At 33.1% G+C, this 71276-nt stretch overlaps 6 protein-coding genes across 9 annotated transcripts in view; 4 read left to right on the top strand and 2 right to left on the bottom strand.

The window, feature by feature from the left end:
* The window catches only part of LOC148203241 (disease resistance protein Roq1-like), a 4301-nt gene extending 2853 nt beyond the window's left edge, over positions 1–1448 (top strand). The window contains exon 4 of the mRNA XM_088107915.1: positions 1–1448. This exon is cut by the window's left edge and continues 54 nt beyond it. Within this exon, the coding sequence (XP_087964041.1) occupies positions 1–1209 (1209 nt within the window). The 3' untranslated portion in view covers positions 1210–1448.
* Positions 1449–4580: 3132 nt separating this feature from the next.
* On the top strand, positions 4581–12076 carry LOC124839817 (disease resistance protein Roq1-like). The gene is made up of 6 exons (XM_088105824.1): positions 4581–5044; positions 5326–6439; positions 6552–6860; positions 6969–6997; positions 10550–10568; positions 11220–12076. The coding sequence occupies exons 1-6, from the start codon at positions 4581–4583 to the stop codon at positions 11913–11915; spliced, it is 2631 nt and encodes an 876-aa protein (XP_087961950.1). The 3' UTR covers positions 11916–12076.
* Positions 12077–18752: 6676 nt separating this feature from the next.
* On the top strand, positions 18753–23676 carry LOC124839821 (uncharacterized). 2 transcript variants are annotated; one of them, XM_088105822.1, is made up of 5 exons: positions 18753–19086; positions 19676–20969; positions 21283–21494; positions 22299–22522; positions 22807–23676. In XM_088105822.1, the coding sequence occupies exons 2-5, from the start codon at positions 19781–19783 to the stop codon at positions 23516–23518; spliced, it is 2337 nt and encodes a 778-aa protein (XP_087961948.1). In that variant the 5' UTR covers positions 18753–19086; positions 19676–19780; the 3' UTR covers positions 23519–23676. The 2 variants fall into 2 exon arrangements, with proteins under 2 accessions (XP_087961948.1, XP_087961949.1); XM_088105823.1 differs by lacking the exon at positions 18753–19086 and adding an exon at positions 19112–19249.
* A 2998-nt stretch (positions 23677–26674) lies between these two features.
* LOC124839819 (mitochondrial outer membrane import complex protein METAXIN-like) lies at positions 26675–34164 on the bottom strand. The gene is made up of 6 exons (XM_047315748.2): positions 33931–34164; positions 33326–33657; positions 33058–33134; positions 32875–32935; positions 30778–30940; positions 26675–27234 (listed from the first exon to the last, which is right to left on the bottom strand). Exons 1-6 carry the CDS (start codon positions 34094–34096, stop codon positions 27050–27052), a joined length of 984 nt encoding a protein of 327 aa, XP_047171704.1. The 5' UTR covers positions 34097–34164; the 3' UTR covers positions 26675–27049.
* A 1562-nt stretch (positions 34165–35726) lies between these two features.
* Positions 35727–44404, top strand: LOC124839820 (pumilio homolog 6, chloroplastic-like). 2 transcript variants are annotated; one of them, XM_088105821.1, is made up of 10 exons: positions 35727–35920; positions 36568–37268; positions 37564–38909; positions 38999–39140; positions 39244–39351; positions 39668–39880; positions 39965–40075; positions 40862–41056; positions 41585–41753; positions 43401–43895. In XM_088105821.1, exons 2-10 carry the CDS (start codon positions 36630–36632, stop codon positions 43433–43435), a joined length of 2958 nt encoding a protein of 985 aa, XP_087961947.1. In that variant the 5' UTR covers positions 35727–35920; positions 36568–36629; the 3' UTR covers positions 43436–43895. The 2 variants fall into 2 exon arrangements, with proteins under 2 accessions (XP_087961947.1, XP_047171705.2); XM_047315749.2 differs by lacking the exon at positions 43401–43895 and adding an exon at positions 43925–44404 and having other exon boundaries at positions 35733–35920.
* A 1685-nt stretch (positions 44405–46089) lies between these two features.
* Positions 46090–70235, bottom strand: NOF1 (U3 small nucleolar RNA-associated protein). 2 transcript variants are annotated; one of them, XM_088105819.1, is made up of 25 exons: positions 70050–70235; positions 69809–69956; positions 69381–69464; positions 68326–68444; positions 66980–67154; positions 66414–66552; positions 66035–66158; positions 65774–65871; positions 65579–65695; positions 64714–64794; positions 63174–63358; positions 60504–60576; positions 58990–59049; positions 58828–58866; positions 58637–58725; positions 52874–52938; positions 52376–52422; positions 51398–51457; positions 50659–50730; positions 49165–49194; positions 48965–49059; positions 48733–48838; positions 47560–47622; positions 46813–46884; positions 46090–46520 (listed from the first exon to the last, which is right to left on the bottom strand). In XM_088105819.1, the coding sequence occupies exons 3-25, from the start codon at positions 69431–69433 to the stop codon at positions 46443–46445; spliced, it is 2040 nt and encodes a 679-aa protein (XP_087961945.1). In that variant the 5' UTR covers positions 69434–69464; positions 69809–69956; positions 70050–70235; the 3' UTR covers positions 46090–46442. The 2 variants fall into 2 exon arrangements, with proteins under 2 accessions (XP_087961945.1, XP_087961946.1); XM_088105820.1 differs by having other exon boundaries at positions 69381–69434; positions 69809–70235.
* Between the last annotated feature and the right edge of the window lie 1041 nt (positions 70236–71276).

Genomic DNA, 71276 nt, shown 5'->3' with positions numbered 1-71276 from the left:
CTGCCAGATTTATCACAGGCAACAAATCTTGAAGAACTGGTCCTCTTGGGTTGTTCTATGTTGACTAGTATGGATTCCTCTATTTTCTCTCTGCCCAAACTCGAAAGTATTGACCTTTCGGGCTGCAAATCTCTAACCCTACTCACAAGCAATTCCCAATTTTGCAACTTCAGTTATCTGAATCTTGATTTTTGCAAGAATCTAAGGGAGTTTTCACTGATATCACAGAATATGAAAGAACTGAGATTAGGATTTACAAAGGTCAAAGTACTTCCTTCATCATTTGAATGCCACAGCAAGCTTAAATCGCTGCATCTAACAAGAAGTGACATTGAGATGTTACCTTCTTCCTTCAACAATCTGACTCAACTGCAACATCTAGACATAAGCAATTGCAACAGGCTTCAAACAATACCAGAGCTTCCTCCGTCCCTTAAAACTCTAGAAGTCAGCAAATGCAAATCTCTTCAGAATCTGCGAAACCTTCCATCGTCTCTTAAAACTTTAAATGCCATTGAATGCAAATCATTGAAGACTGTATCGTTTCCTTCAACAGCTGATGAACAATTAACGGAAAACAAGAAACGGTTTTTGTTCTGGAATTGCAGGAACTTGGATGAAAGTTCTGCAGAGGCTATTGGGTTGAATGCACAGATGAATCTCAAGGAACTTGCAAACCAGCCTCTCCCTACACCAAGTCAAGAACATCAATTTTACAATGATTATGAGTATAATTATCATTCTTATCAAGGTATTTACGTGTACCCAGGAAGCAGTGTTCCAGCATGGTTCAAGCACACGGAAGCAAATGGTGATATAATAATCGATCTCTCTTCTGCTTCACCTTCCGAATTATTTGGATTCATTTTTTGCTTCGTCCTTAATAAGTTCCATGACACAGATATCATTGGCAGACTTGAATTTAACATCACTGTAAGCGATGTTGATGATGTTGGTGAAGGGAAAATGGGCAGTGTCAAAATCTACATAGATTGTTATTCAGATTGGTCAATTGCACCATATCACGTGTGTGTGATGTTCGACCAAAGATGTTCTTCCACCTTAAATAACATAGCCAGAAAACAAAAGAGATTTAAAATCAATGTTTCAGTAGGGGCACGAATCGAGTTTTATGATAATTATCATGAATTGCCACAGGAGGTATTGAAAGGATTTGGAGTCAGCCCAATAAGCATCTCAGCAAATTGAATTGTGAGAATCTGTCTCAATTTCATTAAACAAATGGAACTGGGTTCTGCTTCATATTTTTCCAGGTATTTAGAATGTTGATCACTTCGTGTTGTAAGAACATTAATGTTGTAAGATACGGAGGATTTTGGTGGTTTTGCAACTCAAAAGTCACAGAATGAGTATGATGAGACTATGATGATGATCAAATGGTCAAATTTATCTTACTCTTACATGGACATTTGAATTTCTCATTTGTATCAGCATGACATTCTAATGGAAAATTGGTCACTGATTTTAATAAAGTTAGTCACTCGTTTTGTTACTGAACCAGTTACTCGTTTTAGTTACTAAATTAGTTATTCACTCACTTCTATGATGAAATTGATCATTGATTTCTGATACAAATCAGCCACTATAAATCATTGAGATAGGATAGTGACAAACAGCTTACTTACTGGATAGATCAATATTTGATTATTTAGTCACCGAAATTTATTCTTATTTTATGATTTTTTTAGTGTAATGTATAAACATTACCTAGTTTGTTGTTCATAATTTTATCATTCATTACATGTGTTGAAAAGGTACACTATGTGGTTTCGTAAAGATTTGCAAAAACTTATTTGAGACATTAAAACTCATATATCAACGAGTGCAGATTTTTTTTATTGGTTTTTTTGTTATTCTTCTTTTATGACTTTAAAATATATTTAGTTTGATACATTAAAAAGTTATTAATTTATTTCAAAACATCAAAATCAAAGCATATTAATATATTCTAAAAGCAAAAAAAGAAATGGACGGTAACAAAAGTTTTGCAAGAATCCAAATTTTAAATCAAGTGCCGGATTTCTCTCTACACAGAGAAAATGTCCTTTTCAGGATGCGTAGATTGATGCACACAATGAGAAGGTTATGCAGCATTTCCTGGGTCCTTCCACAAGATCTTATATGTATGGTTTTATGCAAATATATAAAAACCTTATCAATTATAAAAATTATCTTATTAATAAATGAAAAAACAAAATTAGACCGGCCAATTTAAAAAGTCGTTTTCTCTGTATATTCTAGGCTAGTAGAGGTAGGTGAAAAGAAATAGTTATATTTACATACCAGCATAGCATGTAGTATTTACTTCATGTACGAAAGACTTATGTTTTTTCTGTAAACTCTTGGGTTTCTTTTATCTGTCTAGGCAAATTTGGTGCACTAATTACAGAAATAGATAATTTGAAAAAAAAAATATGAATATAGGTGAGTCGGACAGCCTCCACGTGACTTTAAATGAAGAAGTCATGTACTCCCAACACAATTTTTGTACGAATTTTGCTATCGCATTGAAAATGAAAGTAGTTAGCCTCCTAACAACTTCAATGTGATGCAATCGATTACAATGAATATGCGTTGATTGTTTGATAAATGTACCAAATCACACAAATAATATAAATGGTAAGTCCAAGTATCATTTTCTCATGATTTGTTTTAGTTTAGCTAATTATGATAATTTACTAATTTAGGCAATGAATATGAACATTGATTGATTTCCAACAAGTTAAAAACATATAAAGTTATAAAAATTTATCCGAGTAAAGACTCTCCAGGGTTGCATTTCATGAACAAAACTTTATGCAATTATCTACACAATATATTTTCAAAATAATCAAGCATTCACATCATAAACATACAAGTCACTAGCCCTTTAGATGACAAGTTCTAAATCATTATGTGAAAGTATTAATCATTTAGATATTCAAACACAAGATTTGCATTAAGAACAATGTTTAAAAAACTACACAGATAACATAGATTCCCATCATGCACGTGAATAATAAGAATAAAACATGATATTAATGAAGGACATTGTATTGCATAGAAAGAGTTACAAAAAGTTGATACATTACATCTAACCCCAATGATATAGGGTTTACCTACTCCTAGACATTTATTTTTGGTTTTCTCTCAACACTTTTATTGAGTCTTTAAAAAGTACATACTCGTTAGGCTAGCATCTTAAGGTGACAAAAAGTGTTGGCTCGTTGAGCGAGTTGCACCACTCACTGGACAAGTGGTCTTCTTTAGCTGACCGAGTGATTCTTTCTACCTTGGTGAGAGTCTTGTGGTTGGGTAGCAGCAACTTCTAATTCTTTTGCAATCTTTTATTTTGCTGCAAAATAAACACATATAGAAAATTATACTAATCTAAGAACAAATAAATACATATTTTACATCTTTCCCAAATTCAACACAAAATCACATTATAAAAAGGTTTTAATAAGTGTGAATAATAGGTAATTATGATAGTTATCAATATGTAATCAATCATTACATTAAAGTTTCAATCTCAATAGGAAAACATTTTGGGCAAGACAACTTCCAATTTTAACCCCATTGTTCAGTCTGGTCAGTTTGGCAACTCGACATCATTAAAAAAATTGAACTATCGTGTCGCAAAACTTCGTATTAACACAGCCCGAAAATCCAACCAAGGTCTGATACAGCTCGGCATAGACCTTTATAACCTGGCCCGGTCCGCTGTTGGATGGGTGGGCCGGCCTACCTATTTTCTTTTCTTTTTTGTCATCGAAAGTCTAATATCACATGTAAACAAGTTGAAAATTATATTTTTTTTACATGAAAACGGGTTAATGGTGGACTGTAGAGTTGATTCCGATCTGAAAAGGGTCAAAATCTTTCATATCTCAATTGAGATGTATCATACCTTAGTCGAGTTGTATCAATATAGGTGAGCTATATCAATATAGGTTGAGTGGTATTAGACCTTGGCTGACCTTGGCCAAACTGTGTTGAACCACGGGTTTGAATTTTTTTTTAATGAAGCCTAGCTACCAGGCTGGCTCGACTGACCTGTGGGATTGGCTTGTTGGTGATCGATCACAAGAACACAACAATCAATTAGCAACTGTATTTTCGAAATTGAAAGTCACAGTGCCTCAAAAACAACTTTTTATTGAAATTTTTTACATCAAAAGTCGAGCAAAAGTCATATGGGATGCACAATTTATTCATTTAAAGTCGTGGGACTACATAACTTGCCTATTAATGTTTTCAAATTTGCCTAATTTTGTAATTACTATACAAAATTTCCAAATTTTCCTAGATAGGTAAACAAACCTAAAATCTTAGAAAAAGAAGGATGTGAACTGATGATAGAAGCTATTAAACAATGCAACTTGATTTAAAATAATTCCATTTGCAAGCTCTATACGATGTTGCCGAGAAACCTCCAACTTGATAAGTCTATTTAAGCCACCTTAATCAAAACCATTCTCTTCAGTTATCTCTTTGTTCATTCTTTATTTCTCACCTGTGTTGTTTTTCTTTGTGTTCTGGTTATTATTTCAAAAACAGAAAGGTGAAGAGGAGCAACCATGTCAGCCAGCAATGTTCCTGAAATAAAGTACGATGTTTTTGTCAGCTTTAGAGGCAAGGAAATCCGTGACGGATTTCTTAGCCATCTGACTGAGGCATTTGACATGAAGAAAATAAATGGCTTTGTAGATGATAAACTTGAGAGGGGAGAAGAAATATGGCCATCACTTGTTGCAGCTATTGAAAGATCAGCCATTTCGTTGATCATCTTCTCACCAGACTATGCTTCTTCTCGTTGGTGTTTAGAAGAAGTTCTGAAAATAGTTGAATGTAAAGAGAAATATGAACGGATTGTAATTCCGGTTTTCTACAAAGTGGCACCAACAGCTGTAAGACATCAATCTGGAAGTTACGAAAATGCATTTGCTAACCATCGACTAAACTATACCAGACAGGTGCAAATGTGGAAAGATGCTTTGAAAAAATCTGCTGATTTATCTGGAATTGAATCGTCCAAATTTAGGTAAGCTCTTTTTTTCCATAGTTGTTCCCTGGTTGTTTTTGTAGCTATATGCATGTTGTTATAATAACATATTTCTTAAATTGCAAAATCCAGTGCTGCATGTTTGAACGAACATTATATATGGAAAATTCCCTTAATTCATTTGCGAACAACATATAGATAATAATTTCACAGCCAAACATGAAGCTTGTATATATGGGTCACACACTAGCTAGCTAGTAATTGAACCAATAAACGACATCGATTTTAACACACACTTCGTGTCTCTTTGTGTCGTATAGAAATGATGCTGAGGTGGTTAAAGAAATTGTCGATCTTGTGGTGAAGAGGTTGGATAAACCCCAAGTTAACCCAAAAGGACTTGTTGGAATCGATGAAAAAATTGCTACTTTGGAATCATGGATAAGTGATGAACCAAAAGCCACTCAACTCGTTGGAATTTGGGGTATGGGGGGTATTGGTAAGACAACCCTTGCAGAAGTGGTATTTCATAGACTACGATCTCAATATCAAGAATCTTACTTCTTAGCCAATGAAAGAGACCAATCAAAAAAACATGGATTAATTCATTTGAAGAAAATTATGTTTTCTAAGCTGTTAGGACATGAAGTGGATATTGACACTCCAAATTACTTGCCTGAAAACATTGTTAGGAGAATTGGTTGTATGAAGGTTCTTGTTGTTCTTGACGATGTGAATGATTCAGATCACATAGAAAAACTGGTGGGAACTCTTGAAAATTTTGGTAAGGGTAGTACAGTGATTGTGACAACTCGAGATGAGCAAGTGCTTAGGATTAACAGAGTCAGAAAGACATACAAGGTGAAAGAATTTAGTACTGATGAAGCACTTGAACTTTTCAAATTGAATGCCTTTAGTGGAAGTGGAAGTGATGAGGAAAAGGAGTACGATGAGATATCAAAATCAGTAGTTCATTATGCCAAAGGCAATCCATTAGTTGTTAAAGTTTTGGGTCATCTTCTTCATGGAAGAAATAAGGAAGAATGGGAAAGTCTGTTGGGCGATCTAAAAACAATGCCTCCAAGAGAAGTTTATGATGTAATGAAACTGAGTTATGATAGTCTAGATCGCAAAGGGCAACAAATTTTTCTAGATTTGGCATGTTTCTTTCTTAGAATGCTTGTGCCAGTGCAGGTTAGTGATCTGAAATGTTTATTGAAAGACAATGAAAGTGATAATTCAGTGGCTTTTGAGTTAAGAAGACTGGAAGACAAAGCTCTCATAACAATCTCTGAGGACAATACTGTATCCATGCATGATAGTTTACAAGAAATGGCTTGGGAGATTGTTCGTCAAGAGTCTGTTGAAGATCCTGGAAGTCGCAGTCGGTTGTGGGATCCCAATGACATCAATCAAGCTTTGGAAAATGAAAAGGTTGAAGACTGAATAAATACAATATCTTGCTCGTAATTAAGGTTTGATTTCTTTGTGTGAGAAATATGTGACCTTTTTGATGTTTGAAATTTTTCTTTCAAATTGATGGCAGGTTAGTGAGGCCATTAGAAGCATTTATTTGACATCTGATACTTCAATAACATCAACTAAGAAGCAAATGTTAAGTCCTCAAATATTTGCTATGAGAAAATTAAAATTTCTGGATATTTCTGGGGTAGATGAAAATGCTTACCACCAAGTTATTCTTGGTGAAGGAGCTAACTTTTTGGCCACTGAACTAAGATTTCTGAACTGGGAGAGATTCCCTATGAAGTCCTTGCCAGAGAGTTTTAATGCTGAAAAACTTGTTATATTGGATTTGATGATTGGAAGAATGACAAAGCTGTGGGATGGAGTGAAGGTAAATATATATGTGTCTCACTGTTTAGATTTGCTGGTAATTTAAGGAATGCAACATTAACTGATTCAGTTCGTATGACATGTTCATTTCTTTTTCATTTTATCACAGAATCTAGCGAATTTAAAAAGACTTATTCTGTTGATTAATGACTATTGGAAATTAAAAAAAATTAAAATTATATGTTATGCTATTTTTTAGGAAAATAAAAGTCATGTTGACTAGTAGAATTTATTTGCTATTTTCTAGGCACTAAGAGCACTAGTTTGTTAGTGGTTATAGAGGCCAACATTTTCGTACATTTACGTTCACTTATTTGCTTTATAAAAGCAATTGCACTCCAAAAATTAATATCAAGCAGTTTTATATTCCTCTGTTCCACTCTCTCATTTTTCTCTGTTCCACTCTCTCAACCTTTCCTTCAATAAAATACCCAACAAATTGGTATCTAGAGCTACGTCTTACGGGACCTATGGATGCTGAAACAAGTTTCTCTCAAGTTGCTCCTCCTATCTTTGATGGAGATAACTATGATCTCTGGGCCATAAAAATGCAGAACTTCCTAGAGGCTTTGGATCTTTGGGAAGCAGTGGAGGAGGATTACGAAATTGCTCCGCTGCCCGACAACCCCACTATAGCCCAGATGAAAACCTACAAGGAGAAAAAAACCAGAAAAGCAAAGGCAAAGGCATGTTTATTTTCTGGTGTTTCAAAAATAATTTTCACCAGGATCATGTCTCACAACACAGCAAAAGCAATTTGGGATTACTTGAAGGAAGAATATGCAGGAGATGAGAGGATTAGAAGCATGCAAGTATTGAATTTAATGAGAGAATTTGAGCTGCAGCGAATGAAAGAATCAGACACCATAAAAGAGTACTCAAATACGTTGCTTGGCATTGCCAACAAAGTACGATTGTTGGGCACCGCTTTTTCTGATTCAAGAATTGTTGAAAAAATTCTTGTATCAGTACCAGAGAGATATGAAGCTTCTATAGCTACCTTGGAGAACACAAAGGATCTATCTAAAATCACTTTGGCAGAGGTGATGCATGCCTTACAGGCCCAAGAGCAAAGAAGACTTATGAGGCAAGAAGGATCTGTGGAGGGTGCTTTTCAAGTCCAATTCCAGAGCAATGGCAATAAACAGAAAAAGAAGCAGAACAATTACACCAAACCTGGAAGATTAAACAAGATCAACAAGAGTAATGATAATCAGGTTTTTCCACCTTGTCCTCATTGTAAAAAAACCAATCATCCACAAAAAAGGTGTTGGTGGAGACCTGATGTAAAGTGTCATAAGTGTGGGCAGCTAGGGCACATGGAAAAGATTTGCAAATCTCATCAACAACAAGGAGAAGTTAAGGTTGCTGAGGATCAACCACAAGAGGAACAATTGTTTGCTGTTACATGCTTTGCTGCCAATAGCTCCACAGAAAGTTGGCTCATAGACAGTGGTTGCACAAATCATATGAGTTATGATCGAGAGCTCTTTAAAGAACTTGACAAAACTGCACTTTCTAAAGTCAGAGTAGGTAATGGAGCATATATTGCAGTAAAAGGCAAAGGAACAGTGGCAATTGAAGGTCAAACAGGTTTGAAACTAATTTCAGATGTTTTATATGTTCCAGAAATTAACCAAAACCTGTTGAGTGTTCCTCAATTGCTTGAAAAAGGTTATAAGGTGTTGTTTGAAGATAAAAACTGCATAATCAAAGATTCAGCAGGCAAGGAAGTATTTAAAGTTAGAATGAAAAGAAAAAGCTTTGCTTTGGACTTCATGAGTGAAGAACATGCTGCAGTGCACAAAGAGGTCAGCAATACAATACTTTGGCATAAAAGATTGGGCCATTTTCACCACAGTGCTCTAATATTCTTGAAGAAGAATAACATGGTCAGAGGCTTACCTGATATAGAAGAAGAATCTCCTACATGCATTGCTTGTCAGTATGGAAAGCAAACAAGACTCCCATTTCCACAAAACAAGACTTGGAGGGCTATACAAAATCTACAATTGATACATACAGATGTTGGAGGACCTATGAGCACACCATCATTGAATGGAAGTAGGTATTATATTATTTTCATTGATGACATGACAAGAATGTGTTGGATATATTTTATGAAGTTTAAATATGAAGTTGCTGACATTTTTTGGAAGTTTAAAACTTTGGTGGAAAATCAAAGCAAGTGCAAAATGCAGATGATCAGATCCGACAATGGAACTGAATATACTTCAAAAAAGTTTAACAAGTTTTGTGAAGATACAGGTATAGAACACCAGCTTACAGCCCCTTATTCACCTCAGCAAAATGGCACCGCAGAAAGGAAAAATCGGACAATTATGGAGATGGCTAGGTGCTTACTTCATGACAAAGATTTGCCTAAAAAATTCTGGGCAGAGGCTGTAAATACTGCAGTGTTTTTACTCAATAGATTGCCAACAAAAGCTTTACAACAGAGAACGCCTTTTGAAGCATGGTACGGTTACAAACCTGAGCTGTTTAATTTAAAGATATTTGGTTGCTTGTGTTTCTCTTATATTCCTCATATTAAGAGAGACAAATTGGACAAGAAAGCAGAACCTGGAATTTTTGTAGGCTATAGCTTGATTTCAAAGGCCTACAGGATCTATCTTCCACACAAAAACAAAGTCATTGTTAGTAGGGATGTGAAATTCTTGGAGTTTGACTGTTGGAGCTGGAAAGACAACAAATTCCTTGAACAATTTGATTGTTTGAACTGGAAAGGCAACAATGACCTTGCATTGCAGGAGGAGAATGAAGATGTGGATGATGAACCTGTCAGAGGAACAAGATTGCTTTCTGACATCTATCAAAGGTGTAATGTTGCTGTCATGGAACCTGGTGGATATGAAGAGGCTGCAACTGACAAAAAATGGATAAATGCTATGGAAGAGGAGCTCAAAATGATTGAAAAAAATCAGACGTGGGAGTTGGTGGATAGACCTAGTCATAAGAAGGCCATTGGAGTAAAGTGGGTTTATAGAACCAAGTTCAATCCCGATGGTTCTGTGAACAAGTACAAGGCAAGACTTGTTGTCAAGGGATATGCTCAGATGTTTGGGGTGGATTTCTCTGAAACATTTGCCCCAGTTGCCAGGTTAGACACAATAAGATTGCTGCTAGCACTAGTTGCACAAAAGGGCTGGCTTATACATCAATTGGATGTAAAATCAGCATTTTGAATGGATATTTGGAGGAAGAAATTTTTGTGGAACAGCCAGAAGGTTTTGCTCTTCAAGGACAAGAAGACAAGGTTTATCTACTGAAAAAGGCATTATATGGTTTGAAACAAGCACCAAGGTCTTGGTATAGCAGAATTGATGCACATTTAATGAGCTTAGGCTTTGTGAAAAGTCTGAGTGAGTACACCTTATATATTAAAAAGGTGAATGAAGATATACTTATGATATCTCTGTATGTTGATGACTTATTTGTTACAGGAAATTGTAAGGAGATGATTGACAAGTTTAAAGAAGAAATGGAAAATGTTTTTGAAATGACAGACCTTGGAAAGATGACATTTTTTCTTGGTATGCAAGTGCAACAAAAGAAGAATGAAATATTTGTGTGCCAAGAAAAGTATGCAAAGGAAGTGCTTATGAAGTTCAACATGGGAGAGTGTAAGTCAGCTGCAACTCCAATGAACCAAAAAGAAAAGTTCTGCAGAGAAGATGGTGCTGAAAAGGTTGATGAAAAGCTGTTTAGATCCTTAATTGGATGCTTAATGTATTTAACTGCCACCAGACCAGACATCATGCATTCAGTGAGTTTGTTATCAAGGTACATGCATTGTGCTAGTGAAATTCATTTTCAAGCAGCAAAAAGAATTCTTAGATATGTTAAAGGCACAATTGATTATGGTATACGGTTCAAGAAAGTTGAAAGCTTAAGTTTTCATGGTTATTCAGATAGTGATTGGGCAGGATGTGTTGATGATATGAGAAGCACTTCTGGTTATTGTTTCTCACTTGGTTCTGGAGTTTTTTCATGGTGTTCCAAAAAACAAGAAATTATAGCTCAATCAACAGCAGAAGCAGAGTATGTTGCTGCTGCAGCTGCTGTAAATCAAACTGTCTGGATAAGGAAGATCATGGCTGATTTACACATAGAACAAGAAGACAGCACAAAGATTTTTGTTGATAATCAAGCTGCAATTTCAATTGCCAATAATCCTGTTTTTCATGGCAAAACAAAGCATTTTAAGATAAAACTTTTCCTTTTAAGAGAAGTTCAAAGAGAAGGACAAGTGAAACTAGTCTACTGCAAATCAGAAGATCAAGTTGCTGATATCCTAACCAAGGCACTTCCAAAACATATTCTCTATTGCGCCATTAAGTTAAAGGAACTTCCAGATTTATCAGGAGCCATAAGACTTGAAGAAATGTACCTCAGTGGCTGTGATAGTTTGACAAGCCTGCATTCATCTATTTTCTCTCTGCCAAAACTTGAGATATTGGATCTTCATCACTGCATCTCCATTGCCATACTTCCAAGCAAGTCTGAGAAGAGGGTGTCTTCACTTTGGAGAAACAGTGAATTGAGGTGTCTAAACATGAGTAGTTGCGAGCAGCTTGAAGCAATAGCAGATCTTCCCCCTTTCCTTAAAACTTTAGATGTCTCCTTCTGCTTATCACTGAAAACTCTACCCAAGCTTCCTCTTTCCCTTCAAATTCTAAATGTTTCCTTTTGCGAGTCACTTGAGAGTCTACCAGAGCTTCCCCCATTACTTTCAACTTTAAATGTCACCTCGTGCTATTCACTTCAAATTCCAACCAACCTTCCTTTGTCTCTTCAAATTGTAAACCTTTGTGACTGCAGCTTATTTCAGACTCTAGTTGAGCGTATTCGATCCGTTAAAACTAAAGATACCAAAAATTCTAGATTAGTACATCAAACTCTATCAAAGCTTCCCCTACCCTCAGAGATTTCGTGTTCCTGCAATTCAATCAAGACTGGAGCAGTGTCACTCTCGTCTTTCACCTCTCTGATTGAAGATTGTCTATCTTCCCTGAAATTTAAGACAGAAGAATAACACGAAAAGACAAGAATGGTGAAAAGAAACAAAATAATTTTTATATGAGAAATGTCTGTTCATGAAAAATGTATATCTAGGTGCATGTTGGAGTTACTTACTGACTGTTATCTACTGAAACAGTAAAAGTGAAAATAGAACGATTGACTTCAGTATTTCAATTAAAGTGCTTCTTAAAATGCACATGCACATGGCCTGCACTATGTCACCCCAACACACTTTGCTATATACTATTTCAACGAAATTGCTTCTTAAACTGTTGGCTTGTGACGTGCTAAAACATGCATGAGCAATTTGTGTACAATGTTCGAGTCCAACCATTGCTTTTCTGTTATCACCATCAATTATTCTTTTGTGCCCTAATAAATGGAAGAAAACGAAGCAAACAAGAACGAGCATCAAATTGATCTTTTATTGTCTCAAATCATGTTTCCTTGAGTTCTTGCTTGTTTTCCTTCACTAAAATTGTTTCTTATTCATTTATTTCACACGTTCAAACAAAGAGATTAGAGGTAAAAACAAGCACTAACTAAAATACAAGAAAATATGAAAACACGCTAAACTTGGAGATAAAACAAGGTAAAAGTTATGAAGGAGTTGATTTATTCACCAAAATATATACACAAAAACATGTAAAATCAACTCTTATCAAGCACGTGAATAATGAAAGAAGAAAAAGTAGGAGTCACTTAATCAAGTATTCCAAATGTTGGAAGAGACTTAAAACACTCAATGTAGAGGACGACATCGAGAAAGTATAAGCGGACCTGATGGTAGAAGCTAAGGACAAGTAGAAGAGAAACAACATATTGGTCAACAAAATTCACACAGAAGAGGACCGGGTTCATGGAGAAGAGGTCTATCGAGCGACTCAAATGTTGAGTGCTTTAAGTGTTTATGCAAATGAGTGTTACTTGAAAAGGTGCTTTAATTGTGGTAAGGTCAAGCATTTTGCTAAAAATTATTAATATAAGGATAAGAAGGGAGAAACGAGGAACCTTCTCATAGAAGATGTTGAAGAGAAAGTAGTGTTATTGATTATTGCCCGTAGCTTGAGAGATGAGCACAAATAAGTGGAGAACTCTTCAAGAAGACCAAATAATATGGAGAATTCAACAAGAAGATTGAGCATAGTGGATAACTTGACAAGACAATTGAGTAGCGTTGGCAAGACATCCCAATAGATCAATGATCAATGATGTATTTAAATATCCCATAGAAGGGTCTCAAGAGGTGCTTGGAGAACTCATATAGCTCAATAAAACATGTGGAGTGCTCAATGAAGTGTTATCTCTTTGACAAGTATATCAAATCATACAAGTAGTAAAAATGGTAAATCCAAATATATTTTCTCAAAATATTGCGTTTGTTTAATTAATTATAATTACTTGCTAATTTAAGTCATGACATAAATTGATTCGAAATAACTTAAAGTATATAAAATTACTAAATATAAAAGTTATAAAATATCTAGATAAAGGCTAATTGAGATTGAATTTAATAACCCAAACTTTTTGTAATTATCTAACACTTTCCAACGCATCCTGTCTTACCGTGTGTCTTGATTGATCCGCTTTGAACGCTATTATTGCAAGAAGCTTCAAACAATAGTACAGCTTCCTCCTTTCCTTGAAAATTCTATTGAAAATAACGTATTTTAATACAACATTCTAGTCTTCTACGTGAGTTCTTACATTTTCAAGGTATCATATAAACATAAAGAGGTCTTAAATAGAAAATAATACTAAAATGATTATAATATATAATATATTTATGGTATGGGAAATAACTTAGTACATATACAATATTAATAAAATGTGAATTTAACTTAAATATAAATAATTAACATTACTTTTAATTTAAAATTTTTAAAAATAAATTTTTATTTTTAATTGATACGAGACTTAATTTAAAATGAATTTCTAACCTATATAATGTTATTTTGTATAAAAGAGTAAACCTCATTTCTAAATTATATGTGTTATGTCTATCGAGAAGACACAAACACCAATAACATTGGAGTTCAACTATATATAAGGGATTCACACCGCTTTCTATCCAAAACTAAGACAATAAATTAAAGAGTCTTTCATCTTTATATAGTATTTTAATTTTTCATTTCTATCCAGTGTGAGACTTAACTCACACTTAGATTTCCGAATCATATACTCTACTGTAAAGATGTTGCATGTTGCATGTTGCATGATACTTTATTGGGGTATTCAAACTCATCTATTCAACACTTAGCCACTTTTTCTTATATGGTTGAAATGTCAGTTTCAGGGTAATCAAGAAGGATGATTCGTACAATCTTTAATATTGCTCATAAAAGGGAAATTTCATATTTGTTCATCTTACGGTTTTGTTGATTGTAAGGTTTTCTGTTAAAGTACATCATGTGATGTGCTCCGCAATCAAGATTTGGCAAAAGCTCTTTTGTTTTGAGTCACTCAAATGTATCTATTAAAGCTCCATTTTTTTCATATACTGTAAAAATGTCATTTTCAGGGGCTTGATGCATGCAAGCTGTAATTACTATACATCAAGGGCTGCACCATCTCCAAGGTCCTTTCTAGGGATCAAACAAACTCACTAGTGAATTTTGGAATATCCAAGTCAAAAATTTTCACCTTCACATCTTTTGAAACTGTGTTGTGAGACTCGTGTATGTCTTTTATTGTCTCAGTCAGAACTATGGAATCCAGTCTCTTCTATGGTACGTGGAAACATTGTTGAAAGTGTATATAACTATATAAATGAATATATATATATATATATATATATATATATATATATATATATTGACAGAAACATTGATGTTATTTAGAGTTAAGTGAAAAAGTGACTTATGTATGACCTTTTTCTTGTCATATTTCAAGAGAAAATAACGATAAAGTGACACATTTTTATCTTCATTTTATATATAGTATAAAATTAAAATAATTAAAAAATAATAAATTTTAGTATTTAAAAAAAAATAAAAAAAAATTAAGAAAAAAGAATGCCAAATAAATATAAAAAATAAAAAATATATGTGTGTTAAAATATATTTTTAATAGAAATATAATATTAAATAATAAGAAATGCAATGCAATCAATGGATATGATTTAAGTGTAAATAAAAATTTAAAATTTAAAGGATAATGGCTTGCAACATACCTGTTGAAAATACTTACAACTGTTAGCTAGAAAAAATCAATCACATAAGTTTCACCTCAAATTGATCTTTTTATTAAGAAAAGAGTTAAATAAATTTTTTAAATTATATTTATTATTTTTAAAATTTAAGAATTAAAATCTATCTAATCATAAATTTTAATTTAAGGTTAAGTTTAAGTTTAAGAAGTAGGATTGAATTAAAAAAAAAAATAGAAAGTTAATTTATTGGAAGTGGTAGAGCAACCTAGGTGTTTGTTAAGATTTCAACATCAAATGTTTGGATAAGTAGTGGTTGAATAAAATATATGGCAATTTAAGTTTTAGAATGCAAAAGGGTTGAAATATGATGTAAGTGTGTATCTGTATGTAGGTACTAGTTAGGTAGTTTTTGGATGCTGAATCATTGAATATCTAAGATAATGACGTCTCAGATCAGCAGAGGATCAAACAAAATAACTATGTAAGAGATGAAAGACTAAATATAAAACTTTCAATGTTATTATTAATAAAATATAATTAATTCAAAAGACATCAGTGCTGAAACTATAATGGACCATGCCTGTAATACTTTGGTTAAATTTTGAATGATAAAATTCGAGAAAGGATTTTAACTTTGTTCAAATATTTAGTAAAATAAAAATGTAGAAATAGTGGAACTTTAGGACAAAATAGAGCGATTAAAAAAATTAAGGAAATAAAACTCATGTCATAAATAAAATTATATATGTATGAAACTGCAATTAATTTTAAATTATCAAATATCTAACATACAAAATTGAAATGTCAAAAGTATCCAAATAAAACAAACATAGAATATATTTTTTTTAGTAACAACTAAATCGTTATTTAAAACTTATCTTAAAAAAATTCAAATTTATAATTTCAAAAACAAAAATCTCATAAATTTTAATAACTCCTTTCTCTATGAGCTGTTATAAAAATTTAACATCTTAACTTATAAAAAAATTAATAATAAGTTGCCTTAAATTTCTCAGTTTAAACTCATGATCATTTAATTTAATTCATCATTGATTTATATGTATTATCATTTCAAATTTATCTTACATAAACTTTAACTTTAAAATTTATGTAATTTAATCTTTCATCAAGTTCATTATCTGTGAGAAACGCAATTGTTCTAAATATCTCTCACATGTGTTTTCAAGTCTAATTAGTTAAAATGTAATCTAAAATTTCTAAATAATGAATTTGTTTTTCTTTTAACCTCTAAATAAAATAATATTTTTTTCAATGGAGTGTAGATGAACTTCTCATTAAGGATGAAAAAAGAATCTGCTGGTATCTGCAAGTAAAATTCGCGACAGGTAATTAATATCTGCGGATATTTACTATCCGCAAATAACAAGTAGAAAAGATATTTTAATACTCGTTTCTAAACGGATCGGGTACTGGGAACGGGTATTGATAGTATATTATCCAATCTGCAGATACCCGTTACTCGAAAAAAAATTAATTTATATATATTTTTAATCAAATTTAATTAAAAATAAAATAAATTTATATTTTATTAGGTTAAATTTAATTAAAATTAAATTTTCATTTATATTTAATTTATATTATATTATATTATATATTTTTTGTAATTTTTTTTAAATTATTTTAAAAATGTATAAAATATTTTATTTTGCGTTATACGTGAGTATCTGCAGATTTTAAAATATCCGCGTGTATTTTCTAAACGAATATCTATACAAATAGCGAGTACAGTTTCATTTAACGAATCAGGTTGCGAATAAGCACTGTTTGTGTCCAACTCAATCCGTGTTGTCATCCCTACATGTAACAATATATATCTCACACTATAATCATTCTTATATTTTAAACATTGAGATTAAAAGTAAAAGTATTATTGAAGATATATAAACCATCCAGTACAATATGTATGCATTCAATCTATTGTTGAAAATCTAGTAAAATAAAAGATTAAAAAACTAAGAAAACTAATCGTCAAAATTTATAAATGAGAAAATGTATACACTTAAATTTGTAAACAAATGAAATTAATCAACAAATATATAAAATCTTAAAAAATAAGAAAATAATTAACTAAACCTTATCTAAAATTCAAAATTCAAAGAAAAATATCATGATTGGTGTTTGGTGAAGATTTTTAGATGAAAAACTATCGTATATATATTTTTTTATATGTTTGCAAGAAATGAAGCATCCCAGGGTTCTTTTCCTTTATTGTCGACTCATACTTTTTGCTTTTCTAAATTCTTCACTTTCGTTTGATCTAAAGAAAATCTTTCAGCCTTATAGGGCCAAACAAGTGGGTCACGAGAGTACTAAAATGTCCTTATCTCAGCTTCAAATTACAAATGAAACTAAGTATGTTACAAAGGGTATGACACCACAATTGGAGGACCCCACCCCTGAGAATAACCCATATTATCCTCACTAAGGTCAAAAGTTATGAATTGAGTTGGTTTCACATTCCCCAAGAGAAGTGTGGGTGAGGTGGCTGTCTTTATGTTATTTTTGTCTTTACTTTTATAGTTTTTCATTCATCTAACTACCATGTCTCATTCATCGTAACTTTGCTTTCATGCAATTTCCATAATTTTTATGTTAAGCTAAAATAGAATTTCAACAATTATTTGTATTTTAGGTTTTGCATCTAGTTTTTAATTTTTAAAATTTCCATTTACATTCACTAATTTATGTAATTTATTGATAAACTAAAGTTTGAATATATACTATGTTGAGTTTTCATTTTGGTATCATATGGTGATAATGGTAAGAATAGGTTCAATATGATCATTGGATCCAAAAGGTTTGTAAATTATCAGGGTCATTTAAGTACAATCACTGTGATAATTTAAACTATTTTTTTTGGGTGGTAATATGTAAAGGTTCATAAATGTATTAATGTGATTACAAAACTAAATTATATTAAGTGAATGATAGTTATTTTCAATAAAATATGCATGATAGTTTCCAAGCTATTAGTAAATGATTACATCTTATTATGCTTTGTAAGAAAAAAAATATCAACTGGACTGCAGGGATGATCAAATGTTTAGCTGAAAGTACTTTTAAAGTAATAATTTTTTATTAATTAAAGAAACTCCTCAGAAGTTGATAAATAAATAAATATCAATTATTTTGAAAAATAAAGTAAACTGAAGATTTATGAAAAAGGTAAGTTAAGTAAATTGCTATTAATGAATTTTAAGAAAAATATCAACTTAGCTAATTAATGTTATGTTGAATGATCATTAAAATCAAATGATTCTTAAATTCACCAATCATATGACATATTTGAAAGAAAATAGAATAGTAACATATTTAATATTTCAATAATTTTTTAAACAACTTTAAAAAAGACAAGTATGTAACTAATTGTCCAAATATAATGAATTCTCAATTGATTGAACCATGTCAAACATAATAGCTAATCTTCTTCGTAGGTACATGTAATGTTTGTAACAACACTATTAGACATATGATAATGTTGGGTCCCACTCATCACACATTTTGACCAGTCCCTTTCCCCAAAATTTCCTAAGTAAAAAACAAAACTTGTGATTTAGTTAGCTTCAACCAAAATCCTATGGCATTCTTGTAATTGTGTGCAACATGGAGGACAAATACTCACCCACCTTCACTTCTCACACTCTCTTCTTCCTTCCTTTATTAGCTCTCCAACCTCAACCTGAAACCAAAATCCAAAGCTTTCAATTTTCTCACTTTTTTTATCTTTCTTTCTCTCTTTGTTCCTTTTAGCATACTTGTTTTCTTCCTTCCTCTGTTTTGACCGTTGCTTTTTCTCAACGTCTTTCTCTGTTCACACACACTTCTCTCTCTGTCACTGATTCCTTTTCCACTACTCTTCCTCATCAAAACACTGTCCTTTTCCTTCACCTCATTGTCACCTGTGCTTCTCCCTTCTAACCCTTTATTCCTCTTCCTCCTTTTCATCTTGTTCTTCTCCTCTTTAACCAATATACACAGTTTGGTTGTGTTAGAAGGAAGAAATTAAAAAAGGGTATCGTGGAAAATTCTCTCTTACTGAAAATGGATACTTTGTTTTAATGTTCATCTGCTTATTCTTTATGTATTTTATCCGTATTTTTTCTGTGAGTGTGTAGAGAGAGCAAAGGAGCGAGGCAAAGAGAGAGACAAAGATTTTCTCTTTTATGTTTATTGATGTATGAATTTTCGTAAATTTGTATTTATCAAGTTACATTTGTTCTTTTTTTAATTTGTTCTTTAGTGTCTGCCCTTTTTTGTTCATTTCTAAGATGGTTTTCTGGGAGGCTTTAGGCTGATTGTCTGTTTTTATTTCTACATTTGGAAAAAAAAATCCCAGATGCAAAGTTGTGTGCTTACTTCTTGTATTCTGGTTGGGTATGGTTTGGTTTTCTGGATATTATAGAGGAAAAGGTTTGAAAAATGCCTGTATCTTCATCAACCTTCTTCTGGCTTGTAAATGAAGAAAAGTATCGAACTTCATTAGCATAGTTAGGTTTATTTGTTTCGAATATAATACTGTTTTCTGTACATTTGTTTTTGGGGTTACTCATGTTTGATGAAATTTTAGTACTTTTATTGAACTTCTCTATTTTCTGTGACAGAGTTATGGTTTCTGTATGAATCTGGTGAGGCATAAAGAAAGGTTGTTCTTTGGTTTTCTTTTCGATGCAAGTTTGAGGAATTCATTCATAGGGAACTAAGAAGAGATGGGATGTTCACATTCAAGGTTGGATGATGAAGAGGCAGTTCAGCTTTGTAGAGACAGAAAGAAGTTCATCAAACAAGCTGTTGAGCAAAGGACTCGGTTGGCCACTGGACACATAGCATACATAGAATCTCTGAAAAGAGTTTCAGCGGCACTTCGTGATTACATTGAAGGTGATGAACCTCGCGAGTTCTCATTGGACAATGCCATCACCCCACCTTTCACACCTGTGAAGAAGAAAAGTGGCCCTGGATTCATTCCTATATCAGCAAAACCCTTCGCAGCAACAGGAGCTATTGAGTTTGGGATCGGACCAAACTCTACTTTGAAAGTGAATTACCTTAGACCTGGTGGTAACCCAGCAATTTCAGTTGAGGAAAGGCCTCAATCTCCGGAAAGGGTACGTGTTGAGACATATTATCCTCCAATGCAGCAGTATGGCTTTGATGGATTTTTCAACATGCAATCCTCACCGGTGAATCCCTCAATTTTTGCCTATTCTCCCAATAATAGGCCTACTATCCCTCCCCCTTCACCTCAAGCTTCCCAATGGGATTTCTTTTGGAACCCCTTTTCTTCTTTGGACAGCTATGGCTATCCTGCAAAAAGTATTGATCATGCTGCAATGGATGATGAATACAGAGGACTCAGGCAGGTTAGAGAAGAAGAAGGAATACCAGACCTGGAAGAAGATGAAACTGAACATGAAGATGGTGTTGGAAAAAGAAATGTAGCAGAAGAAAGAACTAGACCCAACATGAATTCTTCAAAAGAAGAAGTTATTGTTGAAGATGTTGAAGATGATGATGATGATGAGGAGGAGGAGGAGGAGGAGGAGGAGGATGAGGAGGAGGAGGAGGAAGAGGAGGAAGAAACAGACATTGAAGATGCAACTGAGCATGTTGCCAAAGATTCCCAAGCTCATGGAAGTGCAAGTTTTGAAGTATCAAAAGCTCAAGCTGCTGGTCATATTGAATCTAGCCATAGAGAAATGACAATTGGTAAGAAAGATGCTGTGGAAGAAACACCTGGTTTTACTGTTTATGTAAACCGAAGGCCAACAAGCATGGCAGAAGTGATCAATGATATTGAAACTCAATTCACAATCGTATACAATGCAGCTAAAGATGTTGCAGCATTGTTAGAGGCCAAGAAATCTCAATATTTGTTGACTTCTAATGAACTTTCAGGTTTGATGAGAGAAAACACTTTATATTTTCATTTTGTTGTACGTGTACTTCCATGTTCATACTTTCCATATTTTAGAATTATTAGTGAAGTCCTAATGAATGGAAAAGAATCAATAGGCAGCCTCAAGTTTCACAATAAACTCCATTGTAAAATCTTATTTCTAGAGAGATCTCAGTATGAAAATCATATATCCAGAATTATTTTTTTCATTATTCCAATTCCTCATTTTATTTTACTGAATCTTGTTTTTTGTCAGTCTTGTTCATCTGTACATTTTCATAAATATTGATTTGAGTTATATTTCATTTGCAGGATCAAAGTTGTTGAACCCGGTAGCTCTGATTCGATCAGCTTCTTCACGCTCTTCTTCATCACGGTATTTGGTAAATAGTTCAAGCACTGGCAAGGAAGGTTGTGATGGCTCAAAGGATCTCTCTGAGGAACATTGTATGTTATCAGGTAGTCACCATTCCACATTGGACAGATTAAATACCTGGGAGAAGAAACTCTATGAGGAAGTCAGGGTATGCTACTGAACTTATATTATGTTTGTAAGGAAGTCAAATTTATAGAAAAGGATTTATGGAAAGTTCTTTGTGGTGGTGTGCTTTGAAACAGATAGTTTTGCTACTCAAAAGTAATCTAATAAAACTGCAGAAAAGAACTAGAGTCCTTTGCTCATTTTCTCAATCATGACTTTCCTGCAGAAAAGAGAATTGTTAGCTGCACCCTCTCTGCTGTTGGTTGAAAATCACATTTGTAGGAGTCCCACTTATTTAATGGGTTTCTCTCCTGCTTTTGTAGTTGTCAGTGAATTTTAAGCAATAAAATAAAAGAATGAATGTTAAAGTAAGTGTGTTAGAGAGTGTTATTTCAGCACTCCTCATGTAGAAATTCCTTCAGATTCTTATAGCCTTACTCTTGAGAGATGAACAAAATCAATGATTCACTCTGGTTATGGATTCATCAATGGAAAATACTCCTCTTCTTGCTTCTTATGGTTATTACTAGAAATAGCAAATAAAACAAGTTCTCATGTGAGTAATAATAAAAGAGGCTCAGCTTCAACATAATATGAAAAAGCATTATATCTTTAACTAATGGGCTTAAACCTTTTTAGTAGATGATTAACAGGATTTGGAAAAAAAAGGACAGCAGAGATCAAATACAACAGTTTACATTATACTCAGTTATTTTTTCTTTTGGTATTTTTTAAAGTATTTATATTTTTTATTATTGTTACAGGTCATTATGCTTGTGATCACATACAGTTTTATTTTATTGTTGGGAAACTTATTTGTTACTGTGGCCACTTTCTTCTTCAACAGTCTGGAGAGCGTATCCGAATTGCATATGAGAAGAAATGCAAGCAACTCAGGAACTTTGATGCAAAAGGAGAGGACCCCTCTTGCGTAGATAAAGCAAGAGCAGCCATTAGAGATCTTGATACCCAGATAACAGTTTCAATACATTCAGTTGAAGCTATTTCAAGGCGAATCGAAACTCTAAGGGATGAAGAGTTATATCCCCAACTTCTTGAATTGGTGCAAGGGTATGTATAAATGTCAAATGCCCCCATGTATCTTTGGATTTTAGATGACACTAAACCCCTTCTGCTGAAGTTTCAAGTATTTTCAGAAACATACTTCTAATATTTTCAGATAAAGTCATTCTCAATCTCTGAGGAGGATATATTCCTGGTTTTTACTTTTTACATGAGAAACACTTTAAAGAAAACAAAACTACATTTGCTTTATGAAATGCAGATATATCATGTATCAAACCTAGCCCTTGCTTACATTTTGCATGCTGATTCTTAAATTATGAAAATGACAGGCTGGAAAGGATGTGGAAAGTGATGGCAGAATGCCATCAGAAACAGAAGAGAACCTTGGATGAAGCTAAGATTCTTCTAGCTGGCACTTATTCCAAACTACATGCTAGAAAACAGTCTTCCATGTTAATGACGGATCCAAACAGGCTAGCTCGTTCAGCCTCCAATCTTGAATTTGAGTTAAGGAACTGGAGAAACGCCTTTGAGTCATGGATCACTTCTCAAAGATCCTACATTCATGCACTAACTGGATGGCTTCTGCGGTGCATGAGATCTGAGCCCGATGCATCCAAGTTGCCATGCTCTCCTCGAAGGTCAAGTGGCACTCACCCTTTGTTTGGACTCTGTGTTCAATGGTCAAGACGCCTGGATGCCATAAATGAAAAGGCAGTGCTTGATGGCTTAGACTTTTTTGCAGCTGGGATGGGGTCCCTCTATGCACATCAGTTGAGAGAAGATTCTAGGAGAAACTCGTTTGGACCAAAACAAAGTAATGGTAATATGGAACTAGTGGAAGCTGGTGAGGTAGAAGAGGTAATGGCTCCAGAGAAACTTGCTGAAGTTGCTATTAAGGTGCTTTGTGCTGGAATGTCTGTTGCTATTAGCTCACTGGCAGAGTTTGCTTTGGATTCTGCTGAGGGATACAATGAAGTTGTTAAGCAATGGGACAATGTCAAGTGTCAAAATACTGCTTCTAGCAACACCAGGACATAGCTGTCTCACATTTTGTGTTAATTAGTTTAGGTTTGTTTAGAAAAATGGGTGTCTTAGAATGTAATTATGTATTTAACTAACCAGTATAAAAGGTAGAATAGCAAGGGCAATTGCACCCAATATTTTGTTATAATTGATTTCTTTTTTCTTTGTCTAAATCTCTAGGTTTTTTAAATTCATGTTGGTTCCTAAATAAATCAGCTTTTTTAGATAGAGTATTTAAAATTTATCCCTTTATAAATAAGACATCCCAAATTTTAAGTTTGTCCAAATTGATTTTATTTTATGCAGTATTTTAAAAAAACAAAAAGTGAACACTCAAAAATAAAATTTCGGACATAAAAGAATTGTAATTTCATGTAAAAATTTAAGAATTAAAAATATATTTAATTACTTTGTTATGTCTCAATTAATCTAATTAAGTAAAACTCTATTTTTCTCAAGAATACATCATAATATGTTTTTGAGCCCCCATTTAACAAGACCTACACATTCCTTAGGCTTATGGTCAGTGATTGTTGTTGTGTTAGCTGGTAGATCTCCCGCTACAACATTTACCACTAAATCAGTGCAATTAGGATACATAGTAAAAGTTTGAACCCAGCCATCGCCCAACCAAACCTCTCCTGTGATAATCATATGTAAACTAAACCTCGTCATTCCTCGTTGCATGTCTTCAGCAATGGCCTGAACCACTGTGTCGTCCACAATGGGTTGGTTCTCTTCCCACCCAGTCGTACTCAACTTCAAATGCACCTTTTTTGTCTCCCCATTTTCCAACAACGAAACTTCCTGCGGTAACTTATATTCTGGCACAATGGGAGTGATCACAGCCAGCGTTTCGTTTTCCTCGTAACTTATTTTCGCTTCCAGATTTATGATGTTGATGTCGGAGTAGTTCATGACGTTGCAAATGGCTACGGTCATGACCCATGTGGATGAAACCTCGCCCTCGGAAACTTCAAGGTGAGGAACCTCAAACGAATCGAGGAAGAACTTGGGTGCGATGGGATCAAACGTTGGTTTGTATAATTGCCTTCGGTGAAGGGCAAGTCCAGCGAGCAGCATTGCAATCATGATCAAGCGTAGCACAATCACCACACCATCCCAATCCAAACGTTCTTCTTCGCATTGCTCCATCATCATTACGTGACCGACATTGATCTCAACATGGTGTTCCTCAATGTCTTGAGGCAGAGGTGAGAATTGAATCCTTGATTCAACTGGAGGTGTTGAAAGAGACATTATTATGTTTTTGAGAAACTCGGATTTAGGTTGGTGAAAAGCAGGAATGAATGATGATGATGATGATATTTGACTTGATTAAAATTGTACGTGTCGCTATTGAATATATATATATATATATTCAAAGGTGGTAGAAAGGAACAGGATATGTTAAATCCTAATCAGTTAATGTTGACAATGTTACAACTAAAATATTTCCAAAAAGGTTAATTTTGGTGCAAGAGCTTGCTGGGACTAGTCGGTATATTAATTGCAATGATTGAGCATTTGGTAACTGTTTTTTTTTTTTGTTGCCTGTGGTGATTAGTTTTAGGTGTATATTACATTTTTAATAACTAAATGTCTAGTGTCTCAAATCATTTGTTTCCTAAAGACCTTAATGGGAAGGGTCAAATCAAATCATCATTACTTAATTTTCTGTTAAATGATAAGTCAATAAAGCAACATAATGCTGTAAGAAGATTAAGGTATGGCCATATCAGAAATTGTATATATATGATAGAAAAAGATCAAGGAATAGAAAAAGATCAGATATCAGTTGTCAAAGATTCTCATGAAGAAAAATCCAAAATTTCGCCAGCTACTATTCTTGCATCACATTCAAGAATAAATGATGTTGAGAAGGAAATCAGAAGAAAAGATTCCAGAAGAAAAAATGGTCAAAGTCTCAGTCAAAAAGTAATTGCAACGAAAATGACAACATATATGGATTTTCAACGACTTTGACAGACAAACCTTCTAACAACTAATTTGTAGACTAGACCTCTCTATAAATAGGTTCCTTCAAGAAGAAAAATTACCAAATGAAAAAATTGCTACATTTATAGAAATGTTGTAAATACTTCAAGCACCATAATGTAAGTACTATAAACAGAGAATAGAAAAATTAAAGAAAATGGCATACAGTTGTACACATGTTTTGGAAGTACTTCGAGCACCAAAATCTAGGGATTCCAATAATTATCAAAGTTTGGCTACTCAGGAATTTGAGTATTGTGGGAAATTGTGTAAAAAGAACCAATTTCATAATTTCAGCCATATGTAACTTTTTAAAAAATTGTTTCTATAAAATGATATTGTTTGATGTTTGTTTTTTTTAATGGAATAATGACTATACTAATATTTTCCAACAAATGTACAAACAAAATTCGACACAATAAGAAATAATCTTGTATCAAAAAGATGGATTAAGAAATAAGATTTTACTAAAAATAATTCACTTCAATAATATTTTCATTTTTCTAAAATAATTAATCTCCAACAATCAATCAAATGAGATCAAAATCCTTATATTTTATAAAAAGAAATGTGAACATAGTGTTTTCCTTCGTAAAAAAAAAGTTCTAACATGTTTCTTAAAGTATGAAAACAAATTTAGCATGTTTGCATCTTAAATAGCTCACCAACTTATTCAACCAACACCCTTAATAGCAATACTTTTATCCAATGGGAGAATTCCAACTAAGATAATTTGAAATAAATAGCTACTACAGTGTGACAGAATATAATTTTATCATTACATTAACATCTTTAGATACGTTCACCTAACTAAAAAATAAATGTAGTATTATTTAGTTAAAAACCCTTAGAACAATTTAACTATAAAATATTTTGACATGGTACAATTTTTAATTTAAAAGATCTTATTTGTTAGAAAAATTTGTTCAAAGTAATTATGTTTGAAGCTAGCTATGTGTATTCAAACTAGTTATATTTAAAACTGGTTTACTTTCAAAACTAATTGTCAAAATTCTTCCTCAACAAAATTATAAAAGATGAACATAGTAATAAATATTTGATAGGCTTTGGAATGTAAGCATAACTAAAATGTTAAAATTTATAATAATGTCCAACATGAGCTTGTTGGAAATAAATTAATTGTGTGATCTTTCTTGGTGTTTGAAAATGTAATTAATGCATTTCAAACTAATTTTATTATTATCCTTCAGGCTTATCTCTTACCTCAAGTATGAACAATAACAGTAAAAATGGTCCCAAAAATCAAGTGCAAGACTTACAGATTTACTCAGGTCATGGTTCATTTCTCTAACTCAAACCTGCACCATTATCCAATGAAAAAGTATAGCTACTACTCATTAAACAATGATCAATCTACTGAAACCAAATCATGTATAGAGAAAATGGATCCTGTAGGAAAAATCTATGTGAATGGTACTTTTCCATACTTCTAAATTTGGACCATACACAAGAAAAGGATGCACATCTTCAACATGCATTCAGCCTAGGCTTTGTCATTGAGAGGAAGATAAACAAATGAATGCATTTTCATTCATCGAAATCATAGCCTACATCATCTAACTCCAAAGCATCATCACCAGATCCAGACCTGATACTGAGGAAAAGAATAACAGCAACTAGCTGTGCTACCACAAAATATTTAGCCCTTCTTCTAAAGGTTTTCTCCTCCTTTGTTTGTGGCTTTCTTTTAGGTTTAGTCTTGGGCTTTGAACCTGATTGTCAAAAAAAAGACGAATCAAACTACATTAAAATATGAAAGAATATAAGTAGTAACAAAGCAATTTGCAGATTTTCTTGGCATTTTGTTTTTTGATTCGTTTTCTCTTCCTATATTCAGAATTGTATAGGTCTTTTGGGAAGATCTGTTTTACTCGAGTTTATTTGGGTACTCCGTGTTTTTTTTTTCGTTTTTCTTTTTGTTTACTAAACTTTCATGCGATTACAAATGATAGATGTCTTTTGGAGTGTCAGTATAGCTAAAATGTTAACAACACTGTGATGCCTAACATGAGTTTTATTTTAAAATAAACAAAGCAAGTTGCACATACAACATTTTCATGTAGCTATATCATGTATTAATAGTACAATAGGCTTGTTTCCAAAATATAAAGCCCCATAAATAGAACGAAGAGTTGAAACATGCATTTAAGGTAGAAATAGCTAGCATTGGTGCCTTGGAGACACCAAATTCGTTTAAAGAGTTAATGTAAAAAGAAAAAAGAATGAATAGTACAATGTTTGACCATGTTGTATTTTGATATGAACTAAGTGAACAAGCATAATGTAATAAACATTCTTAGTAAAATAAAGGTATAAAGTTATAAAAACCTATTGCCGAACACCAAGAGTTATCATTTTCAATTTTCGGACTATTTTATTTTAGCTCTTTGGCATTTCTATTACCAAGTTACAGATGAGTGTAATTGTTTTTAACTTTATCATTTTCAACTTTCTGACTATTTTATTTTAGCTCTTTGCCATCTCCATTACCAAGTTAGAGATCAGTTGAATTGTTTTTAAATTTATCAATAAAATTTATAGCTCTTTAGGTGCATTTGACTAAAAATTATATAAACTACTTTAGTGACCAATAAACCTCACGTCTTCTTATGCAAATAAATAGAATATAATCATTTTTATGTTTCTATTAAGCTAATCTATTTACTCACGAAAAAGCTAACATGGCTTCTTAAGGCATCAAATTAAATGGTTTTTAAACGAACCAAGCAAAGAAAGGCTTGAAAAAGAAAACTACTATAATAAAGAGCCAAGAGAAGTCTTGTAGAAGGTTTTCTAACGACAGTAGACATTTTGTTTGCAAGAAAAAAGGTTCTAGTTTATAGACTATCTTAGAAAATAATGTCAGAAGAAGTATAATTTAATGGATATTAGATTTAACTTCTTGTTTCTCTCCCGTGCTTATTGTTTTTCTTTGTGTTCATTGGATTTCTTATATTTTAGAACTACATCTAGTATTATTTTAACATTTTCATCAGTTATTACATCATTTTTCTAGAGCTTTTGCAATAGAATCTGTCAATTTTTCTTCTCTAGCACTAGTTTTATACCTACAGTATAAAAAGCTTTGAATTTACTTATCTTCCTTTATTTGTGTGATTTGATTTTTTTTCCGTCTTCTTGTCACCCACCTTTTTTTTTAATAAATTCCATCTTTGACCTTAGAACTCGAGATGGATATATAATATATAAAAAAGGAAAAGGAAGACATCATGGGAAAACTAGGCCAAAAACCATGTAACACCAAAAGAACCAAACAAACATAAGATGAATCTACATTCTGGCAAGCCAAATCTATTTCTATAGAAGTCTTTCCCACAAGTACGAGGTAGGGAGGGGAACCGTGTAAACATGGCGTAAGAGTCAATTCCAACTTGGTAAGTATATAAGGGCATCTATTCCATTTCATATAAATGTGAGATATCATCACGGTTTTTCTTCTAATTCTGATTAGGCAACATTTCCATCTGTTCATAATGTCCCAAGGTACAACCTTCATATTAAAAAAAAAGCCTTGGTTACTAAACTGGAGTCAGTTTCTAGCCAAAGGTTCTCTCATTCCCTCTGTAACGCTAACTCTATGGCAAGAATGTCATCAGTTCAGCTCTAATAGTGAGGGCATTGCCAATAAAGGCCAAAAGTCCTCCTATGTACTCGCCTGAATTGCCTTGTACAAGCAGCTGGTCAGGTGTTCCTCTTGCTGCACCATCTATATTGCATTTGATCATCCCCACTGCTTATGTCACCCACTATTTATTAAATGGACAAATTTATTTTTACAATTTTAAATTTAATATCCTTATATATAATTTTAAATACTTCTTTAGAAATATTTTAAAGTTATATTTTGAAATTAATTTCATAAAATATGACAATTTACCTACTAGTTAATAAAAAAAAAATTATTAGTGGCCTCTTCGTGAACCTACTTTGGATCCATCTCTACAAAAGATTATCCATAAATTATGTTTTCCTTTTCAGATAATATAGTTTAGATTGAGCAATCAAGAAAAGAGGTTATTCTAAACTTGATCGAGACAAACATTGAATTCAAAGGGATTTTGCGTGCGCAGAAGACAGTATATGCAACGGGATTTCTTTTGAGTAGAAGACAGGGTATATGCATAGCATTTTTAGTAAGAAACAAGATTTTTAGTAAGAAACAAGATTTTTAGTAAGAAACAAGAGGAAAATGATGTATAGGTAAAAACTAGATGTGTCATACATGTTTATAAATTGAAGTATCTGTGACCAATATTACAAAATAATGGAATAATTAAAGAAAATGTCAGAAAAATACAACTCGGGTGGTTTAAAACGGAGAAAGGCTGTGACTGCAAGATTTCTAGCAAGCTTAAAAGGAAAAATTTTATGATACGGCAACATGATCGATTAAACTTTAAAGGGGTGAGAAAAAGTGGGAATAAACAAAATAAATAAATAAATGTTAAAAAGACGTGTGGTCACACAAGGGAAAATACAAAATGAATGTATAAAGGAGAAATTAGTGCAGCACATTCAAGGAAAAAATTATAGAAAATTGATTAAGGTGGCTTGGACATGTAAGAAAAGGCTACTAGGGGCACCAATGAGGAGACTAGCTTGTATGGTTTTAGCCCTATGAAAAGGAGGATAAGGATTACCGAGAAAAATATTAGAGAAAACTAAAAGGGATCTCATGGTGAATAATATCCAAGAAGAATTGGCTTTTAATAAGCTCAATGGTGTAGTGTGATCCATGTAACTGGCCTCGCCTACTATTGTTGCTTGTGATGAAAAAGCATGTGATCAGAGAACAGGATCACAAACCTAGAATCATTCATTGTGTATCCATGTTCATGGCTTGTTTCATTTGTTCTGTAAATATGGCAACTAATTACCATGAAGGGGGTTTTGTTAAACTCATTCATATAACACTCAGCAACCGGAAACATGAACATTTCAGAATATTCCACTCTATACCAGGAATATTTCGTAGTAGTTATAGAAATGGTACAGTCCTATTGCTATAATATCAAGCCAGAGTACTATAAGCCACAACTTTCCAATATATTCATTACTGCAACTTATTCGGATATATATATATATATATATATATATATATATATATATATATATATAAAAGAGAGAGAGAGAGAGAGATGAGTGTGCTCGTCATTTAACACGAAAGGAAAAGAAATATGCAGTAGTTACACTTTTCAAGGAAATCCATGAAATAAATCCTAAAAATATCTTACCTGAAGTTGAACGACCTTTAGAAGCTGATGATGATGGTTCTGCATGAAAATCTGGATAATTGGAAGGCAAAGCACTAGTTTCTATAATTTTTGTATTGCATTGCTGCACATATTTCACCAAAATGGTATGTTCCAAAAAGTTGACCCGCAAAATTGATGATTCCTGGTAGTATATAAATGCAGCATATTAATTAAAAAATTTGCCTCAAATATAATTTTGCAGTGCTTTTATAGTAAACAATTTCTGCTAGCCAGTTACACAAACAACACTTAGCTCAGGATAAAAAATCAAAAAGATATCTCAAGGGTTGAACAGAGCAAAAGCAAAAACAATTAAAGTGCAAAGGATTTGCCACACCTTTGAGGCAGCATTACCTGCACAGTTTTCCTCGTTCAAGAGTATTTCCTATTATCCAGCTATGCTTTAAAAATAACAATTCCCAACACAAAGGAAATGATGAATCATAAACTATCATTCTCCCATTTACAGGGACCCTTCTGTATATGTAACCTTCTTTCATAGAATCATTACTAGGTAATGGCAATATTTTTGAAGCAAGAATTCACTTCTAGTCCATACCTTTTTACACTGAGTAATGACATACTAAGAACATTCAAGAGCAGGTTACTAAATGTGTGGTTCTTTTTCCAATCATGCAATCCTAGTTAATGAGTTAAGAGAAGGAGCAAATTATAAACTTGTGATATGAAGAAAAAATTTTAAATGAAAGGGTTTTTTTATTAAGGTCCGCAAGAAGCAAGTTTCAATGTCACGTAGCAGTAAATTTGGTCAGTGCGTTGTAAAACAAGTTGAAAGGTGAAAGTATCTTACTACCTTGTATCTGCTTTACAAAGTGGTTGGGGGAATTGAGAAGGATGTAAGCATGAGTGGATGAAATGAAGAAATGTTTTCAGACATAATGTGTGGTCACAGGATTCCTATCAAACTAGACATAAGTCCAGCAATGATCCATGGCAATGAATGTCAGGGGCCAATAAGGTATCAATGAGACAAAATATATACTTGAACTAGAAAAAGGAAGAGGAAGACCAAAGGAAACTTTTAGAGAAATTACTAGAAAATATCTTTACCCTTAATGGATTTATCAGTTTTGATAGAGTACAATGACTTTTAATCCATATAACCAACCACGCATAGGAGGATAAGATTTGACTACTATTTTTGCCACAAAGTGGTAACAAAACCTGTGTTGGAGAGAAGATTAACCACAGAAATCAACCAATTTCTACAAGTTTCTTCCATAATAATCAAATAAATTGCACTAACACAATTTAAAGGTTCCATTACTAGGAAGCCAAAGGAAAAACTGATGCTTATCCCAGAACACCAATTACACTCAGTTCAGCCAATCAAATTTACAGCGCCACCGAAGAATATGAACTTTTCATGCACCCACAAGCAACTGTCACTTTACAACCATGGTTGGTCGGTGGTCTTTCAATTCACTCTCAGCTCAACTGTAAGTTTGCATAACCAATAATTACTTTACTGTTCTATTACAAGACTAGTAAATATTGGAGTATAGTTTTACTCTGGCATTTATTTTTACTTTACTTGAACAGCAGTAGTTGAATAGATTTAGAAGATATTTGACAGGTGGCTTCTCTAACTATCTTTGTTATCATCTGATAACAGCTTCAGTTAGAATCTACTGAGTCCAGTTTCTGTACTATATAAACATGACATGTTGTAACTTCAATATAATTGGGCAATGAATTCATTTTCACCAGACAGAGAACCTTTCAAACTCCCAGCTTTAAGTTTGCTTAACCATGAATTACTTTACCAATTCTATTATGAGACTTGTACTCAATAATTCTGGGATCCTAACTCTAGTACTTATAGATTCAGTGAGTACAATTCTTCCTGATGTTAAAGCAAAGTATCTGTCAAATGAATGCTAGCAATTGTAAGTTCCTTTGGACACATGCCACAATACATAGATTCACTGTTCAATTCTTATTGATAGGGGATTTCTTACTCAAATGGGTATCGCATTAGTTGCCAGAGTATCATACTATCTTAAAAAGTATATACCAAAATCATGGCAAAATTACTGATATAACTTAACTCACGGGTAAAGCTTGAAGAATAACTAATGCATGAGCAAGAAAAATAGCATCCAAGCTTGATGGCCTGCATAAACAGGCATACAAAATACATTACTAGGAGTTCAAAGTCAAAACTTGATCTCTATATGAAAGGAACCCAAAATAGTAGCACATATTGCTCTATATAACATAACGCCAGCAGAGAACCTATTTTCGAAAAGGTAGTTTTGCTCCCCTAACAAAGTTGACAGAGCATCATATGCAGAGTTTGCTCTCCCATAAATCTGTTGACCAGAGACAGCTCCGTAAGATTAAAAATCACAGACATAAACACTGTTAAGTAAAAGGAAAATATTGGAACAAAGGTTAGATACTAAATAAAATTCACCTTTTGTAAGCAATGTTTAGAAATGGAACAGGAGAGAGAACTTGTCCCAGTCTCAAGTGTTGTGAGCAAAGTTCAAGAGAAACTAACCTCTTCTTCCTTCTTTTCAGCATTTTCTTTACTTATCCCATGTTTCTGCATCACCCAAAGAGCTTTCTTCCAATAGAGGATCCGCCCTATAGGCCAGGGAAGATCAGAATAATAGATCTTATTAGCAGAGGAACCACTACATCCCACCCACAGTTCATACTCCAGTGCATCAGCAAGCCATGTGGTGAGCAACACTTTGGTTGCCATCCAATCAGGGAGAGAAGAAATACCACTATCTAAATCACCAACATCCCTTTTCAAGCTCTCAATTATCCCCTCCTTCTCATTATTGTATGTCACACAATCTCCCGTCTCAAAGTAGGGAATCTGATCTAAACGCCAAAAAATACAGCCAAAATGAAAATAACAATAAAAAATACAACAAACAAATTGAAACACCCATATGTCAAGAAAGAACAAGAATAGCAAAAAGGAAGAAACTTAATCAGACGGGATATGAATGTAAGAAAGATTACCCACCCAGAAGCCTCAAACACAATCAAATGATTAAAAGGCCTAAACTTCAAAAAGAAAATAGATAAAAGGAATAATTGAATAATCATTGTTTCTTTTCTGGCATAAAAGAGATGAAGATTGAAGTTTACCAGAATCAGGGTAGTTAGGGTGATAATCCAAGTTGAAGGGAACTTGAGAGAACTTGAGAAAAATATAGGCGGATAAGCATTGAGGGCAACCGGTGGGGAGACCAAAACACCCTTTTCTAACTACAAGGGTGTTCATCTGTGTACTCTCATTAGCCTCTGTTGCCATGAAGTAGAAAGAAGAATAAGATGGACCAACACAAAACTGAACACTGAAAAAGTCTCTTAGCTACAGTAAATAATACATTGAGACAAAATCAGGGTTTAGGCCTTTCTGATATGTATAAAGTGTTCTTGGGTTTGGTCAATTTTTAATTATTTTTATCAATTTCAAAAATTAAATAACTTTTTTTTGTCTGTTAGATAAATAAAGTATTTATTTATTTATTTATTCTGTTGCATTCCCTCTTATTATAGATTGTATAGGTAGTTTTTATTTAGAGAAAAAACAATTATTATATGATATTAAATGGTCATGTAGTTATTTATCATATTTTTTATCAATGTGATTGAGAATTTATTCACTGTTTGTTAGAAGTATATAAAGAAAGAAAGGAAAGATGTACAATGACACAACACAAGGTGAGTATGTGCATCAACTAAATATTTATGTATTTAAACAAATTCATATTTAATGTAAGACATTCAATGTTATAATAATTGAGTTGAATTAAATTTTGAAATTACAAAACTATAAATATATTCTCTATACTATATTTTTTAATTTATAATATTACATTATTCATTAATTAAATATTATGTATATGTATTAACATTACTTTTCTTTAAAAGTTAATTTAAATTTGAATACACAATTTGTATATTGCATACTATAACATTATAAAATGAAAATCATCTATAAGTATACAATAAATTTAAATACGCGATATTATTAAAATACAACTTTCGTCAAATATATTGAAATTTATTATGTTTGATAACAGCAAATTTAAATTCAATCAAAAATATAAAATTAATTTAAATGTGTTAAAATTTAAATAATATATATTATTATTAAATATAATATTTTTAAAATATAAAATTATTTAATTAATTTTTATATATTATTAACATTGAATTTATATTTTACAAAATAATTTTAATCTATATAATACTAATTGTTGTTATTGTTCAATTGAATCATTTTGCAACTTACAAGTCCATGGTAGTTAAAAAATATATATAAAGATAATATTTTATAAGATTACTTTTTATAATTTTTTTAATAGAATGCATAAATACAGTCTCATTTAAATTTCAGACTTCATTCCTTCTTTTATTTATCTTATTTCACACATTTTTTCCCTTCTTTATCTTAAAATACAAGCAGGACAATATTTTACTTAGTCATTTTTGTCTTTCAATTAATGTAGTATATTAACATTAATATTTTACATTTTAAAAGAATAATTTAATTTTATATATTATTAAATATAATAAATTTTTAAGTCATTTTAAAAATTATTAAATATATTTTGTCAAAATATAAATTTATTAAATAGTTCAAATATATATACAATTATAAAACATATTTTGATATAATACACATGACTTTATTATCAATAACAAAATCACAGATTTTTTTTTGAGTCATTAATACTATTATGTTGCGTAAAAGCTTCATGATTTCAATTATTTATTGTTAGGGTTGAAACAATGATGGACAGTAATAGTGATATTATGAAGAAGTTTAGTTTCCATGTTTGTCCCATTCTGACTCTAACGACACAGACCAAAGAAAAATAATAATAGCAAAAGCGATTTTCTTTTCTATTATCCATTTGCAGAAGAAAAAAAAAAACAAGAAACAGCAGCTTTTGTTTCTTCTCTTTTCTATATATTTAAAAATTCAAAACAAGTGAAAAATAAATCCTCTGCTCCTCTTCCTCATTGCACTCTTTCGTTACACCTCAAAACTCAAACCCATCAATATCTCTCTTGCTGTGCGATCAATTTAGGGTTTTGAAACAGTGAATCTTCACCATCTCATCAGGTTCTCCTTCTCTCTCTTGCTCTGATATTTCTTCAACTAGTTTCTCTATTTTGATTTCGAGGTTGCTCTCTGTTCGTGTGTTGCATGGAATTTACCTTGTTTTCCTTTACGTGTTATGGTGATGATAATCGTGGTAGGTTTTGAAGCTGTGTGTGTGATTGTTGTGTGTATGCTTGTATGGTCAACGACTGGGACGTGTTTCTTTGACCAGAAGAAGCGCTTGTCTGTTGTGTAGTTTGTTTGTTTTTTACTTTTCTTTTTTAATTGAATATATAGGCATGGAGTGCTTTTGATGTTTTTTGTCTGAGTATTTTTGTAATTTATGGTTTTATGAAATGTTTGATGTTGTGCATGGATGGATGCATGACACGGATCATAGTTGAAGTTCTTGTTTTTCAGTGTGATGTCATGCATGGTGGTTATTTGTTTTGTATTAGTTAGTTGATATGTGCTGTTGCCTCAGTGAAATTGAGTTTTTACTCAATGCTCCTGCAAATTTATGTGGAAGAATTGAGTTAATGGCTTTTTTAGCACTAGTTGTATTAATTGGCTGGAGTTATTGTTTGTTTGAATAAACTGTAGTTAGTGTTATGACGCATTTCTTGATAAGAGAATTTACTGACTTGCTGATTTTGGATGGTCTTTAGGATGCAATGTGATATTTGTAATTTTCATTACAAAAGAAGGGGACAGCTAATCTTACAGTAGTATGGCAACTGAGAGTCCAATTAGAATCTCTGAAGCTGGGGGTAAATGGCCCTCACATAAGGAAGCTACAGCTTTCGGTTCAACATCTCGCAACATGGCGACAGAGGATTTGGGTATACTTTTGAATGGCCATAGGTTCCATGGTGGGAGAAAGGATCTGACACCAAATCGAAGTGGCAGTGCACCTCCCAGCATAGAAGGCTCGTTTTTGGCCATAGAAAACCTCTTACCCCAGCAGATCATCACCCAGAATGCAAGCTTTGCAGCTCTAAGCAGTGTTGTGCAAAATTGTGAGTCTGAAGACCAATTGCGAGCAGATCCAGCTTATTTGGCATATTACAGTTCCAATGTCAACCTAAACCCTAGACTTCCTCCCCCGCTTACATCCTGGGAAAACCGTCATCTAGGACGTCATATTGGCAGTTTTAGAAATAACTGGAGAATGTCTGCTGCTGATGATAGTGATAAAAATTCCTTACATTTGCCTCAAAGGACACTTTCCACACACAAGGAGGAGTTGGAAGATGAATCACACCAACAGCCATATGATGATGAATTGATTAAGGTGAGCGGATTGTGGCGTAGACCTGATGCGGCTTCATTGGTATCTCAACCTAAAAACGTTGTTGATTTAATTCAGGTGATTATGCTAATTTTGTAAAATCCGTTCAATTTTCTTTTCTGCTTGTATAAATGCATATTTAAGTCCCTTAATTTTCTTTCTAACAAATAGTATGATTATCATGTTTATTTTCCATTTATTTTCTCTAGTTTATTTTGCCGTGTGCTTATAGCAGTGGGTATTAATCCCACAGTTGTGGTATTTTTATCTTTCTGATTTTCTGAGTTGTAAAAGTAATTAAATTTTTTGCCTCCTTGTGTATAAATTTGTGACTGTGAATCGTATTTTTCTTGTGCAATACTCAAACTTTCAGGAGGATTTCCCTCGTACCATGTCACCTGTATATAATAAGTCTCTTTCCGAAAGTCCTGGACTAGTGGATAAACCAATTGACTTAGAAGTCGGTTCTAGTTCTTCTCATGATCCCCCTATTACTACAGTAGAAGCTGCTAAAACTACTGTAGGTGCGGATAGTATAAGGGTGTCATCAATTGTTGATACCCATGCCCCAGTTACAAGCTCTTCATCTCTTGAATCGACTGGTAGCATTGGTGTTAATGACTTAGATGTTGCTTCTGTTGCCTCTCAATTAAAGGCTCTTGGTGTATCTAATCTACCACGCTCAGAAAGTCTGAGTTACGAAGAAAAGTGGAAGACTAGCTACCAGATGCAACACGCAGGATTCCAGCAACAAAACAATGCATCTGATATTAACGCCAATTCTCAAAATGTAAATTCTGTGTATATTGGTAGGGAACAGTTTCCTTTTAATTCAAGCAAGTTCTCCAATGTCCAGCCACTACTGCAGTCGTCTGGGTTTACACCTCCCCTATACGCCACAGCAGCTGCTTATATGAACTCAGCAAATCCATTTTACACAAATATGCAGACCCCGGGTATGTATACTCCACAATATGTTGGTGGATACACTGTAAATCCGACAGCTTTTCCTCCATATGTTACTGCATACCCTCCTCATGGTGCTGTACCGTTTGTTGTTGATGGAGCTACTAGTTCTAGTTATAATCCACTAACGCCTGGGGTTTCAACTGGGGGAAACATTTCACATGGAACTGAAATGGTACAGGCAAACAAGTACCTTGGGCAATTTGGATTTCCTCTGCAGCCTTCTTTTGGTGATCCCATGTACATGCAATATCAGCAGCAGCCTTTTGTGGAGGGATATGGTATTTCTGGTCATTTTGATCCACTGGCACCTAGAGCAAGTAGTGTTAACCAAATTAACCCTTATGATTCACAAAAAAGGCCCAGTACTGGTACTTATTTGGATGATAAAAAATTACCTGATCAAAGATCTGCTACTAATATGAACTCAAGAAGAGGTGGATTATTGATTCCTAGTTATTTTGGACACATGCCAAACATGGGATTTTTAATGCAGTATCCAAGTTCACCACTTCCAAGCCCAGTTTTATCTGGATACCCAGAAGGAAGTCCAGGCCATCTAGGTGGTAATAATGAAATAAAACTTTCCCCGGCTTCTGGTAGAAATGGAGGCATAATATCTGGATGGCAAGGTCAGAGATCATTTGATGGTGGTCATGACCCCAAAATTGTTAATTTTCTTGAAGACTTAAAATCTGGCAAAGGTCGAAGATTTGAGCTATCTGATATTATTGGACATATTGTTGAATTTAGGCAAGTAACCTTTTAGCTGTCTTTCCAGCTGTCTAATTGATCAGTTTCATGGCTTTGATAATTATTTTTGCTGTGGTTTTTGACTCCAGCTCTGATCAGCATGGAAGTCGATTTATACAGCAGAAGTTGGAAAATTGTAGTATTGAAGAGAAGACATTGGTGTTTAAGGAGGTTCTCCCACATGCTTCTAAATTAATGACTGATGTATTTGGTAACTACGTAATACAGAAGGTTTGTTTTTGAAGTGATGTATATTGTCATTAGCCTTAAGAAATCTTATGAATAGTTAGAATGTATTTTGTTTGGTCTAATTTTTCCCTTTGCATGTGCTTAGTTTTTTGAGTATGGAAGCCCTGAACAGAGGAGGGAACTTGCAGATCGACTGGTTGGCCAGATACTGCCTCTAAGTCTGCAGATGTATGGCTGTCGTGTAATCCAAAAGGTATATAATCTATAATTTATGATGATTATATAGCTCTGGACATTAGTATACATATATTTCATTGGCATGTTTGACAGGCCACCACTATTTAAATCTGTGTGGAAGCTTTGGTTATGGATTTTTCTCTCTCTGACTTTGGTTCTGTCATTGAATCATAGCATTAACATTTGTAGTTGACATTTATTAATTCTTTGGGCATATGCATATCATAGTTAAGCATTCAGGTTGAGGTTTTAACAAATTATGTTCTTAAAATGGGTTGTCTGTTATTGTATATTAGAAAATAAATTATTATTTATATTTTATGTCCATGCAGGCACTTGAGGTTATTGAGCTTGAACAGAAAGCTCAGCTTGTTCATGAGCTAGATGGAAATGTTATGAGATGTGTTCGTGACCAAAACGGTAACCATGTAATTCAAAAGTGCATCGAATCAATTCCAACCAAAAAAATTAATTTTATACTATCTGCATTTTGTGGTCAAGTTGCTATTTTATCGATGCATCCCTATGGATGTCGAGTAATACAGGTAAAATTATTTCATTCCCTTTCTTCCTAAAAAAGATGTTTTTGTTTGGTCATGCATTCAATCATACGATTATATTTCCTGTAGAGAGTACTAGAACATTGCACGGATGAGAGTCAATGTCAGTTTATTGTGGATGAAATCTTGGAGTCAGTTTGTGATCTTGCTCAGGACCAGTATGGCAATTATGTTACACAGGTACCTGCTCACTATTCTCTCCTAAACAATAATTTAATTTTTAGCTTCAGATGTTTATGGTTCATAGTAAAAAGAAACTGAGAAGTTAGAATGTGATGTCCTTTTATCTGTCCACAATTATAAATTACAGAATCTGCACACTGGCTGAATAAATCCTTAACAACCTCAGCAAGTGCTACATTGATGTTTCACTTTCTATTCTTTTTTTACTCCCTTTTTATTCAACTGTTCGTATACTTTTATTTCTAGTCCCTCTCAAATTTTCTGTTTTCCCAAACGTATTCCCTAGATCTCTGTTCCCAAATTTAATTATTTAGTTTCCATATTCTTACTGATTGGGATTTTTTTCGTCTTCTATAATTGTAGTGTGTATTCTCTCACAGTGAGCTTCTCATTACAAAAAGGGCGAATTACATTGACCTCCTTCAATATTTGTGCTAATTATGCTTGGACTATATTTGATTCAAAAAATGTTGTTTTCACATACCTCCCCTATTGTTTGGTTCAGAACGTACACAGGTACACGATAACCTGGAAAATAATAAAGCAAGGGAGGTTGATGTTCTTTTCCTATAAAAAAAGGGTGCCAGTGTAATTAACAGTAACCTCAAGGAGATCAGCATTAATATCCCTTATAAAAAAGTGATAATGTTTCATGAATTGATGGTTCATATTGTTAGTGTTAGTTACTTTGGACTCAGTTTTTGTGTTTGTGTTTTGCTTCCCTTTCATATGTCAATTTTGCTTAATTTCTTATGCTTTAGTACTTTCATTATGTCACAACAGCATGTCTTGGAGAGAGGAAAGCCTCAAGAAAGGAGCCAAATTATCAGCAAGTTGTCAGGACATATTGTTGAATTAAGCCAGCATAAGTTTGCTTCAAATGTTGTAGAAAAATGTTTGGAGTATGGTGATGCCACTGAACGGGAGATGCTAATTGCAGAGATATTTGGGCATGGTGAACAAAGTGATAATTTATTGGTAAGTTTAAACATACAAAGGCAATTTACGCATTACTTGTTCTTTAGAATGTCTAGTTGTTCCATTCTAGAAAAAAGCTTCACTCCCCAGCATCTTTGTTTAGTTTGATGTTGAAGGAGATTCCCCACAAGCTTTGAAATATGTTTTAACAATAAATTTAGTTTTGGGAAGACTGTTTGATGCTTTTAGAGTCTTTCATGGAAGGAGAGACTCATTTTCTGGTTGTAAAATGTTCATATATTGTTCACACAAGATTACACTTTTAAAAAATCTTATAGAGCCTCGTTACATAGATATATATTTTCAAAGTTGCCAAACAACCCTTTCGGTCTATTTCTAATTCTACATTGATCTTTCATATTTGATGTTGATCTCCTCAAAATTCTAAATCATTACAAATGTTGAATTTTTTGCGTTACTTCTGGCATGAACAATGCTAAGTTACTAGTTAATTGGATTGTGTTGTATTAATGCATACACCTTTGGGGTATGTACACTTACTTTGTTGTATTTTGGTTTTCATTGTAGATAATGATGAAAGATCAATTTGCTAATTATGTGGTCCAGAAGGTCATTGATATCTGTTCTGAAAAACAGCAAGCAATGTTACTTGCTCATGTAAGAATTCATGCTCATGCTTTGAAGAAATACACTTATGGGAAACACATTGTGGCTCGGTTGGAACATCAATTTGGAGGTGTGTACTTCTAGCGCTTTCATTGAACAATATAGAAATCCTAGTTCTCTTTGGTGGAACACATTTGAATTATTGTCATGTATAATTGAGTAGCTTGGGTATTCATGCTAAAAATTCTTGATTTTTGATATTAGATTAAGTCACGGTCCACGGTCTCATTCTGTTGCTATGCAAACTATAGACAAAAGATTTAACCGCAGTAAGTGTTACGAAGAGTGCGGAGAGTTAGATTCTTATTCCTTCTTTTTGCTTTAGCATTGTCAATCTACCTTTAGGATTATGAAAACATTAATTAATTATTTAGATAAAGACGAGACATTTGATTGAAGCTGTGATTCTGAGTCTGAATTACACGATGGAATTCAGTAGACTGTTGTGTAGAATTAATTTTATTGCATGGATAAAGGATAAATTTATTTAAAATGAAAATAAGAATACTAAAGCATCACTATACAGGCTATAAATCGACTGGGTTAGCACTATAGGCTGTATTTTGCAGCATTCCTGATACCGTATATAAAAGAAAAAAAAATACAAAAGGGGCAAACCCAATCAAAACCCACTGGAAAGCCTAAAATGTGGAAGCCCAAATCTATCTCTAACAATTATCATAAGAAATACCAGGGAGAATTCCCTCCCACCAAATAAAATCAACACCTCTAATACCATAGTTAGCCAAATTATCAGCACACCTATTACCTTCTCTATAGATATTAGAAAATCTGAAATTCAACCTTTTAGCATTAGTCCATCTGCTCCTTTATCTCCAAGGAACTGACATATTATGATGGATAAAAAATAACGTAACTACCATAATTACAAGATTTCACTAGCCTATTACCCTATTTATATATTACTTGTTTTCCCAAATTCCCATTCATGTTGGAGAATATAGGTCATATGCCCCAAGCTTATGACATGTATATTTTATCAAAAAACCTCAGAAAAACATAATGAAAATATCCTTGAGTTGACAAAGCTAGTGGTGTTGTTCTCAATGAAATTTTCTCTTCGATAGAGACATTTGACATTAGAAAAGATTTATAATTATAAAACTTGAACAGCTTTTGTAAGGTTAAATTTGATCTTAAGACCAATTTTTAGGATAATGTCAGATTCTATCCAAGATGCATGTATTCTGCCAACTTGCTCATTGTTGCCCTCTAGGTTGGAAGTCTTGGTGTGAGGGGGAGTGTTGGAAAGCCAACTTATCAATACCATGATACAGTTATCTACTGTGATCTCCTTTCTTAATAGGAGCTTTGTTGTACAACTGTGCGAGTGAAAGAAATTGGGGATCGCTTTCTAAGCCTGCTAAAGCCTGCTAATAACGGAAACAACTTAATTAAATGAACTTGCTTCAAGAAGTAAGAGATTAGAGTACGACTATTTTGGCATCTGAGCCAGATTTTTAACTGACCTAAATGTATAACATTATCATTCAACTTTGTAACAGAATTAATAACTGATGCCTAACATTCGGAATAGTACCCTATTAGGTTGAATGGGTTGAAAATACAGATCAGTTTGAATGCAAACTTCTGCACACTTTTTGGTTGAATAAATGTATGGGATGGAAAATGTTGGTTAAAATGGTGTATATAAAAGTGTGGAGGCAATGCCTCATCTCATGGTTGAGCTTATCAGGTCATCGATACCAGAATGTTCTAAGCAGTTATTGAAGTCTATTTCGTAGTATTTGGTGAGCTTATCAAGTCTTTCGTCACCAGAATGTACTATCCTTAACTACGGGTAGGTAAGGTGTATTAAAAATCTCATATTAACTGTGACCAAAATAGTGTATGTATACGTATGGCAACTCTTATCTAGTGAGCTAGTTTGGGGATGAGTTAGATTTAAATTCAATTTATAAGGAAGCAATTTTCTTTTAATACTTACTGAAAATCATTTTCATTCTAGTTCTGTATTTTTCCTGTACCTCACTGTCCACCTACTTAACCAAGCACAGTTTAGAAATTCATACGGAACAAATGGGTTTACTTGAATTGATAATAACAAGTCATTGTTTGGGGTCCAAATGCATAAATCACCCTATCTCGAGAAATAAATAAAATATTAAATGAAGAAATTACCCACTGCCTGGATCATGCTGACTGCCCATACTTATTTTTTCCCTGTATGCTTTCTTACCATATACTTTTTACTGTTAGAGAATCAAACACCTGGCTCATGATGAGAAGAGAGATGAAGCCGTGGATCTTCAATGCGACTGTGACGTGCAAAACCCACAGCTTCAACATATGTTCTTTGGTCACAGGAAATAGCTGAGACATTGATAGGTTCCTGTTGTTTATACTCCGCAATTCATGCCTGCGCCTTGATATAGCTTCCACATTGATGGCCTCAGGAGATATTAGTATATACAACTATACTTTTTTAAACGCTGTAATTATGCCATTCAAAATAATTGCTTCAAAATGTTATTTGAGTATAATTATTTGGAAGGAAACCCTTCCCTTCCTTATGTATAAGTTGCTGTTTCTTTCGTGCTTAGCGTGTGGTTTTCTTGAGATACAGGTATTCTAGGGTTCTAGAACTGAACTAGTGCATGTCACTTTAGCACCTTATCCTTGTGATGGATGCATGTATGTTTTAGTTGAGAATGATTAAATTGGTTGGCGTTTTTTTTACTACTCTGGCTGATTAAATTGTTTGGGGGAGTGGATTCCCTCACTATGACTGCAATGAAATGGTGGAATTGATGCTTCTTCAGCCCATGAATATTTTAATCATTTATCAGCTAAACTTTAAACTCTTCCATGGATCCCTGGTGTACAGTGTTATTTCTTTCTAAACCTTCTCTCTCCTTGCACTTAACTATCTGTCTTATTAATTAAATTTCATAAAGGAAATTTCTTCTTTGTCCCATGTTTTCTTCCTGCACCTTCATAGTCTTTTACTGAAATTGATTTACTTATTCTTTATTAAAAAATTTCGACTTCTATGTTAGACTTCCAAATTTGTATTCCGAATATGTAAATTTATAGTACGAGTATGTAAGTTTATATTATGAATATGTGAGCCACATTTTGTAAAGAACATCCTTCTACAAAGTTTCGGATGGCAAATGAAGTGTATTTTTGTGGAATATCTCATGTTTTGGTAAATGAATAAATTAATTACAAAGAAATAATAATAATAATTAGCACACGAATGAAAAATTTGCAAGAGGAAATAAAAACTAGATTTGGTTACTTGGAAAAAAAAGGTGGCTTGTATTGACTATGTAAACTTTTTTAAGTTAAAGCAATGACGATGTAAAATTAATTTTACCTACTAATTTGATTTATATTTCATTTAATTATTCTCACTTCAAGTATTGGGTCCTACTTTTACATTCAATACATTTATTATACATCCAATATAGTGAGTATATTTTTGCTTGTTTTAAGTGAACAACTTGTGATTTTTGTTTATAATTAAGTTTGGTTAAGAAATAACTGTTGCCTACAACAAATTTTATTCAGAGTTTAAGCTCAGTTGACAAATAGTTAAAAGAGAAAACATAAGAAAACCATGACATTCATCCAACGCTCCTGCAGAGTAACAGAGGCAGAAACAGGTTTTCGGACAAGAAAGCTCAAATATTATTGCATTTTAAACCAAATATTATTGTTACACAATTATTTTATTTCAAAATTTATTTATATTTACTATTATTCTCTAAAAAAATATTATTCAAAAGATTGATAAATAAGTATTTTGAAGATAAGCAGGTGCCAAAATTAGTAATTAAATAGTATATTTACATTATAATAATAAATATAAATAAAAATTTAAAAGAAAATGATAATATACATAATTATAAGTGACTTTATAAAAGAGGAAAGTTTTAATCAATGATAATATACATAATTCTTATTTGTAAATGAATTTATATTTCAGATTATATAATTTAGAATGTATTTTTTATTTATATCTTAGAAAAGAAAAATAAAAATTTATGGAGGTGCAGTTGAAATTACGGAGGTGTTGGAATAGATTCAAGGTGAATGTAGCTATTAGTAGAGTATACACCGTATGAAATCTACTGATTATATATTTTCCTCGTTTGAAATAGTACATTTTCCTCGTACTGTATTCAAATCACCTTTCACATTTTTCAGAATTCTCCACCCTTTCCATCTCTGTCTCTTGCATCTGTTAGATGATTCTTCAGGTGTTGCTTTTCCTAGAGGCTTTTGATTTAACTAAGGCTCCTTGCACTTCACCGAGAAAAAGTGTCATGAATGTCACTAACAAGCGGGGGGTTATTCAGAGATGTTAAATACGTAATCTCTTATAATGGTTTGCAAAAGCATATGCAATTCAGAGGTTGCTAAATTCAACATTCCTTGTATAAAACTAACACTAAAAGGTAGAGTTTACATTTAACTTCAAAATCTTGGCTCAATGTTTCTTAGAAATTCCTAATTCAATCTATGGTATAATTTGTTCATAAAAATTGCCTCTGATACATTTAACTGTTAAATCAACACTAATATACAAAACCAACACAGGATTTTTCTCCATGAATGTTGTTGTCGAGTAGTGTCCCTCCATTCTACCTCGAAAAACCAATTTTCCAGTCATGCTCGTGTTACAATAATTTTCAAGAGTAACATACTAATACACGATGCCATCACCACGGACCCAAAAACTATTTTGCATGGCTTCCCAGGCAGAATTCTAGTGGCAGAAAACAAAAACACCCTTCTCCGCAGCCACCATCCTTTTGGCTGGAGTAGTGCCAACAATTCTTTCAAGCTGAAATGTAATACATAAAGGAAAGAAGTAATTATTGTGACGAGAGAGACGCAAAAAAGGAAACAAGATAGCAGGACTAGCAGTGTACACATACACAATATATCTATAGGCATAATCAAATGAACAATGTAGCAGTAAAACAAATTAGGAAGCAATAATATACAAAGCCATCAAATCTCAATCTCTACATTTACATCTCCCGTTCTACTTTTTACTCAACTGCATATAAACCCACACAAACCAAACTCTAGCAAGTAACAGTACAAAGAGGCAACAAAGAGAATATTATTACCCGAAGCTTGTCAAGGCAGGAAAAAAGGACAGTACAAGTCATATTGTTAGACCCATCAAGCATATTCACAATCTGCAATAGCAAAAGGATAGCAATGAAAGAAGGCTTAATAATCTACATTATGTTTCTGTTTTATGCAATTATAGAAAACAAAAAAAAAGGTTCTAAAGAGAAGATTATTATTATAAAAATGTTTCCAATTTCTCCATAGTAATTAGGAAAAAATGTATGCAGAATCCTCCTATTAAATTCAACATATTTGTATTTCCTTTCTTTAAAGGTTTTTATATTAACATATAGAGATGATCAGAAAGTGATTGGATTGATTCTTATCAATAAAATAATTCCTTATTTTCTTAAATTGTTCAGGCTAAACCATGAATACGAATTTGATGAAATGCATGTTATAGAGACAGTTGAAGAATAATAAACTGAAGAGGGCTTTTATGGTTGTGCCTTTTAAAGTCTGCTGACTGTACTGGAGAAAAATTCCAAAATTTTAGCCATAAATTTATTTATGGACAGGTTTGTTTCCTTAGCTACCATAGGAGGCTTTGCATGTTGGATTTTTCAGTTTTCCAAGGCTGACCATGCAATAGAACAGGAATGTTCTTTTGAACTGATCTATTTTCTCAATTTCATTCATTTAAGTAGCCATAAGAGAATTACTTTTTCATCACTTTTATACCCTTAGTGAACTCTTTTAGTCAAAACCAAAAAAGTATCTGATTTTACAAGCCAGCTTACCTCAGGGTAAAATTCCTTCCTCTCTGGAAGGGAATAAATGATTAAATTCTGAACCCCTCGAATCTGCAATCAAGAAACAAACTAATTATTTAGTATCAATAAAAATATAAAAGCAGAGGATAGACCCCCATAAGAGTAAAAACTTCGGTCTATATCATGTACACTTCAGTCTTTAGTGTTTTCTATTCATAATAAGGAATCTAGCTTGGATAACAGGGAAATTACACAACCCAAACACTCGGCACAACCAAAAGACCTAGTATGAATGCAACTGATTGTAATTGTTCATTATTCTAATTAAGATTGTCAGAATTTTCATAGACTAATGAAGCCTTCATAAATTTAACTCGTAGATTCAACTCATAAGAGCTTACTTAATATAAAAATAATATTAACAAATTTATCAATGACATATATGCATAACATAAAACTTTTGAAACAATAATAATCCAATTTTTCCACGTCATAATAAAAATGGGTATCAAATTACAATCATAAAGTGTCATAAAACATTCGAACTAAATAAGATCAATCTACATAAATGAAATAAATCATATAAATTATAAAAGCATTAATTCTTTATGTGAAAAGAATTCAAAAGGAAATTAATTTTTCAAATAATATCAGTCTAAGAAAATACTGTCATTGTTCAATAAAAGTGGAACAACAATTACATTCAATTAGAAACTCGTTTATTTCTTTTTTAACTCGAGATTTCAAGTGAGTTCACAAGTTTACTATTTAACCTGTCTCTCAGTTTGGATAATAAACTCGTAAGAGTTTAAGAGTTAACGGAAGAGTTTGACAACCTTTTTTTATTTCTATAACTTCAAATTCAACCGATACTAAAAAAATTTTGGTTCCGGAAAGATTGGTTGCTTTCAACCTCGACAGTGCATGTCCACAAAAAGTGGCCTGTTTCATCTCTCGAGACCAATTTGTATGGACAAAAATTTCGAGGACAAAAAGAACACAAACTGTCAGTTTCAGGATTAGATGTTTAACTCTTCAGCATGTATGTTACTTACTGCATACCATGAACTTTTAAAACCGCCACAAGATGTCACTTTTATTTTTTCACAAAACATATATAAAAATAATCAGGGGCCGGAAAAAAAATGACAAGGAAGAGAAGGAGGGAGAGGGAAAAATAAATCATTCCATCCATGCAACCTTATATCTGTGGTAAAAATGAGATCTCTCAGTGTAAAGCATCACTTTTCTACTTCCTTCATAGAACCAAAGACGTGCACGAGAGATATCACTTTGGGTTGTATACCTAAATTAACAAAAAACGACCAGTCATCAACACAAGAACTACTAGGAACTTGGAAAAAAAAAACTACTGACATATTAAATAATATTTAAAACAAACAACACAATGGCTACGGAAATGGATCCTTACTCCCCCAGCAAACAAAAGGAGGCATTCTTTGACTTTAAGAAATTACGGAGTCGAATAAATTCAAAGTAAGAACTGGTAAATAACATTGTCCCTCCCTGCATCAAAGATCACATCAAAGAAAACCAATATGTTAGTGTATCAATTTAAATTATCTCATGCATAAAATATAGAAAAAGTGTGAAAGCTTAACTAAAAGTTACCTGATCTAAATCTTTTATTCTGGGGAAAACCTGGAAGACAAGAATTATTTATTGTTAATTATATGATCCAATTGTCAAAAAAATGTATAATAACAAGCACATAATGGTTATACCGCTTGGACCATCCTAAGGTGCCTATTTAAAGAAATTGAACAGGAAAATTTTTATCACAACGTAGTAAAAGGATATGCATAAAATAGACAAGACTTCTACAAGGTATGCATTAGTAATTGATACAGATGCATCATTACTAAACACAAACAAGGTAGAGCAGTCCTAAGCAAGAATGATTAAACTACTTTTCATTCAATGAGGGATAATAAGCAATATTCCTCTAACGTCGATAATTACACAGACAATCGCAATGAAAAGTAAAACCATTTTTTTGCTATATTGTATTTATCTCATTTTATTACTTGACTTGTTAAAACTGCATTATTAACTGACAAGAACTGCTCTTACCCTATTCTAATATGGCCTAATAACTACTAGCACAAGAATTCATAAATAATCATTCAAGGACAAAATCAGTTCATTGCTATTGTTTGATAAATGGAATCCTAAGATTTAGTTAAAAAGCTCAGATTATAAACATTCCTACTGCTTCTAAAAGTAATGGTAGAAGAAAGAACATATTTGGGTCAAAATGAACTAGAATGAGTATTAAATGAGAATGGCATGTGGCAAAAATATTTTTATTAGACATCAGGGAGACTAAACCCAGACAGTGGCTTCTTAGCACCACAAATTTTAGTAACAATGGAAATCCATATTATAGTTTGGCATTCAGGCTTATTTGAGCAATGGTTTTCACTTATAGGTTACTGTTAGAATAAATAGTCTGCAATAGGCAGCAGCTTCTTAACACCACACAATTTCAGTGACAATGGAAATCCATATTACAGTTTAGCATACAGGCTTATTTGAGCAATGTTTTCACAGTTATAGGTTACTGATAGAATAACTATTGTTCAATAGGATTTATTGTAAATACTATGTACTTTGTGCTAGAGACCTAATTCCTAGATTTATCTTTTCCAATTCTCTTCTTTTCCCTCTCATACATTGTATCTGATGATTAAAACAGAAAAATATATTTTTAGCGGGCTAAGAGATCCCTCTCACAATCTTCTATCTATATATTAAGGGACTACTGCACTAGGTACCTAGGTGCAGAACTAGGTACAACTAATAAATTGTCTAGCACACTACACCCTACTTAGGCTTAATGATGATACATAGAAGTAATTATTCTAAAATGATGTATCCCAAGTTATTATAAATATGAAACTTCAGAAGAGGAGAATGCACTCTCTCAAATTCATTCTATATTATTGTGTATCTTTCTAAAGTGTTACAATGGTCATTTGAAATCTGGCTTGAGCCAAGTTATTCAAAAAAGAACATCAAAGACATCAAATTCTCAGAGTATGGATAGATAGTTCTTCAAAACCAATTCAACATATCAATATTTTCAAAATCCAAAATGCATACCTTTGTAATAAAATAATCAAAACGGGCATCATCAGCTTCTACTATTGAGTCTACATCAAATCGTTCGTAAATCTACATTGTTCAAAATGTAAATGATGTGTTAGCTCAATATTAGAGTGACGCACAAACCCATAGTAATAAATCAGAATATAAATTGATGACACTACACAAAAAATAAATTGTCTGACCACAATAATCAAGAAGAAATAGAAATTATGCAACGTTAGTATATTAAATTAAATAATCATGAAAAGAAGACCAGTTAGTTTGTTCCCAGATCCTAGAAACAAGAGTATGTTAGCACCCTACTCTTTGAATTATTGAACATCCATTAAAACATGCTAATTTTGTAAAGCAATGATATTACAGTCATTCCTAAAGATTTACAGACGAAATAAACCATCTTCAAAAATATTACTTAATTTTTAATTATTTACAGAAAGTATATAACAACAATAAAATGTGTATAGCAAGGAAGATAATATTATATAACTGACTTGTTTTGCTTATGTACTGTCTAGTAATAAAAAAGAACGAATACTTTTCCCATATACTATCTAGTAATAAAATCCAAGGTAATTGAAGTGCAATAACATTGCCAATTAGACTAAGAAAGATCGATCCGCTTCCTTCCTTTCTGAAAAACCAGGCATCAACTAGACCTAAGTTGCATCACAATTGTATATGACCAAAACGCAGAATATTTATTCAAGCAGCCAGAAATACTGGAAAAGATTACTTGTCTTATTTCCGGTAGCACTTTGTGTAAGACACCTTTGTATTCACACATCAGTTTCACCTGCAGATATCAAATAGAGGTACTGATGACTAGAATATTTAAAAATTAAAAACAAACATTAGCTTTCGTGTAATTTCCTCAGAGAGGGAAGACTCAGAGACACATGCATGCACATATTTTGATTATCGTTAAATAAGTCTGAAAGATTGAGAACTTTTCAGTCATGATGCATCTTTAACTTTAAGCCCTCCAAGGTGAAGGCTACCAATAAAAAATAGCAGCCCACTACCACACAAACAAAAATTGACTAGCCCTATGGCTGATCATGATGCCACTGAAAAGCAAAACTGTGTGCGTGTGTATTGCATTTAGAAAAAAAAAAGTTTTAAAATGTACATAAAGGATTGCACATTCATAATTCTCGAAAATTGTCAACAGGGATGCAAAAGCATTGACAATCAGGAAACAAAGACCGAACAAATTGAAATTAGAACTGACAATGAAAATAAGATTGAAATAAATAAATAAATAATGAAGGTTGTGTAGAAAAGGATGATAAAGGCAAATATGACAGATAAAAACTGTTCACAAACAGAAAACTGAGTGAAGAGGATACACACTCAAAAATAAAATTGAAAAAGCCAAACTGAAATAAAATGAAACAATAAAGAATAGATGAAATATTGCTATTCAAGTACATAATCCCTATCCCATAAAATATTGGGTGCAGCTTCCAATTACTAAATCCCTAAAGTATTGCAATTTAAAAAATGAAAAAAATAAGATGAAATTCAATCGTGTAAGATGGCCAATCTCTGCCATATCCACCATATAGTAAAAGGCTGGAAAGCAAAAGCCATCAACGACGAATTGCAGTTCTGCTAAAATCCAGTGCTGTAAGGAAATTGCATGGTAAAACAGTGCAAAAACCTTGAACCTATGAAAAAGATAGGCAGTGAAACTATATATGTTACATACCTTCCCTTCATAATTAACACACTGATGATTGAATGAAGCATTTATATCTGCAACAAGGAAATGCAAAGATTATAATAGACTTGGCTATGTTTCAAATGTTCACAAAAAAAAGGATTGAATGGGAAAGGCATAACTTGGCACCCCATATATGAAGGTGCAATGCAGCATAAGTTTAACAATTTCAGAAAAGGAAAATTAAAAAATCAAAATTTCGCCAATGTGATTAAAAACATGATTATTATGATAATTGTAATGTAAACACAAATACCCAAAATTATTCACGCAAAAGGGCAGGATGGATGACCTTGTGAAACAAATAAATAAAAACAATACATTTTTCTAGAAACTAACATCCTATTATTGAACAGAATAAGAAAGGTACAAAGTTGTAAATCCATAAGCTCAAGAGATCTGGCTTCCTCTATAAAAGGTAAAGGCAAACAGAATAATGCAAATTTGCTCTCAAAAGACATCACTACAAGAAGCAAGGATCATCACCTGGATTTGAATAAAAACCCAGTATTATTGTTTGCCTGTAAAATCTTGCGTGATCATCAAGATACCTAAGAAAATATACAAATACACAATCTCAAAATTCTGGTGTAGACAAATTAGATTTGTATATCTTACTTCCAATACCTCCCCCCACATACCTTTAATAACCAAACTTTAACATGTAATTCATAGAACAACTAAAAAATAAATGAAAGATAAGAGAGTTCAAAAGCAAGTCAAAGAACAGACTTATTCTTTCATGTCTTTGACAAACACATCGTTAGCTTAGAAATATATTATTTTCCATTAAATATTCAATTGTATTCTTATAAATCAGTGCAATATATACTGCATTAACTCAATGACGCTGTATTAACTCAATATACTGAATTTTGTTAATTGCATCTGTTAGGATATTTATCCTATTTTATCATCATTATAGTGTGTCAAGGGTTACCCTATTTATCATGATTATATTGTGTCTAGGATTACCCTATTTATCATGATTATATTGTGTCTAGGGTTACCCTATTTATCATGTATTTGTGTATCAATTTATTCTTATAAATAGAAGATTGTGAGAGGGATCAATCAAGCCCTCAAGAATTATTTCTTTTCAATCTTAAGTTGGTATCAGAGCGGGTCGATCCCGCTCTGGTTTCTGTCTCGTAATATATATCTGTCCGGCGCCATAGTTCTTCGTCGCCCGCCGCTGCCCGCCGTCGGCCACCGTCAACCGCCGGTCACCGTCGCCGCCGCCAGCCACCGTCCGGCCACCGTCGCCGCCGGCCACCGTCGTCCGTCGCCGGCCGCCGTTCACCGCCCGCCGTTGCCGGCCACCGTTGTCCATCACTGTCACAGTTTCCTTCGTCTAAACCCTTAGGGTTTTTTTGTTCCTCGCTAGTACTATTTGTCTTCTTCAGAGATGGCGTCTGGCAGTACTCTTTCCTTCTTTGGAAGTCCATCAATTACCTCCGAGAAGCTAAATGGAAAAAATTATCTATCATGGTCTGCTGCTGTTGAAATGTGGTTCCTTGGCCAAGGGCATTATGACCACCTTGAGCGAGATGGAAGCCATGTGCCTACTGAAAAAGCTGATCAGTGGAAACAAGCAGATTTCCAGTTGTGTACCCTGTTATGGCAATCAGTGGAACCCAAACTTCTTGTATCTTTGAGGGCTTTCAAAACTTGTCACTCCTTTTGGAAGAAAGCCCAAAGCATTTATGCCAACGATATTCAACGTCTCTATGACACTACGAACAAGCTTGCATCTCTTAAAATGGCAGACCATGATATGGTGTCCTTCATGGCTGAAGCCCAATCTGCTGTCGAAGAACTTAGGATGTTTTTGGAAGTAGATCCATTAGAGGATATAAAAAAGAAACTAGACAAATTTTACATGGTGTTGATCCTTCGTGCCCTACATCCCGATTTTGATCATCTCAGAGATCAACTTCTAACTAGTCATGAGGTTCCCTCTATGGAAACATTGACCACTCGCCTTCTGCGTGTCCCGGTATCTCAAACTCAAGAAGCGCATGAACTAGTGGAACCATCTGTCATGGTTGCCACACGAGGAAGAGGAGGACGTGGCACTAGAGGAGGAGGACGAGGAGGTCGGGGACGTACTCAATGCACATATTGTAAAAGGATGGGTCATACTCAAGAGAATTGCTACTCCTTACATGGTTTCCCTTCCAAAACCGCCAATATTTCGAAGACTGAAACTTCCACTTCGAAAACTGAAACCTCCACTTCTATGTTTTCTGAGGATGAATATCAAGAGTATTTAAGGTTAAAGTCTAACAGCTTGGCACAACCATCTCAATCTCCCAATACATCAACAGCCTGCGTTTCTCAATCTATGGAATGTCAAAATTCATGGGTAATTGACTCAGGTGCTTCTGATCACATTTCTGGTAATACCTCTTTGTTCTCATCTATTTCCTTTCGAGAAAAACCTCATTTCATAACCCTTGCAAATGGATCTAAAACTTCTTCCAAAGGAGTCGGTCATGTTTCTTTGTCTCCCTCCCTCAATCTCAACTCAGTCCTTTTTGTCCCTAATTGTCCTTTTAATTTAATTTCCTTAAGCCAGTTGACTAAAATGTTAAATTGTTCAATAACCTTTGATCATAAATCTTTTGTTATACAGGAGCGTGGTTCGGGGAGACAGATTGGAGAAGGATATGAAGCTGGCGGATTATACCATTTTGGATCTCGTCCAAGGGTGTCTTGTGTTGCTGCTCCTAATCCTAAAGTGCTACATGATCGACTTGGCCATCCTCATTTGTCCAAATTAAAAAAGATGTGTCCTGAACTTAGTGGTCTCCAAACTTTAGAATGTGAGTCATGTCAATTAGGAAAACATGTTAGATCTTCCTTTCCTAAAAGGTCTCAATCAATATGTAATTCTAGTTTTTCCATCATCCATTCTGATATATGGGGACCTAGTCGTATCTCCTCCTTTGGTTTTAGATATTTTGTTACCTTTATTGATGAATATTCAAGATGTACTTGGGTTTATCTTATGAAAAATCGTTCTGAATTGTTAGTTATCTTTACATCCTTTTTGAATGAAATCAAGAATCAATTTGGTCAAGTAATCAAAATATTAAGAACTGATAATGCAAAAGAGTATTTCTCATCCTCCTTTTCTGCCATCTTGAGTTCCCATGGTATCTTACATCAGTCTACTTGTCCTCATACACCACAACAAAATGGTATAGCAGAACGAAAAAATAGACACTTGGTTGAAACTGCTCGTACCCTTTTGCTTGGTGCCCATATTCCTGTCCATCACTGGGGGATGCCATCTTAACTTCATGTTATCTTATTAATAGGATGCCCTCCTCCTCTCTTGATAATAAAGTCCCTTTCTCCATTTTGTTTCCTAATGATCCTCTCTTTCATACATCTCCCCGAGTGTTTGGCTGTGTATGTTTTGTTCATGACATGTCTCCAGGTCTAGACAAACTCTCCGCTCGCGCTCTCAAATGTGTCTTCTTAGGCTATTCTCGACTTCAAAAAGGATATCGGTGTTACTCTCCTGAAACTAAGAAGTATTACATGTCTGCCAATGTCACATTCTTTGAACAGACTCCTTACTTCTCTCCATCTGTTCAGGATGTTTCTATCCTCCAGCAAGTCCTTCCTATTCCAATGGCTGAGTCAAATAGCTCCACTGTCTCTGTCATTCCAAGTCTTGATCACAATCCTTCTACACCTGTTTCTCCACATACTGAGATCATCCCACACAGGGCCTCAATGGATAGTCCACCTCCCCAAGACAATGGTGAATCTCCTACTTCAGATTCTTCTCCCTCGTCACCTCCTCCCACGCCTCCTGGTGCAAATGATTCAGCATGGCCTATTGCCCTCAGAAAAGGTACTCGTTCCACTCGGAACCCTCATCCCATTTATAATTTTCTAAGCTATCATCGATTGTCGCCCTCCTATTTTTCTCTTTTATCCTCAGTGTCCTCTGTTGTTATACCCAAGAATGTGAAAGAAGCACTTGATCATCCTGGATGGCGACAAGCTATGATTGCAGAAATGCAGGCTCTTGACCACAGTAATACTTGGGAGCTGGTGCCCCTTCCCCCAGGAAAAAAGGCGGTTGGTTGTCGATGGGTGTATGCAGTTAAAGTTGGCCCTGATGGTGAAATTGATCGGCTCAAAGCTCGGCTTGTTGCCAAAGGTTACACTCAGGTTTATGGTCTTGATTATTGTGACACTTTCTCTCCTGTAGCCAAGATGACTACTATTCGTCTCTTCTTTGCCATGGCAGCCATTCGTCACTGGCCACTTCATCAATTGGATATCAAGAATGCCTTCCTACATGGTGATCTTGAGGAAGAAGTTTATATGGAGCAACCTCCTGGGTTTGTTGCTCAGGGGGAGTCTGGTATGGTATGCAAATTGCATCGATCTCTATATGGCCTTAAGCAATCCCCACGTGCTTGGTTTGGAAAGTTTAGCTCCATTGTTCAAAAATTTGGGCTAAAACGCAGTGAAGCAGACCATTCAGTTTTTTATTGTCATTCTTCTCTCGGGAAATGTGTTTACTTAATAGTATATGTTGATGATATTGTCATTACAGGAAATGATGCTGTTGGAATATCTCAACTAAAAGAGTACTTGTGTAGACATTTTCAAACCAAGGATCTTGGAAGTCTCAAATACTTTTTAGGCATTGAAGTAGCGCAATCAAAAGATGGAGTTGTAATCTCCCAAAGGAAGTATGCTCTTGATATATTACAAGAAACAGGCATGATTGATTGTAGACCGGTAGACAGTCCCATGGACCCAAACCAGAAATTAAGGACAGAAGAAGGTGAATTATTCTCCGATCCAGAGAGGTATAGGAGGCTGGTTGGCAAACTGATTTATCTCACTATTACAAGGCCAGATCTATCCTTTGCAGTTGGAGTGGTTAGTCAGTTCATGCAGGCTCCATGTGTTGACCATTGGAATGCTCTCATTCGCATTCTAAGGTATGTAAAGAAGGCTCCCGGGCAAGGATTGTTATATGAAGATAAAGGAAGCATTCATGTCTCTGGGTATTGTGATGCAGATTGGGCAGGTTCACCTATTGATAGACGGTCTACAACAGGATATTGTGTTTTTCTGGGAGGAAACATTATTTCATGGAAAAGTAAGAAACAGAATGTAGTAGCTCGATCAACCGCGGAAGCCGAGTATAGGGCAATGGCATCATTAACATGTGAACTTATATGGGTGAAACAATTCCTTCAAGAGCTTAAATTTTGTGACATTCATACTATGAAGATGTATTGCGACAATCAAGCTGCTCTCCACATTGCATCAAATCCAGTGTTTCACGAGAGGACTAAACATATAGAAATTGATTGTCATTTTGTTCGTGAAAAGTTGTTGACCAAAGAAATATGTACTGAGTTTATTGGGTCAAACGATCAACTCGCAGATGTATTGACTAAGTCATTAAGGGGTCCTCGGATTGAGTTTATTTGTTCCAAGCTTGGTACATACAATTTGTATGCTCCAGCTTGAGGGGGAGTGTTAGGATATTTATCCTATTTTATCATCATTATAGTGTGTCAAGGGTTACCCTATTTATCATGATTATATTGTGTCTAGGATTACCCTATTTATCATGATTATATTGTGTCTAGGGTTACCCTATTTATCATGTATTTGTGTATCAATTTATTCTTATAAATAGAAGATTGTGAGAGGGATCAATCAAGCCCTCAAGAATTATTTCTTTTCAATCTTAAGTGCATCTAACACAAGGGCCTGTGTGAAACTCTTCTTCCATCTCACACGACAAAACCATACTGACAGATATGTAACACCAAAACTCTAGCAATTGAAATGTAAAAATTATGGTACTGAACACTTCTTAAAGAATTGAACACAATGTTCTCCAAGATAACCTAAATTGGCAGAGCTATGAAACATAACTCTACAAATCACAACAATGGTTTTGGTGAGAAATGTAAGATAGTTTTTTTACAAACAAGATACCACAATGGCATGGTTAAAAATGGAAAACCTCCAATTCTCCAAATAAACACCACTACGACTTGAAGCAGACCCTTCATTATAATTTATTCTGCTAGCTTCATCTAAAGATAAATAGCTCCAATTAATTAAGTGCTAATAATTTTTCTGTGCTAAATTAAGAAAATGAAAACGAGGGAAAAAATTGTGGGTCAACACTAATAAATGAGAAAAAAAAATAACACAACTTTAACATAGGATAGTTACAATAGAATATACCAAGGTCTAATGCGCATTACATCTGTACCAGGTTGCTTGGATGGTAAACGATTCAAGTGTTCAATAACCGTATGAACATGAGACCAATTCTGGCAAGTTTTTAACATCAATGAGAAACTACATTCATATAGTAGTCAAAATAACAGGAAAATCAATTTGTTACAGTAATTTAAAGGAAGATCACTACAGACCTGCATTGATATTACATCTGCATGATCAATAATCAGAACCTGTTTAAAATAAATAATACTGTCAACTACATATTTTATGCCCCACATGCAGGGTAACTACATATTGAGATATACTTGTCACTAATTAAATATGATCTAACAATAACAGTTAGGAAAACTTACCTCTATGGATGAAAGAAAATCTACATCTTTTTCCTTATTAATCCCGGCCTCCTCAATTTTCTAGAAAATTGAACAATCTGATGTTATAAGCAATACATTTATAAAATATTCATCACACATTCATAAGACTGAGGATTACTAATAAATAAAAAATCTTTAAATTCATATTTTAAAAAAGGAACAAAATACGGAGAAAATGTTAAAAAAAAATAAGCATGTGTGTTTTATACATTAGTAGAAAAGCCACATGATAACAAGCAACACTATTACAATGAAGTTATAATTTTCAAAAAGAAAAAGTTGGGTCTCTATACTTGACATAATTTTTATTTTTATTTTTTAGTTTAAAAAACACTAAAACTTTTCTCTTAGATGAAAAATGTTATGAATCAGACCCTAACAGAAGTTGTTTATTATTTAGGGTCACTTGCCAGAAAAGCAATAGAAATCAATTCGCTGTGTATATAGGAAAATTATGGGGACTGTTCCCTCAAAGGATAATATCATATTCATATACAATGTTTTTACTAAACAACTGATACAAATTGGCCCAATGTTTATCTTATAGAAAAAAGGCAAATAGATACTAACAAACGGTATTAGAATACCTAAAACCTTTTAGTTATACCAGAAGGTATATGAACTTGAAGGTTGGACACAGTGCCCAAAACTGAATAAAGTAAATTCCCAACAAATATAAAGTTAATCTAAAGGGAGCAAAGGAAATCTAATAGGATATAAGGTAATAGATAATGTTAGGGGTTGGAAGGTATACGAGAGAAGAAGAAAGTATATGAGAGAAGAAGAAGGGCACCGAACGGTGGAAGGCAGGAAGAAGTCGAGCCGAACGGTGGAAGGCGGTGAGGGAGAAGAAGAAGGGAACCGAACGGTGGAAGACGGGGAGAGGTCGAGCCGAACGGCTGAAGGCGAGGGCTCGAGCCGAACGGTGGAAAGAGGTGAAGAACTGGAGCCGATCGATGGAAAGAGATGAAGAACTGGAGTCGATCGATTGAAGAGTTACTATCCTAACTGTTGTAGCAGTTAGGATGGACGGGAAATAATTATAGTAAATAGAGCTATATCATAGGAAAATATTCGGTATAAGATAATTATAGTAAATAGAGCTATATCATAGGGAAATATTCGGTATAAGATAATTATAGTAAATAGAGCTATGTTCTAGGAAAATATTCGGTATAAGATATTTATAGTAAATAGAGCTATATTCTAGGGAAATATTTAATATAAATAGAACCAGATTCTATTGTTAGGATTATGCTTTTGATTATTGAGTTTGTTAACAGGCGGCTACAGTCCTGTGAGAGAGGTTATGCTCCCAATTATGCTTGTTTAGAGAATTCTATTACCATTAATAAGAGAAATTCATTCTTTCATTATCTTTTCTGTCTATTGTGATCGTGGTTAATTAGGTTTTCTACTCAAAAACCTAACAAAATCTCTAGAGTCAGATATGAATAAAAAAAGCTAAAATAAACGGAAATAAAAATGCTTACATTAACCAAGCATAGTGCTGAAGCAATAATAATGTCTGAGGTATGGAAATCACTGAACAACTTGATTGTCTTCCTGTAGAGAACAAAGCATAAAATTTAAATTAGAACTGAAATATCATCTCACATTGCAAGTCCCAACAAATACAAACTGAAAAATCAGCTTCCCATGGGATTGAGGATGCTATAGTAATATCGTGCATATGTATCTAAGCAGCGTACTATACAGCCCTTTTTGTCTGAAATAGTTATTTGAAAGGAACCATCACTACATAAAATTGTCTTATTCTAAGAAATGTAAGAGGGAATAAATAGGGAGTGAGCAAATTGATTTTAGCATGGGCAGTTGAGAGAAAGAGTAGCAGAGATAATGGAAGAATACAGTTCAATAAGTTAAACATTTGGAATAATCTAAAATGTTAGTATAGACATTCTATAATGAATGTTGTCATATACCCACATGTTCACAAAGTCACTGAGTCTCATTGATAGGAATTTGTATTATAGAAATACAAGCTGCCTAGCATTAATTATTTTTAGAGCCCTCACTGGAGGAATACAGTAGAATAAGTTAAAAAATTGGAAGAATCTAAAATGATAGTATAGACACATTAATGATGTCTTATAACAGCATTATGTTATTCATTTATAATCCCAAAATAGGGTACAAGAAAATAAATCCTGGATTTAAAGAATATATGCAATAAATGTCACTATTCAAAATACTTTTCTAACTCTTTTACAAAAGCTGAACTAAACCATATATGCCATGAACAAAAATTGTTACAAATGTAACCAACATGAGAGTCTGAGTGACTTAGTCAACATGTCAAATTGTTCACCAGAGCTAAAGAAGTCATTTTATACGTTCCCTAACGCCTCTCTCTCCTATTGAAAGCATTGATAACTAAACAAATAACAAAGGATCTTTTGTACCATGTTCAAAAGAGAGAAACTGCGAATAAACATAATGAATTTAATGTGCTGAATACACATGATGATTATTCTTATACATAATAATTATTATACATAATAAAGAAGAGATAAAATAATAAGGAACAAAATTAATAGGTAATAATAGAAAATACTTGGTAAGATATGTCCCTAAATCATATCATATCTCCTTATGTTGAGTAACCAAATCACATATCTCCCTCCCCTCAAGTTAGAGCATGTCATATAAGACAAGCTTGTTACAAATTTCGTACACAAGATCCCTCCAGAGATTTTGTGAACACGTCAGTCAATATGTTGCTAGAGCTGACAAAGTGAAAATGACAAAGCCAATAGATATTTCCAAACATGACTTTCTCATTGTCAAAGTGACAATCAATCTTTAATATGTTTTATCCTCTCAAATCAAATCATCGACACTCCACCTCAAGTTGGGATGTATTATGTATCCAGAGAGAGAAAATGGATAGATGACGAGTGGCTGTCTGAAAGCAAAAATTACTCAGAGGACAAGATGGTTGTAGGAAAAGAAAATTAATCAGAGTACATGACAGTTACTGTTGGCAAACAAAAACGCTCAAAGGACACGCTAACTACCAAAAGCAAATATGTTCAAAGGACACGACAGGTATCAGAAAGCAAAAGTGCTCAGATGACTAGGCAGCTGACAGAAAGTAAAAGTCTCAGAGTGTGGCAGGCAGCTCCAAGGGAGCAAAATTGTTCAGAAGACAAGACATGTCAAACAGCAAAACTAGTCCTCGCATAAGCTAGTGGTGGTCACTGGCTGGAAAAAGTTCACCGAAAAAAGAAACTTAATAGAAAAAGCTTGCCAAAAATAAATTCATCAGGAAAATGACGGTGATGGAAGGTAAAATAAAACAAGAAAAAAAAAACACATACACAGTTTCTAAGAAATTCACATCTATGTGCAATGGGCTCAAAGGGAAAGCAGCGCTTTGGGTTTCCATCTCATTAGACTCTTGATAAAATGTTGTAAGGATCAGTGATGAAATAGATCATAAGAGAGAAATACAGAAGGAATATAAACAATTTCATGTGTTGTGTACACTCAAGTATTCTAATTCTAATATATAACAAAGAAAAGATAGAATAATAAAAAACAAAACCAATATCTAATAATGATTTCCCTATCAAATTGTACCATATCTCTCAATTTAATGCAATCAAATCTTCAACATCCCCAATACAAAGTGAGAATCCATCCATGAAAGACTAGATTTGATGTAATATAAAGAGTGTTTAGATTATCAAAGAAAATTTAGTATCTTGAATGTCTCCAAACATTAGTTGTTAGAGAGGTTGTCAAAATCATATGTAGTCTCAGTTTTAGTTATAACCAATACAAAGCTTCAATATTGGATCAAGCAACAATACTCTCCTTCTTGCTTCTCCATTAGATCACATTTCACCAATATGAACAAAATACTTTGTTTGAAATCTCACATCAAATAAAGATAAAGCAAATTTACAATGCAAACCACACCTTACAAGCCAGTTTTGACACTAGAATAACAACAATTAGTGGAAATACTCAATAGTGGATCTCCTATCAAATGGTCATCATACCCAATTGCCACTAGAATAACAAACAATTTTGGCATTGAAATAATCTTAATATAATAGTCTATGTTCAGGTGCACTTCTTATGCACCAAAGAATAAATTCATTAAACAATGCTACACATAAGAGTATAATTACCTTGTGAATTTGATGCCAATCATGAAGTCATCCTCATTATTTCCACCAAAAAGCATTTGAAAGTCAGATGCTTTGGAAGACTTATGAGCTTTTGAATTTTCGGACTCGTCAACATTTTCTATATCACCTGTATCTTCTTCACTTCCAAATTTAGTGGTAAATCGATCCTTATGTTCAACATTGACCTGAAAAAATAAAAACAATTACCATAGAGAACCAAAGGAATTATTTATTTTGCTCCAGGAAAATACAACAGTAAGAGAGATAATATTAATAAGTAAGAATCAAACAAAATTTTGGTTTAAAGTTACATGTATATGCAATATTTTGGCCTATAAAGTAATAATGAAGGTTCGATGCACACATCCCTCACGTTAGAATTTTACTACCCATGAAATTTGAAATGCATTAAAATCAATAGTATGAATTGGTTATATCCATTATACAAACATTTGTTGACCTTCTCACATTATGAACTACTCACTAAATAAATCCTATCTTCAATTTCTTACTTTCAAGCAGGGATTTTCTTTTGCACTGGTCTTGACTCTATCAAATGGTGTCTTCTTCCATGTTTTTCATTTCCTTTGTTAATTGTTCTTGTGTTGGCTGTGAGACACTAAACACCAAAAATGGGTTTCATATACCCATTCGGGATATTTATACATGAGTTTCAATCATTCATGGTTCCTCTTGTATTTCCTTTGATATGCACCGATTATAATCTTGTTCGTATTCACTTTTATTGTTCAATCTAAATTGTTGAATTGTTCTATATGTTCCATTGAATTGCCAAGACCAAAAGAGACAAGTTCTCTAAATTCTAAACTCCTTTCATTAATCTACGCGAAATTCACTGAATATTATGCTTCATCTAAAAAGTAAACTTAAACTTAACTCAACCTTACAAAATCAGCTTGTAATGTGGTACGGTTTTCACTCACTTATATATAATAATTTGGTCACATCTATAGTCAATCCAAAATCTCCAACACATCCCGACATGCCAAGGACTATACATCTCAAACTTGGGAATAGATATTTATGAGTGATTCAATAGCAGATAACGGATAGCACAAAAAGCCCAACAACCCTTTGATACGATAAACTCTTATTCCATCTTAGAAGTAGACTTTAAGTCTACCTCAACTTCACAGAACCAGTTTGTAAAGTAATAAGGTTTGCACCCACTTATGTACTATAATTTGACCACATCTTTAGTGGATATGGGATCTCCAACATTTTCTATCATTTCTATGTTTTACTTTGTTCATGAGTTTTTGCTAGATCATTATAACACAATGCATGGAGAGATATCTAATTTTCTATAGTTGAAAATCAATTGTATTCATAGTTTGACAGATCATATACTTCCTAATACATACCTAGCTTATATCAAGTAAAGACAGCTAAATTTTATGCCATGAGTGTCATTTCAATTAACTCATTAATAAACATGTTATGCAAATAAGGATCAATTCAAATGCTTGGCATGACAATACTTTAAAAAATATATTAGAAAGTGAGAACACCAACATACCTTGTAAGCTGAAGGCGTAAGATGTATAAGCCTCTTTACAACACGGTACATAATACTTGCTAGTGGCAATAATATTAAAACCTAGAGAAACAATAAAAGTATACATAAAATATGCTTAGCAATTATTAAGTAAGAGCTTACTTTTAACTTAAAGTTCATTAAAAGAAATACTAAGTTTATCAAGAACTACCACAAGAAACAGAAAGCATATATACATGAGATATGCTTAGCATTTCTTAATATAGAAGCATACTTTAAACTTTAAGTTCATTTCAGAGGAATACTAAGTTAATCAATTAAACAAGAACAAAGAATAGGGGAAAGGGGGAGCATTATCAAATCCACTATGAAATATGAATTTCAAGTAAACAAAATCCATTAAATATAGGGTTAAATAAGTTTTTGATACCTCCAAAATTGACCCACCTTTAAATTTGTACCTCTAAAATATTTTCAATATTGTTTATACCAAAATTTTAATAAACATGCAAATTTGGTCCTGGTAAGATATTGCTAGGTATGCTAGCATGTGGCACTGTCAAAATAAAATGTCAGTATCATTAATTCAAAAGTAACAAAATAACTATTATGACCAAATTCACATACCTATTAAATGTTTGGGTATCAAAATTCACTGGGAAAGAATTGGAAGCATCAATATTAATACAAACCAATTTTGAAGGCACCAAAAACTTATTTAACCCTTAAAAATGTTAAGAAATAAACTGTTTGTTTTCTACTTGACATATATTTCATATGACAAAGTAAAGAGTACTACAAAAAATAGATTGCAGAATACTGGGTAATGCTATTAAAGTAAAAAAAGAAAAATATGCGTCATAATAAAACAATTAGGAACCTTTACCTTAGGTCGGGTAAAACCTTGATCTCGAAATTTATCACTTTCAGTATACTCTTTAAGCTTGGTCAGTTTGGCATCATTTTTTTTCACAGAGTCTCTAGTTCTGAAGACATGATTGAGCTGTGTATAAAAATCACTATATCAAAGTCATTCAAAAAGTCCATAACTTCATATAGAATGATACAGAAATATACGTACAGAATGCATTATGTAAGCATCCATAATACTTGCATCTTCAAGGCCTTTGAGATAGAAAGGCCTCTTATTACAGTAAAGTATATCCCGATAACTGCTGCCTGAAACCAAATGCCCAATAGAAAATAGAAGAAATAGTAAATTTTCTGAATACACGGAATTTACACACTGGGAAAGACAGTGCAAAGATTTAGGCAATTAATGATTATGATTGCAAATGCACAACATATTATAATTGATAATTATCATTCACAATCAACTTACAAAGGGAGAAAAATATGCTTTGTTTAGGTGAACTCATATCTTTGCCCCCAGATGTCTTATAGACATCCATCCAATGTTCAGACAACTTTTCCTTGAGACCGTGACAAGAATTGATATCCAAATCCTAAACAAGAAAGCAAGAGATAACAATGTATTATGTACTTCAAGGCATACAGCCAAATGAAGGGTGAGAATATCTATATTTAGTCAAAGTGAGATTACAAACTTGTGTGCATGTGAGTGCATTTTACGTAATACAAAATTACAATAAAGCTATGGACTGGCAAATGGCAATGAAAATGTGCTAAATTTTGCATTATCAGAGGTTGGAAGACATGAAATCTACGATAAACCCAAAGAATATTTTAACTTGAAATACCTCCATAATGTTCTTTCCAGTTCCTATCCACTTGCAATTTTTCATACCAATCGCTGGAGTCTCCCAGCTAAATTTCACGTTACTTTTGCAGTCAATTTCTTCTTTCGATAAACTATGTTGCAAATGTAAATCGAAAAAGCTGCATGGAACAAAAATGTCAAATGAAAGGATGGTTTAGCTAGAATAAAAATAAAATAAAAAAATACAACAGATGTAGAACGATTCAGTGACACAAAATTAATGCCAAGTAACAAGTCAGTAATAACCAGGTTCATTTCGAAAAATTCACAACATTGAACACAGGTCAAAATTATAAACCACATTTAAAATAATATTTAACATGGAAGCCAACTATAAAAAAATTCAAAAAAATAAACATAGATTAAAGAGTTTTCACACATCTAATGGCCACCTATGAGCCCTTTCCTCCATATATACTCACATTTTCAGAGGATACCTAGCCCTTACCCACTCTCTAGTTTCAGTTTTTTCTGTCTTCTCCCTAATGAAATTTATTCTTCTATTCCAAAGAGAGAAAAAATAAAAGATAAGTAGCATTAAAAAACCTCAAATGCGTTGAATCTTCATAAGCTGTTTGACCATTAATTCCAATATCCTCTTCATCGGAATGAAACTCAACATCTTCGATTTCAGAACCTTCTGTTAATCCAGAATCATTTTCATCAGGATCTTGACTCAAATTTTCCACAACTTTGCTTTTAGTAGACTCATTGTCAAACCCTTATAAAACAAATAGTAACAATGCATCAATTAGATAATCATCTCATGTCAAAATCAAATAATCAGTTAAAGAGTGGCAAAGCATGAAATCAGAAACAAACAACTACATTTATATAACAGTGCCTTGACAAAAGGATTTTGTTTTGTAAAGCCTTGCACACATATCAAAGCTTCTTGCCTTCCACATAAATATGTAATACTTTCATTTGGATGTACAAAAATTTGATTAAAAAGATAAGAAAGCATATTAATTGTTAAAACACAGGTAGTGGGAATAACATTTTCCCAGTGATATACAAAACATTTGTTTTCCAAATTGAAGAGTGTACAGTTCAATGAAGTGTATTTGTCCTCCCTGCAATGTCATTTTGCTATAGTGCGTGGAGACAAGAAGATGTAATAGAAAAATGTTCTTTAGCATTGTCACTTAAGAAGATTTCAATTATTTTTCCAAATTGTTCTTAATCTCACTAAAGAAAGACATGAGTATGGATAAAAGCTCATATTTGCCTTTCAATAAATAAATCCAAGTATAACAAGAAAATTCATAAATGTTACAATATATCTAAAACCAAAATATGTGACATGGCTAGGTTCCCAAATATCCGAATGAAAGGTAGAGAAATTTGAGTCACATCACTCTTCAGTTTGTTTTGGAAATGATGACCAAACATGATTTCCTCATTGGCATGATTCACATTCTAACACTTGAAGTTAATTAAGACAGGGAGTTTTTTTGTCTTCGACTTGGCTAGTCTTAGGCCACCTAAATGACCATGCAAAAGTTTTGGAGTTGAGATAGCAAAAAAAATGACACAAGGGACAGTGCATCGTGAAGCTTTAGGTTATGTGACAGCTAGGGTTGGGTTGCGCTCCTCTAGTCACACCTAATTCTTACTTCACCTAAAGAAATGGCAATGGCATCACTAGGTGGCAGCCAGACAACGTGGCTGTGGTGGTCCAGCAGCACGCTCTGCTACCAACTTCAATTGGGAGATGATAAAAAGTCACTAAGTCTCTCGCTCAGCTGATGTGTATTTTATATATATGAAAAGAGAAGAGTAGAATACAAGGACAAGTTATATCCTACAACACCCAACCCGTAGGCTAGTTACACAACACAATAACAATCACAATTTTAATCATATAATCACAATATGTTTAATCTAACCTTCTCCTTCATTATGGTCATCCTCTAGCATGTTATAAGGTTCACGGATGTCTACAACCTTGCTTTTTTCCTTGTTACCTCTTTTCTTTTTTTTCTTGCCTTTACCTTCTTCCCTTTTCCTGAAAAAATGGCCAGAGAGCAAAGCAAATTTCTAATTTTTAGCAAATCAAGACAAAACAAAACAATTTTCAATACCAGCCCAATATAACATTCAATCATTTAATTAAAGGAGTATATAATAAGGGACCAGTGTAACTCAAAGTTGACAAACATTCTTAAGAGCATGAATTTAATTTGTTAGCTAAATTGCAATTATGGTCTCTGTTTAATTACCGATTTGCAACTTCTGATTTTTGTGTACCATTTCAGTCCCTAGTTTTGAAAACTCCGTAATTTTGAACTAATATTTAACTCTGAATAGGTTTATTTCTTTCATATTTTACATTTTAACTAATTTAGTTATTTTCTAATGGCATCTTAAATATATATATATATATATATATATATATATATATATATATATATATATATATATATATGTTTAGTCTTAAGTTCAATAGAACAAAAATAAAACAAATAAATAAATAATTGAAAATTAGACAAAAAATTGCAGATTTTCTAAATTGAGAAACTAAAGTTGCTGAAAAAAAGTAGAGAGACCAAAATATCGGATAAAAATTAAAAGGAGGCCAGGATTTCAACATTGCATATTTTCATGAACAAGAAATTTTTAATTTGATTTTCCCTGTTAGGTACTTGGGCAATGCAATGAATGTAAACAAGAGGTCTATTTCACCACGAACATACAATTAAGAGAGTTTTCACATGACATGTCACTATTGGAAAAAGATTATTTCAAGGAATTCCAATGTCAGAACAAACAAGCTCAAATAACAAAGAGACCATACAATTAAGAGAGCTTTCACATGATAAGTCACTATTGGAAAAGGATTATTTCAAGGAATTCCAATATCAGAACTGACAAGCTCAAACAACAAAGAGACCGAGTGAGATGAAAACCTACCTAAACTAGAACAAACAAGCCATAGTATTACCTTTTCAATTTAGAAGCCAGTCCTGGCGGCTTCATACTGTTCAGCGTCTTCATACTGTTCAGGATTTTCGATTGAATGATTTATCTGCATTGAGTTAGTGTCAGTGAGCAAAATAAAATAAGTACAAAATTTTATAGTAGACAATAGAGATATAACATCAGAGCAAAAATCACTTTCGTATAGAAATTGGAACACCATGGCATTGAAAGTGAACAAGACTAGAGAGATTATTTTGAAGGTGAAATGAAACTTATGTGCATGGTTATCAAACTAGCGGATTAATTGGTACAATTGGAAGAAAAATCGTTTTTTGGTGTAAACTCGGTCACTCACGAGTTTGGTGGCGAGTTGGCGAGTTCGAAGGAGAAAAATGTTAAACCCTAAAACAACAGCACCATAGTTCTTTGGTGTGAGAAACGAAAACTCACCTAATGTAGGTTTCACTTCTGCATCCGCTTTTGTGTTCCTTCTTGACTTAATCACTGTGCGACCGCTTCTCCCTGCTGTGCTGCTGTTCACACGCGTCTCCTTCTTATGCTGCAGCCTTTAGGAGAGAAAGGAAAGTGTCGCTTTGCACTGTGTAGAAGGAAGAAAATTTGGTGTAGTGTTGTGCTGCAGCCTTTTTGGAGAGGAAGGTAATACAAGTTATTACTTAAAACAAATGTGTGCCTGTAAATATAAAGAAGAAGTCACTAGTCACGGCGGCCAGCTATCCGACGAACGGCAAAGGAGTCACAGTTAGGGTTCTGCGACGGCCGAAGCCACCTTTGCAATCTTTGAACTTTGAAAATCAGGCTCCCCAATTCACTGCTTAAGGTTATGTTTGGATGGTGAAAGTTTGAGCGCAAAAGAGAACTTTGCCTAACAAACAAAATGTATATAAACAAGACTTGATTTACCCTAAAATAATTTTAGGTTGTTATGTCTATAACTAATATTTGTACCTGTGCAGTATTTTTTTATTTATATATAATGTTTGATGATAAAAGTAAATTTTATATTAATTTTCTATGTTATATTTTAAATTAGAATAATAATAATAATAATTTAAGTAATAGTAAAATATCAGAATATTGTGTATATACTAATTTAAATTATTATTTATAATGATTAGATATAATATAATATGTTTTTAAAATAGATTAAATAAATAAATAAATTTATGTAAAAAGAGTCATCATATATTATCTATAATAAATAATTAATTTTTCTAATAAATGATTTAATTTTTCAAATCAATTTAATGGTAAAAAATAAAATATAAAATAATGTATACAAATTAATGTAATAATTGATAATTTTAAACATATTTATTTGAATTGTATAACCGAGACCTAAATGGATAATTTATAAATATTTATAAAGTTTATGAATTTATATTTTATTCAATAAACAATTGTGGATTTAGATTTAATAAAGGATAAATAATAAATAAATAAATAAATATGTTATAAATACAACAACAATTATATTGAAAATGTGTTACCATGTGTTATATATTCTTGTTTTTTTTTTAATATTTATATGCATGTAATACAAGGAATTTCTTTTAAAATAAAATATATTTATAATATAAATTTAAGTTTATGAAATATTTTTGGATATAATGTTCAATTGTGTTTCAATAACTCTTTCTATATAGTAAATAGGATAACATGGAATAAAAATATTAGATTTTGTGTAAAAATATTATGGAATGAAATTGTTTGTGACAATGATTTAGAATTGATTTAAATATTTTTTTTAAAAGTAATTGATATATATATATATATATATATATATATATATATATATATATATATTGATAGCAGAAAAATCATTTTAATTGTTTAACACGTAGTAAAAATCACTCGTATTTATATATTTGTTATGAATTAATTTTTATTTATTTATTTA

Source organism: Vigna umbellata, chromosome 2 (assembly GCF_029865625.1).
Source record: "Vigna umbellata cultivar VRB3 chromosome 2, Vumbellata_1.0, whole genome shotgun sequence".
In the NCBI taxonomy this organism is placed as follows: Eukaryota; Viridiplantae; Streptophyta; class Magnoliopsida; order Fabales; family Fabaceae; genus Vigna; species Vigna umbellata.
The sequence above is the reverse complement of the archived record's forward strand: the minus strand, read 5'-3'. Positions and strand labels throughout refer to the sequence as shown.

What these genes read in the sequence shown, in the direction of transcription:
- LOC124839817 (XM_088105824.1), top strand. Translation starts at nt 4,581, where the DNA reads ATGTCAGCCAGCAATGTTCCTGAAATAAAGTACGATGTTTTTGTCAGC. An exon ending in ATTGAATCGTCCAAATTTAG is followed by an intron (nt 5,045 to 5,325) that starts GTAAGCTCTTTT and finishes TGTGTCGTATAG; the next exon opens with AAATGATGCTGAGGTGGTTA. An exon ending in AGCTGTGGGATGGAGTGAAG is followed by an intron (nt 6,861 to 6,968) that starts GTAAATATATAT and finishes ATTTTATCACAG; the next exon opens with AATCTAGCGAATTTAAAAAG.
- LOC124839821 (XM_088105822.1), top strand. Translation starts at nt 19,781, where the DNA reads ATGGGATGTTCACATTCAAGGTTGGATGATGAAGAGGCAGTTCAGCTT. An exon ending in AACTCTATGAGGAAGTCAGG is followed by an intron (nt 21,495 to 22,298) that starts GTATGCTACTGA and finishes CTTCTTCAACAG; the next exon opens with TCTGGAGAGCGTATCCGAAT. An exon ending in CTTCTTGAATTGGTGCAAGG is followed by an intron (nt 22,523 to 22,806) that starts GTATGTATAAAT and finishes TGAAAATGACAG; the next exon opens with GCTGGAAAGGATGTGGAAAG.
- LOC124839819 (XM_047315748.2), bottom strand. Translation starts at nt 34,096, where the DNA reads ATGGCAACAGAGGCTAATGAGAGTACACAGATGAACACCCTTGTAGTT. An exon ending in AACTACCTTTTCGAAAATAG is followed by an intron (nt 32,936 to 33,057) that starts GTTCTCTGCTGG and finishes CTGTTTATGCAG; the next exon opens with GCCATCAAGCTTGGATGCTA. An exon ending in TAAAGGTCGTTCAACTTCAG is followed by an intron (nt 27,235 to 30,777) that starts GTAAGATATTTT and finishes TTTGACAATCAG; the next exon opens with GTTCAAAGCCCAAGACTAAA.
- LOC124839820 (XM_088105821.1), top strand. Translation starts at nt 36,630, where the DNA reads ATGGCAACTGAGAGTCCAATTAGAATCTCTGAAGCTGGGGGTAAATGG. An exon ending in GGACATATTGTTGAATTTAG is followed by an intron (nt 38,910 to 38,998) that starts GCAAGTAACCTT and finishes TTTTGACTCCAG; the next exon opens with CTCTGATCAGCATGGAAGTC. An exon ending in ATGGATGTCGAGTAATACAG is followed by an intron (nt 39,881 to 39,964) that starts GTAAAATTATTT and finishes TATTTCCTGTAG; the next exon opens with AGAGTACTAGAACATTGCAC.
- NOF1 (XM_088105820.1), bottom strand. Translation starts at nt 69,433, where the DNA reads ATGAAGACGCTGAACAGTATGAAGCCGCCAGGACTGGCTTCTAAATTG. An exon ending in GGGTTTTTATTCAAATCCAG is followed by an intron (nt 52,423 to 52,873) that starts GTGATGATCCTT and finishes TCCTTGTTGCAG; the next exon opens with ATATAAATGCTTCATTCAAT. An exon ending in ATTTTTACCACAGATATAAG is followed by an intron (nt 47,623 to 48,732) that starts GTTGCATGGATG and finishes TCTTGATTGCAG; the next exon opens with ATTCGAGGGGTTCAGAATTT.